This window comes from Crocuta crocuta, unplaced genomic scaffold, assembly GCF_008692635.1.
Source record: "Crocuta crocuta isolate KB4526 unplaced genomic scaffold, BGI_CrCroc_1.0 scaffold70, whole genome shotgun sequence".
In the NCBI taxonomy this organism is placed as follows: domain Eukaryota; kingdom Metazoa; phylum Chordata; class Mammalia; order Carnivora; family Hyaenidae; genus Crocuta; species Crocuta crocuta.
In genome coordinates, this window is record NW_027528417.1 from 17,868,462 (window position 1) to 17,929,924 (window position 61,463).

Consider the following 61,463-nt stretch of genomic DNA (forward strand, 5'->3'; position numbering starts at 1 on the left):
CTGTTCTGAACCTGGGCCATTTTTTTCTTGAATATTTTATTTTCAAGTACCTTTAAGACATTTCACCTTGCATGGCCCTGAAGCAGTTAAGTTTAGCCTATCCACAATTAAATTAATTTTCTTACCAACCACTCAGTTATCTAAGACAGATACTTTGGAATCTTCTACTCTGCATTCACCCTCACAGGTCTCATCCATTGGTCTCCAGGTGTTACTGAGTCTACCTTCTTAATTCTTAGGCCAGCTCTCTTTTTATCCCTCAGCCATCGTCCTGGGCCAGGTCTCATTTTCTCTACCCTGGATTCCCACACCTCCTCACTGGTTGCATTGCCGCCTTACTCTCCTCATTGAATGCATCTCAGCTGTCAAGCCGACTTTCTACAACACAAATCTAACCACCTCATTTTCCCATTTAAGGGGCCTCCCAGTGCCCCACCCCCATTACCTTGGGCTAGCGGGTTCTTCAGATTTTAGCATCAGCATCACCTGAAGGACTTGTTCAAACACAGATTGGTGGGTCCTTCTCCTGTGTATCTTATTCAGTAGGTCTGGGGTGGACCCTAAATGTGCATTTTTTTTTTCATTTTAAGTAGGCTCTACATCCAACATGGGGCTTGAACTCATGACCCTGAGATCAAAAGTCACATGCTCTACCCACTGAGCCAGCCAGGCACCCATTCCCTAAAATGTGCATTTCTAACAAATTTGAGGATGATATTGATCAAGGACCATACTTTGAGAACCACTGGCCTAAGTTAAAATTAAAACTCATTAATATCAGGTTTAAGATCATTTACAATCTACCTTGCAAGTTTCTGGCTGCTGCTCACCATATTCCTGAAATTCTTTTCAAAGTCACCTTCTACTTCTATGGAAAGTTACGATCTTAACTCATTCTCTCCCCCCCTCCTGGAATGCAAGCTGTCCTTCTCCTTCCTGGCAAATTTCCTTACCAATTCTTCAAGGAAAGTCCAGCATGGATCTTCTGTTTTCTTTTTCTTTTTAAAAAATTTTTAAAATGTTTATTCACTTTTGAAAGAGAGGGGCGAGGAGGGGGAGGGGCAGAGAATGAGGGAGACACAGAATCCAAAGCAGCTCTAGGCTCTGAGATGTCATCATGGAGCCTGACACAGGGCTTGAATCCAGACTGTGAGATCAGCCCAAGTTGGCCACTTAACCAACTGAGCCACTCAGGTGCCCCAAGGCCTTTTTCTTGAAGAAGTAATTAATTTACTCCTTCCTCCTCTATATTCCTTGGCACTCTATACATAGGGTACTTTACAGTCTTGCTACTTAAACTGGTCCTCAACAACCAGGGACATCACTGAGAGTTTGTTAGAAATGCAGACTCTTAGGCTTCTCCCCAGACCTACTGAATCAGAATAATCTGCAATTTAACGGGATTCCCAGATGATTCCTGTGCATGAAGAAGTGTGAGAGGCACTGCTGGGCAGGGCCTCATGCTAGGCATGGTGATAGATGGTTTGATGACAATATTTCCTTTGATTTCTTCAGCAGTGCCATGGCTCATTATTATTACCCACAATTTGTAAAGGAAGTGGAGGTCGGTAGTAGGCAGAGCTGGGATTCAAACTTCGGACCATCTGGTTAAAAAAAAACCCTGTGCTTGCTGTGCTATACCAATTGTCTCCCTGTTACAGGTCTTCACACATAGCATTGTAATTATCTATCCATAGGTCTGTCTTCCTGTCCATGTAAGGAAATGCTGAGGAAGGCAAAGTCTCTACACTTTAAGGATAAAAACAAAGAGGAACTGGAACGCCTGGGTGGCTCAGTCCATTGAGCTTCCAACTTTGGCTCAGGTCATGATCTCATGGTTTGTGGATTTGAGCCCTGCGTCTGGCTCTGGGCCAACAGTCTTTTTCACATTCTGTGTCTCCCTGTCTTTCTCCTCCTCCCTCTCCCTCTTTCTTAAAAATAAATAAACATTAAAAAAAATGTTTTAAAAAAACAGGGAAGAAACTTTCTCACTGTCAACTCCAATTCTGATAGCAATTTTGGGTAGGATGGGCTTCTTGAAGGAGAGTTTATAAGAATTTTTAAAATATGACAGCTTTATTGAGATATTCATATACCACATGATTACCCCATTTAAAGTGCACAATTCTTGTTAATATAGTCACAGAAGTGTGCAGCCATCACCACCATCAATTTTAAAATGAATCATCACCCCCTCAACAAGCTGCATGCCTATCAACAGTCACTCTCTATTCCATACCCCCAGCACCCCAACTCCAAGCAACCACCAATCTATCTCCCTCTATATATCTATTCTGGATGTTTCACAGGAATGGAATTGTATAATAGGTGGCCTTTGTGACTGGCTTCTTTCGCTTAGCATACTGTTTTTATTTTTATATATTTTTTAAGATTTTATTTTTTTAAGTAATCTCTACACCCAATGTGGGGCTCGAACTCATGACCCTGACATCAAGTCACATGTTCTATTGACTGAGCCAGTCAGCCAGGTGCCCTAGATTAGGGTAATGTTTTATTATTTATTTATTTAAAGGTCATTATTTTAAATTTTTTTTTAACTTTTTATTTTATTTTATTTTTTGAGAGACAGAGAGACAGAGTGCGAACAGGGGATGGGCAGAGAGAGAGGGAGACATGGAATCCAAAGCAGGCTCTAGGTTCTGAGCTGTCAGCACAGAGCCCAGCACAGGGCTCGAACTCACACACTGCAAGATCATGACCTGAGCTGAAGTCAGTTTAACTGACTGAGCAACCCTGCATCCCCTTAGAGTAATGTTTAAAAATTCAGCCATGCTGTAGCACATATAAATGCTTCCCTTCTCTTTATTCTTGATACATCATTGTATGGATGTACCACTTTTTATTTCTCCATTCATCAGTTTATAGACACTTGAGTCGCTTCCACCTTTTGGCTCTTATAAATAACGCTGTTATGAACATTGATGTACAAGTTCTTGTGTGGACATATGTTTTCATTTCTTTGGTTATATACTTAGGAGTGGAATTGCTAGGTCATATGGTAACTCTGTGTTTAAAAATTTGAGGAACTGCCAGGCTATTCTCTAAAGGAGCTGGACATTTTAAATACTCAGCAGCAGTCATATGAGGATTCCATTTTTTCCACATACTTGCCAACATCTGTCATTATTTGACTTTTTAAAAAAATTCAACTTATTTAAACTAAAAAGAATCTTTTTGATTATAGTCATTCTAGTGAATATGAAGTACTATCTCACTGTGGTTTTAATTTGCATTTCCCTAATAATGAATAATATAATATTGAGCATCTTTTCATGTACTTGGCCATTTGTTTATCTTCCTTGGAGAAGTATCTATTCAAATTTTTTTGCCCATTTTGAACCAGCTTACTGCATTTTATTATTTTTTTTAAATTTAATTTTTAAGTTTATTTATTTTGAGAGAGAGAGCACGCACGCATGCAACAGAGAGAGGGAGAGAGTGGATCCCAAGCAGGCTCTGCGCTATCAGCGTGAAGCCTGACACAGGGCTTGAACCCATGAACTGTGAGACCCCTTGGGCTTGAACTTCCCCACACTTTGTTTTACAGAGTGCTGGGCTGAAGTGGTAGACTCCGATCTGCTTGGTCTGCCTTTTTTGGCACGGAAACTCTAACATGCAATTGAGCCTGGTTGAAGGGTGCCTTGACCTCTCAGTAATACTTACCTGGAAATTAAGCTAGGCAACAGGGATGTGGAGGATGAGGAATGCTGGTGACCTGCCCTTCCCACGAAGATATCCTTGATCAGCAGCTGGGGTGAGCTCCCCCTCTTGACCATAACCACTGGAAGTGTAGCTTTGTCTCATTGAGTTGGGGGTGAGGAGGGTATGAGGTTGAGAATGGGTGGCTTAAGTGCTACAGAATCTATCTATTCTTACTAAATTTTAGTAGATTTTCTTGAATAAATGTTTCGTCACTTGCTATATACCCTTAGGACAATTTCCAGAGACTTTAAACGTTGTTGCTGTTTTTCTTAATCATTTTCACCAATTACCATTGTTTTGCTGGGGTTTGGGTCTGCAAAACTGTTTACTATTCTGGGAGTAGTTTATAAGATTTTGATGAAAATGGGATCATTGCTGCTGTGGGGATAGGATATAGGTTGGGGGTAGGGATAGCAGTGGCAGAGTAAGTCAGGAATAGAAGATTGAGTGGCAATCAATTAGGACTTCCAGTTAGCATTAACAAGTGAGAGGCAGTAGCTGTGAACTAAACCTGGGACCAGTAAATAATTTTGGAGGCTTTATAACTTCTCTATTCCTTTGTTTTTCAACTTACCCTTTATGCTTCCCATAGTGATTGTCAGTCATGTAAACATTCATTACCTACTCTGTGCCAGGTACTTTGCCAGGTCCTAGGAATAGAGTTAGGTTAATAAAGACAGACTTGGTCCTTACCCTCAAAGAGAGAAGGATAAATCCACTTGGAAAATCCAGAAAGGCTTTATAGAAGAGGCAGCATTTGACCTGGAACTCAGAAGCAAGGGAAGGGTTGCTCCAAACCTAAATTTAGACAGAAACCCAAAGCCCAATGATAAGGTCAGGGAAAGAAAGTCACTGTTATGTAAGATGCTAGGAAACCATTAGGAATATGACTTAACATATATTGATGAGATTTTTCAGTTCTAGGCAAATTCAGACTAGGTCATTTTTCACTAGGACTTGAACTTCTTTTCTCTCTTTTCACTTTTCAGTGACCTGGGGCTTTCTAACATGACCTACTAAGGCACCTTACCCAAGCTGATCCTTTTCCTTGAACTGGATTCTTGACTAGATCCTTGCATCTCATCAAATAAGAAATGGTTACTGATTTTAAAGAGTCCATAACCTGGTAAAGGGAGGTAAAGAGTCAAATAGAAAAATACCATGACAGAGGTATATGAAGGTGGTAATGGGGATACCAAGAGCTCATCTAACTCAGATTGGGGTGGGAAGAGGGTGGTCATGGGAGCTCTCCTGAGGAAATTAAATCTAAGGTCTTTCGGAGAATGGGAGACATAGCTGGAGGCCAGGCATTCAGGAGAAGAAAAGCAGTTCACAGAGAATGGTAAGCTCATGAAACATTCCTCTCCCCTGTTCTCCCCCCCTCCCCAAGATTTGGGGAATTCCATATTGTATTTATTTTGGCAAGAAGTAATGCCTTCCTCTCCCTAAAGAATTCAGATGTCTCTCTCTGGCCCGTAGCAGCCAGCTAGACGTGTGAACTAGTGTCAGTCAATTGTCAATCAGTTGATTATTCCACCAAGGATTTCAATCAAGGAGTAAATGAGGTAAACATAAACCTATTAGCAGTTATGTTGGATGGCAGGGATGTTCTATGCAGATTCTTTCTGCTTAAAGATCATTGTAGTGTGTCCTGCTTCATAATTCTTTGGAGTTGTCCCAGTTTCTACCTATTTTCCAGGTCTGATACTTTGTTCTCTCATCAATTCTGTGAGCCGCTGCTGCCTTCTGATAAATTCCTTATTCAGATAAGGTTGGTTTCAGTCATATGCCAACTTTGATTTTAGGAAAACCATTTGAGAGGCTCTTCCACACAAGAGATGATGAAGGCCTGAACTAAGGCCTGAACCAACTAAGTTGGTAGGGAGGATAAAAAAGTGGCTAGATAGACAGATTGAGATATCAAAGAGGTAGAGTTCCTGGCATAAGATAGGTACTCAATAGGTATTTGAATGCATGATTAAATAACAGAAAAAATCAGTCCTAGATTTCTGGCTTTGAAACGCAGTCAAAATTTTTTCAACAAAATTTTAGCAACAAAAATTTTGTTGCTATTTGTTGCAGAAGAGAGAATACAAGATAAGTGAGTACTTTTGGAGAAAGAGATTCTAGAGTTTCAGTGCTAGTAGTCTCATCTTAAGGATTCAGGTAGAAATTTTTTTTTTTAAAGTTTATTTATTTAGAGAGGGAGGGAGAATGGGAGAGGGGCAGAGAGAGAGGAAATCCTAGGCACTAACAGTGCAGAGTCTGATGTGGGGCTCAGTGTCACCAACTGTAAGATCATGACCTGAGTCGAAATCAAGAGTTGGAGGCTAAATCAACTGAGCCACCCAGGTGCCTCTCAGGTAGAAATTTCTAAAAGACATTTGGATACAAGTAGGGGCACCTGGTTGGGGCAGCTGGTAGCGCACACAACTCTTGATCTTGGAGTGGTAAGTTCAAGCCCCGTGTCAGGTGAAGAGGTTACCTAAAAATATATATTAAATTAAAAAAAAAGCATTTGCATACAAGTACATTGATTGGATATTTAGATTTAGAAGTCATTAAATAGAGTCATTACTAGAGCTATAGAAGTAGATAAAATTACCCAGGATAATTATCAGCAAGGTAAGAAGAAAGCCTGCTGATTGGGGATTTAGGGCAAAGGTAGAGGAAGAGAACATGATAGAGTAGTAAAAGGAAAAGTATGACTACAGCCAAGATAGAAAACATGTAATTAAGAGCATCAAATTTATAGGGAGTTAAATAAATTAAGGGGTTGTGAGTTTAGCAACAAGATGTAACTGGAACTCCTAGCAAGGGTGATTTCTGTAGTGGGGTGAGCCAGATTGCAGTAAGAAATGAGGCAAAGGAGAGATTTAAATTATTATTTATTTATTTATTTTTAGTGATCTCCTTGCCCAGCATAGGGCATCTTGAACTCGCACAAGATCAAAAGTTGCATGCTCTATCAACTGAACCAGCCAGGCTNATTGAGAACTGCAGAAAGGATTTTAAATGTTTATTTATTTTTGAGACAGAGAGAGAGTGTAAACGTGGTAGAGGCAGAAATAGAGGAAGGCAGAATCCATAGCAGGTTCTACTCTGTCAGCATATAACCTGATGTGGGGCGTGAACTCAGGAGTCATGAATTCATGACCTGAGCCAAAACACGAGTCAGATGCTCAACTGACTGAACCACCCAGGAGCCCTGCAGAAAGGATTTTAAAAATGAGAGAGGCTAGAGTGTGTTTAAATGCTCTGGGAAAGTACACAGAGGAAGAAGTTGAAAATCAGAGAGGGAGGTAGAAGGAAGTCCCTAAAATGCTGGACACGTGTGATTCAGAGTTTGGATGGAGGGCAGATACCTAAATCATGAAAGAGAGAGGATGGGAAATAAGTCTGGGAGGGCAAGATGTGGAGAGAGATTCTACTTCGTGTCTTTAAGTCTTTGAAGGAAAAGGCAAGATCAATTGCTGAGAACACAAGAGAAGACATTACAGTACTCCAGGAGAGTGGGAAATGAGCTGTCATAAAAGAGCAAGTAAGAGAACTGAAGGTTGGCCAATAGTGCCTTTGTCCAGTTGAGGCTGGCAATGACAACATTTTAGAGGTATCAGTTTGTAGTGAATTGATTTTCTCTATCAGTACTCAGCATCTTGGGAGTAGGAGCAGAAAAGGCAGATAATTGGGTTGATTTAAAGTGGGATAGGAGAATAAAGGGTGAGCAGATTCTGAGTGCTGGTGAGTGTGGTTGGAACGTCATTAAAACTATGGAATAGGCCAGGTAGGGAAATTGGGCAACCCAGGGGTCTGCATGAAGAAATGTTGGAAGATTGGAGATCTGACAAGGTCACAAGGAAAGTCATGGAATGAGAAAGGAAAGAAGGGAAGGCATGGCTAAAAACAGAAAGGATTTAGAAGGAAAGGTTTCATAGGAAGAATAATTCTGGTGACAGAACAATCTAAGGCAAAGGCCTTGTGAGTTAATGGGCTGAGTGGGGGTGAAGATCTATTGACTAGAAGTCAAAGTATTGTGAGGTGAGAGCAAAGGGATAGGCTTTATATGCTAAAATGACCCGGGATAACAGCAGAAATCAAAATGAAAGAGCCAGACCATGAGTTAGATGTTAAATTTGCTATAAACAACATTTTGAATGGTAGGTATATGGAAGCTACAGGTTAAGTGGAAAATGCAACAAATTAGGGCATTAGGGGGCACCTGGTTGGGTCAGTTGGTAGAGCATGAGACTCTTGATCTCAGGATTGTGAGTTTAAGCCAATGTTGGGTGTGGAGACCACTTTAAAAATAAAACAAAACAAAAACTAGGGCATTAGTGTAGTGCTATTCCCCTGTCTCAGCAAGCAGCCCTTCCTTGATGCTATGCGTTTCCTCACTTGACAGAACACTTTTGGAGGACAGGGACTGTCTTGTTTGATGTATTAATCCCTCAGTACCTTTCCCAGTGCTTGGCACAATTGGAAAGAAGAGACCATAATCTCTTTACTCTGGAAAATGATGAGTTTTAATTCCATTTACACAGTTCTCAGTAAGTGGAATGCCTGTAACTACCTCTATCACGCTGTACAGAATGGATCTGTTCACACGTCTGTCTCCCTGTCAGCCTGGTTAGGGCACCTGAGTGGCTCAGTTGGTTAAGCATCTGACTTTGGCTCAGGTCATGGTTCATGAGTTCGAGTCTGCATTGGCCTCCATACTCACAGTGTGGAGCCTGTTTGGGATTCTGTCTCTCTCTCTCTGCCCCTCCCCCACTTGCTCTCTCTCTTTCTCAAAAATAAATAAACTTAAAAAAATAAACAAACAGGGACTGTCACATTCACTAATGCAATCCCAGCAGGGAACATTCTGCCTGATCCACATCAAGGACTCCAATGTTTGCCAAATAAATAAATGAATAAGTGAATGAATGAAATCTCTAAGCTATTAATTACTATCATTCCTGATTAAGCACCATTGCCAAGTATTGTGCTGAATGCTTTTACATTCTAATTTAATCCTCAAACCAAGCCTAAGTGCAAAGGGGTAAACCAAAGTTTAGAAAAGTTAAATATCTTACCCAAAGACATACATGTATATCTGAGAAACACTGAACACAGTTGGTTTTAAAATTTATTTTCACATTATATTGCCACTAAGCCTAGTCTAAGTGTAACCACTAGGACTTTTCAGAAAACCAGGCTTACTGAATGGCTCCATGGTGCTAACTTTATCATTAGAGCAATGATTCCCAAGGGACTTTTTTCTATCTATGCTAGTCCCGTGTCCTCTGAGAAGATGAGATCAAATATGTAAAGATTTTAATAACAACATGCAAGGAAGGAAATACCCTGGGAGAGAAAACATGGAGAGTCATTACATCCTAAATGCAAGTGATGGAAAGGGGGAAAGAAGGTTGGATATAAATATCCTGCATTATGATGATTAGAACATCATACAATGTTCTAATGAAGGTTGGACAAAGTAGAAAGGGAGTCATGGAACCAAAATCCACCATCAAAAGGGACCTGTCTTTCAGGAACCCATGTGTCTTAGTAGCCCTGCCATAAGGCATTGGCTGGGAGCAGCTGGTGGGACATGCGGCCTCAGCACAAATGCAAGATGGATTTCAAAGCCAGCAGCTATGGCATTATTTGGTCAGTTATGCTCCCTGTGGTTGGAGGTAGGTCAGGCCCATTTCCATGGCTGCCACACCATGCTAGCAAGCTTCTTGAAGGGTGGCTTTCTGGTTTGTTTTACCTCCTCTGTACACATGTGGACACTGAATTCCTATAAAGCTCTACCATCTTTGGCATCATCTACCAAATTTGAGTAGAATGGAGTACGTGTGCAAACAAAGAAATAGGTTCTTTTAAAACCCTCTTTTCTTCCATTTTACTCACTAAAACATTAAGCCCCTCTGTGCTGAGCATATAATAATGATTTGTGAGTCTTAATTTATAAAGATGACTGAGTGACAGTACAGAGAGGTTAATGCCATTGAAATAAAAGTTTAATGTTACTCAAAGTTCCCCTAGAAACAAGACAAACAGTATGTCATTCAGGGCCACAGGGGAAGCACCAGTGTCAGGAGGCAGAAAAAAATGAGGGGAGACCAAAGGCTAGAGCCTGTGGCTTTTCCATGAGAAAGTCAAGTCAAGTCAAGACAGGGCAGGGTATACAGTTTAAGACTGGCTAGTTTGAGTAATTCCAGCAGGTTTTGGGACAGAGGAGCTGTTCTCAGGGTCTGGTACCTGGCCCTGGGGTGATTTAGGGCAGGGGAAATATTGGCTTGGTGTGTGAGTTAAAGGAGGTAGTCAGGGGCATGGACGATATGTGAAAGGTAGGCTCACTGACAAGTTGGTTACTGTTTCCAGGAATTAGCTAGTTCTAGGAAAGGCAGTCTCCCCCTAAACAGCAAGGTCCCCCAAAGATGTAAAAAGATTAGAAAATATATCAAAATAAAAAAGACTCCAACAAAATTAAGAGGAAAACCATGCCTTTTGATTTTCTAAATCTCGTGTTAATAGCAGAGAAGCAGAAGGCAGGTTTAAATCATTTTTCCTCATTCCATTATGAGTGCAGGCGTTTAAAGTTAGCTCTACATTCAAAGTGGGGCTTAAATTCATGACCCTGGCATCAAGAGTCATATACTCTACCAACTGAGTCAGTCAGATGCCCCAAGAGTGCAGGTGAGTACAAGGGGCTTCTATCTTTACCCATTGTCCATGATTTTCCAATTATAAGCTAACAAATACTTGTAATTTTTTCACCTCCTTCTCTGCTTTTGCATATTGCATTTTTGTCCCCAACTAGCTGCATGGAAAAGGAACCAACATTTATGCTCTCCTCTTCTGTGCCAGAACTGTTCACCCTTTAACACACATCCCGGTAGTAGCTCATCTCCTTACAATAAGTCTGTGAGGTATCATGACCTTGCCTAGAGTAAGGGAAAGTATGGTTCAGAGATCAAATGGCTTTACAGTGGAGCACTAGTTGGAATCAGGTCTGATGAAGCCCATGCACTTTCCAGGTGCGGATACAAAGGAACTGAGTCAAAGAGAAAGGCTTTAACATTTATTATTTAAGAAGCACTCTAACTTGCCATTTTATTTTGATGGCACAATTTAAAAACTAAGCAGAATAAACTAAGCCTTGCATATAGTTCTGTAACGTATCTTTTCAGAATTTTACTTTTGTTAATGTAAACTGAGACATTGCCTCTCCAGTAAATAATATGCCCTCTTTGACACCTGAAAGAAAATTTCTTAAGTCCTTTACTCTTAATATTACTACAGGGGTACTCCTGAGAGCCTAATCAAGAAACACTAGAGTGTACATGTTACAGACAACCTTCTGGTAATTAAATTATTTTTTGGATAGGTAACACTTCCATGTAGTTTAGAATAAAACCTCGATTATATGCCTATTTATACATAGTTACATATAATTATGAGTATGCAGTGGCATTTCCTTTTTACTTGTTCCTCAGCCACCATTTCCTTTCCTCATATACACCAATGTTTTTGGTTTTTTTTTTATCTTTTATCTTTCTAGTTTCTTTCCTATCTTACTTTATGACAATACCAGTAAATACTCACATATATTAATACGAATTTTCCTCCATCCCTTTTTTTGCACAAGCATTTGGATATATTTAAAATAAAACAATGGGGTACCTGGATGTCTCAGTTGATTAAATGTCCAACTCATGATTTTTGGCTCAGGTCATGATCTCACATCACAGTTCCTTAGATCAAGCCCTGAGATGGGCTCTGCCTTGACAGGGTGGAGAATGCTTGGGATTCTCTCTCTTCCTCTCTCTCTGCCCCTCCCCTGCTTGTGTTTTCATGTATGCATGTGCACAGGTTGTCTCTCTCAAAACCAATCAATCAATATTTAAAAATAAAACAAAACAACAGTTTTTGGTAAACAAAATTTAATACAACTGTATAGTCAAATAATAATGGTTAAAAGACATTTTATTAGACACAACTTTTAAAAAATTAAAGAAACTATGCACAAACTATATTTAAACAAGACATATACGTATTATTGTGCTACAACTGAATTGAGAACAAAGAAGTACAAAGCATTTTTTTTTCACTGTGGAGATTCTGGAGCCTCTCACTGAAAGCCAATGACATTTGGCTGCTAGAGGTCTGTACAAGTTGGAAAGCATGTTATGCTTTTTCTCAACTCTAAAATCGTGTTGTCTTAGCTCCAGAAATTCTCAAAAATTTAAATAAAGAAACTATGAGGAGAGATGATGGGGAAATGGAAGAATAAGAACTTTTTTTAAAGAAAGATAAATGAAAAAGTCTGTAGGAGGAAAAAAATAGTACATAAGAATGGAACAGAAATAAGTATGTTTACATTTTTGAAATTAGACGTATATATTATAAATGATATTTTACAAAGTTTTAATCAATGTTAGATGTTTGTCTGAATATCTTAAAAAGCACCTTGGTAACAAACAATACCCCCAAATATAATAAGAACTCCAAACGCTCAAGATATCTTAACATTCTCATTCTGCCAAGAAACCGCATGGTGCTCATTAAAAAATTTAAGAAGGGAAGTTTATTTACTGTAGGAAACAGATATGAAACTCGTTGAAGGTAAGCTTTATTTAGAATGAAAAAAAAGTTGAAATCACTAGAGAACTTAAGGCACATAAACAAATTCAGATGCAGTTATTTTGAAAACATTAAAACAAATTCTTTTCTTTGGAACAATAACAATATATAAAATAAGTTATGACTACTGCTGTTTTTAAAAAAAATTATTTATGATGATCATCTTTAGCACTAAGTAAATTTAATATCTAAGGCAATCACACAAATGTAAAACATTCATAAAAACATTAAAAAATCTCTGAAGTATGTTGAAAATGTCTCTGGAATCATCAATTCACACTCTGGCTCAAGTGGTTTCTGGCGTCTAGCATTGGATGTGACAATAAGTATAGCTACCTAGTTTAACCTTTTAAAAGGCCACCAAATTGCCCTCATTCTGATTACTTGATACGGCGAATTTATGTATTTAACTACAAAGAATAATGGGGTGAGGTGATGTAAACCTGGGTTTCAAAATAATGCATAAGAAATTCGAATAAGGCCAAAATCATGTTGAGGTTAACTGGTGTCTTGAGTTTAGTAAAATAAAGGCTTCCACAGGAAGCCTTTAAGAGACATTATCACTTGGCACCACATAAATAGTTATCTCTTCTCTTTGAAAATACAGGCTGGAGATGTCTTTTCCACATATAAATCTCAAGACACAAAAGGCACACACAACTATTCAACCCCTCTCTTTTCATGTATGCGTTCTCACATCAATTTAAAAAAAAACTATCTGCCATATCCAGACAACAGGGAAAAGAAACACACACACCTGGTTTGCATATTGACAAAAGTAGTGTAATTGAACCTTTGTCTTTCCTGAGTTTCAAAAGGGTGTATGACAGTAGAGATACATAAACAATTCATATTCACTAAGAGAAAATGTATCAGTCCACAAAACATTTTCATCTTTCTAAATATAAAAGAATGAATGTTCAACCACTGCCTGTGTGAAGCTCCTTAACCAAATTAAATTTACTCTAAAATCATGAACTGAAGGTTATTTATGGCATTTTAAACACCCCAAGTAGGCAAAAATGACAAGTTAATACCCTCCCTGAGTATTTACATCATTTTTTTTCTTAACACCTGGTTTAAATGGACTAAATATCTATACTTCAGTCATCTAGGGGGAAAAAGGTTACTGAAGATTGAATAAACTACTATTTCATACCTGTGTACTCAGTGGGAAGATTAAAGTAGAAAAAGTTCTTCTGTTGTAAAACTTAGACCACTTTATAGCTCACACATATATAGGAAAACACATGTTCATGAACAAAAAACAACTATACTTTCCTGTTGATCTACAAAACATACACTTGAATTCCTTTTCCCACTGAGGTATCACAGCTGGGTTTAGCAAACTCGTCTCTACTTCCAATTTGTTTTCTGATCTTATGACACTTTATGTATTACATAGATTCTGACTGTATGCAATTCATTACACTAACACTCATCATGTACTTTCAAACTTTTTAAAGTAATCTCTACACCCAATATGGGGCTTGACCTCATGACCCCAAGATCAAGAGTTGCATGCTCTACTGACTGAGCCAGCCAGGCGCTCCTCATCATGTACTTTCAAATGTAAAAAAGTATTATAGAAATGCCCAAATAAAATCTTCTGGAATTGAATTTAACAAGGTCAACCAATTTTTACTTTATGTGCTTTTTCTGATCATCAAAAACTGATCAATTTCTTGGGTGTTTGTATATATGTGTATACATAACCATACTATCTATCTATATACACATGTATATACATACATACTAACCCAAAGCTTATGTGAGCATCTCCTATCAAAAAAAAGCCTGTCAACTATGTGATGACACTATGAATATAATCTGGCACAATCTGGTTTATGAATCCCTTTTGATATTTTGATATACTAATTATACCCTAAAATTCTTTTTTTATTTTACCAATACTAACACCATTATTTATCAATAATCACTAAAGAAAGATAAAGAATACTGAATTATCAGTTGGGTAATTTCAAAAATTGTTAATTTCATAGGATTCAAGCTAAATTCTTGGTGGCCTACTTAGTTTAAAATTATGTAGAAAAATTAAACAATATTGGTACGAAGTCTATGTTTAAACAAATTGTTTTATAGGATTTAATTTAAAATTTAGCAGAATGAACACATGGATATTAAAAATAAATGTATGATGAAATACAAGTCAATAGTTAACACTTTTACAATAGACAAAAGTACTATGATACAAGTTATCTTAAGAAAGTCTTTTTTGTGTGAAGTGTCTGTATTATGGGCACAATCTTACAAATACACAAGAAAATAACAAGTATCATTTGTATAATCCTTAGCATTTGCAAAACACTTTTCTCATACATTGTCTCATCTACTGCAAAGAATTTCTGAACTAAATAATTTCCATTATCTACAAAAGGTATATTGCAGATGTAGATGTTTACATGTACATTTATAAAATTAAACAAGTATCCCAATTGTATGTACAATTGTCTTTCAACTAAAATGATAAAAATTGTTTCCTGAATTGCTCTGATAATTATCACAAAAAGGTACATATCATTTCAAATTATGACTTGAAAAATTAAAATTTCCTAAAAATTTCTAAGATCTTTAGAGCTTTGCTCAGAATTCAGATTCCAGCTAAGCATTGACATTGACACTGTATAGTTTATTAGAAATCTCTGCATCACTCTAAGATGAGAAAACAAGTGGTTTATCAATGTTAGGTTTCTGATCACTAACTTGATTTTAATAGAAATCTGGTGACACTATAATCACATATTTGCAACATCCTGTGACAAGAAGTACATAATTATGATGTAAGATGACAATAGTGCCTGGGAAGTTGAAATCCAGCAGGCTACCTGAAACATCCCTGGAACATCCCTAAAATGCTGTAAATTATATCTGTTTACTCAGGAATAACAGTAATCACTTATGCTACAGTTCTTGCCATTCAATTTGCCTTAGAAAAAAATTTTACATTCCTCTCTGAAGACTAGTAAGCTTATAAACTGGAGCTGAAAAACCTAGACAAAAGCAACTTGTTTGTTGTATAGAAGCTTGAGAACACTGACCAGTATTTTCCACAATGGGTACCAAATGAAAGATGTATCTTAAAAAACTGCAAATACCGCTGTTAGTTTTTTGGATAGCTAATTTTAGAAGAAAAATGGACCCACTGATAGGTGGTCCCTGCTTTATCCTTCAAAGGCAACTTACCAGTGGAGACGCCAGGATTTTTACCTGTTCACAGGAAAGGAGGATAACCAGGGAAGAGGACCTCACCCAAAGCACCATACAAATGAAGTCAAACCCTACTGGGAAAGGGAGAAAAATCTGTCCCTGTTTTCCACAAAATAATATTGCAATATGGACTCCAACTCTTTTGCCAGGTTCAAGAAAAGGTGCTTCCTTAGAGGATTTAGAGATGATATATAAATACTTTGAGAGCCACTGTGGTCATTTTCCCCTTCAATGGTTTTATATAATATTTTCTTAGGAATAAACCTATAATTTTAATCCCCATCTTAGGGGCATTTGCTTTTCTATCTTCTATCCAATGTTCTTCCAAAAATATGTTTAATACAAGACAACAATTCTATGACGTCATGATAATTCAGTATTTTATGACACTCAAATTGTTATTACGTTTTTATCAATTAGTGAAAAAACCTTCAATAAAATTAATCAGGTTGGATATATTTTAGTGAAAAAGAATTTTGAAACTGATTCCCCCCTTAGAATGCATTCTAAGCACTCTAAGCATTATGTGATCCAACCTTAATGAAGCCTAAGTCATGCAGTTTTCTATACATAATATGACAAGATAAAGAATATATAAGCTTGCAGATAAACATACATAAATGAAGAAACCATTCACAAATTCCTAAAAGTTATGCAGGCAGACGTGATTTCCTACTCCACATAAGCTTCTTACAAATACTTACAAAGGTACACTCTCAAAACCCAAGCAATAACCACTATTACTTTCAACAACAATAAAATTTTTTTCCCAATTACAGGAAAGGCTTTATTACAGTTTGAAAGATTATTTTGGGGGAAAAGGCACCACCATTATTATCTTTACTTTTTGAGTACATGGCACAAAGGAGATATGTCAAGTTCCCACTATGGAGTTTTTCAAACCTCTCATCTTGGATTGGTGTGGCTTCTTGGGTGAGGTATCCTGGCTTTAGAGCTTAAAGCATTTTTCATTGTATCTATGAATAGTCACACAACCATGATAGGACACTGGCCTGGGCATTGCAGCTACCCCTGTGATGATACTTGTTGCAGGATCATAACAGAGAATAGTGTCTGTGGCTTCTCCATTTTCTCGTCTTCCACCCAGGATATATATTTTACCATTACAAACAGACATACCACAGTTTTCCTGTTTAACCAAATACAAAAAAAAAAAAAAATTAATTCTTGAAGGTAAGGGATTTGGTAGCAAACTGAAAAATAAGACTTGTTTAATGGACAAAAAAAAAGGAGACATGAAATAAGCTCCCTTTTGCCCAATTCCAGCTCTATGTAGGAGTGTCAGATAATTCTGCATGAATGAAATGTTAAGATAAAATATATGTTATTTGTTGGGGCCAAGATGTGGGAGGTGGAGTGGGGCCTGAGTGAGAGAAGGGTTTTAACTTAACAGTAGTTGAACAATAATAGTTTTGAAGAGCATGGCTTGCTTCTCCTGTTACAGGAAGCTCCATTATTACAGAAAGTGGCTATTACATGACCAAGGAGGGGTGCCTGGGTGGCTCAGTTGGTTAAACATAACCAAGGAGTAGGAACATTATTCATCATATGGGATTACTCTCAAGTTGAATACATGAATGAGAGAAAGAGCTATAAACAAATTAGCAAAGCACTGTTATTAGGGACTTGGCTGGCACATAGAAATTCCCTAAATAATATTTTAACTTTGCACATAATGGGACTCTTAGCTAAATTTTATTCTTCTCTGTCAAAAACATAATTACTATAAAAAACAAATATGATTGACCTAGAAAAGACTCCAAAATTTTTCAAAGGATGTTTTTGACTAGAGTTAAAAAGCAAAATATATTTAAAATAGCAAGTTGTGGCTTTTAGGAATTATGTAGATTCAGGAGGCACAAAAATGGTAAGGAACAGAAAAAGAAAAAGGCTGCATTAGGTCCATTAGGTCTGCAAAACAAAGAGCTCATTTTTTAAGCTTTTATTTTGCCACTTAATATTCTAAGCATTTAAAAAAATACAGTCTGAGTCAAATAACTGTCTAACATGAAATCACAACTAATTTTTCCTTTTTCACTGATCAGCATGAAAAGGGTAGGCAGACACAGATAGTTCAAAAACTAGCTAATAATAAATTACTGTTAGTAAGAATAGACTGAGGAGGAAAGATAATCCTAGGAATCTCATTATTTTTTACTTTGAGAGATTTGATATAGAATACTTGATACGGACTTCAATGACTTGTCTTTGTCATAATAGATTTAATACATTTCTGATCTAAATGTTTTTTCTTTGAAATTTCCAAAGTCAGTTTATTCATTAATTAGAAAAAATGTGCCATGTTTATCCCGTTGTTTTTCTTAGTTTTATCTCAATCATGTAATTAAAAACATATTCATTGTATGCCCTGCATTATACTAGATGCTAGTAGTTATCTTCCTAAGTTGTTACCATCTTATACGGTATATAGCTAAGTTCTGAATGAACAGTAGTTCTTGATGAAAATGGATTATACTTTAAAATATTCCTGTAATAAGCCAATAAATTAGCTTTGATTAAAACATTTACAAATTAGGACACCTAGATGGCTCAGTTGGTAGAGCATGTGACTCTTGACCTCAGGATCATGAGTTCAAGCCCTATGTCGGGGGCAGAGTTTACTTTAAAAAACAAATTTGGAGCACCTGACTGGCTCAGTCAGTTAGGTGTCTGATTTTGGCTTAGGTCACAATCTCGTGGTTCATGGGTTTGAGCCCCATGTCAGGCTCTATGCTGACTGTTCAGAGCCTGGAGCTGCTTCAGTTCTATGTTTCCCTTTCTCTCTACCCCTTCTCCCCTCAACAAATGAGTAACATTAAAAATAATTTTAAAAAATTTTAGAAATAAGTGTAAACACTTGTCACACAGGTGAATACGACTATAATATGGGTTCTTATATGGTAGGGCACACTCTCACCTCTACAGAGCTGGAGACTGTCCTTTCCAGGAGAGGACACTGAGCCAGAGAAATGTCATTCATTTTATTTAAATAAAAGTGATAGAAGATTACATTATCTCTGCACCATGAAGCTGAAGATACCTTTCATCAGCTGAGGCAATGTTATTTTGAATACATTACTAATTAGAGACTATATCTCAATGTCAACAACTTTAGAAAAATGGGGTTACACTCAATCCCTATTCATTATCTTTACAGTCTATATCTGTTAGGGATATTGCATTTAAGACTCTTAATATTAGTTTGTTACTTCACTGTCTCATTTGTTTACTTATTTAATAAATACTGAGCACCAATTAATGCAAGATACATAGGAAAAGAAAAAACAGTATTGTCAAGTAGATGCAATTCTGGTACGGAAATAAATATTGATACTCATAACAGGATATATGACTGTCATAATAGAGGTGTAAATGCAGTGACAGATCAGATCAGATTAATTCTGAAGAGGGAAACTTCAGTTTGTTGTAACCATGAAATGGTCCTTGAAAGAGGAGTAGTGTTACAAGTAGAGAAGGTAGAAAAGACACAGAACCTAAGAGGACATCATGAACCAAATCAAGAACATGTATGATCTGTATGGCAAATGCAAGTTAACAGATTCTTAATGTAATTGGGATAAAGTTGTAGAAAGTGAAGCTAAAAAGGCAAGCAGAGGTCAGACAACAGAAGGCCTAGAATAGAATGAAGTGGGAACCTTTTAGGATTTTATTCAGTATATTTCCAATCAGAGGAGAAACACAATAGGATTTGTTGGGAAATAACTTAAGAGAAGCAAGACATTAAACACTAATTAGAATATTACTGTTCTTGTTTAGGGAAGACCTCATAAGAACTTGAACAGAAGCAGGAACCACAGGAATGGAGAAGAATGGGAAAAACTCTGGAGACACAGAACTGATATGTTGGATTGATTCCATTTAGGAGAAAGTGGTAAAAATCTAAGAATAGTAGAAAAACATAAATTGGTCTCTGCCTCCAGTTCCTGTCACAGAGCTCCTAAATCCCTTGGAATTTCCTGAGTGATAGGAATGTCTTTTGATTTAATGAGGTGACTATTGGCCGGTTCCTGGATGGGGGCTGGTCACCAAAAAGATCATGCCATAATTAGAATCTTAAAATTTTCATCCCCATTCCCTGTTCTCTGGAGAGGGGACAGGGGCTGGAAATTAAATTAATGATTACATAATGAAGCCTCCATAAAAATTCCTGAAGTATAGGATTCAAACAGCTTCTGGACTGAGGAGCAGTGGTGCACCTCAACTCAAGGACAGAAGCTCCTGTGTGCTTCGGACCCTTCTGGACCTCACCCTATGTGCTTCTTCATCTGGCTGTTCATCTGTACCCTTTAGAATATTCTTTAATATAAAAAAAAAAACCCAAAACAGTGAACGCAAGTGTTTCCCTGAGTTCTGTGAGCTGTTCTCATAAATTATTGAAGGAGGGGTTGTAGGAGTGTTAATTTATAGCCAGTCCACCTAAAGTACTGGGGACAATCTAGAACTAGTGGTTGGTGTCTGAGGCAGTGGCAGTCTTGGGGACTGAGCCCTTAACTTGAAGAATCTGACTCTAACTCCAGATAGATAGTGTTAGAACTGAATTGAACTGTAAGACACCCAGCTGGAGATGGAGAATTGGTTGGTGTGGGAATAAACCCACATATCTGGTGCCAGGTGTGCAGTGACTGTGAGTAAGGAAGAAGCATTTTTTTTATTCACTAGGTTGTCTGGAAAAAGAAAAAGTAGGGTTAGGGAAGATGAATTCTGTTTTAAGTCTGAAGTCTTAGAACATCATAAAAAAAATCAAATAGGCAGTTGGAAATTTGAATCTGGAGCACAAGAGAGAGGCTTTAATGATGATAAAGACTTGAAGTCATCAGTACTGGGCAATAAATGTGATCACTCAGGAACGGAGTATAAACTGGCTCAAGGAAAGAGGCTCAAGGAAAACCCATATTTAAGGGTTGGATAGAAAAAATAAGAGCATACGAATGAAACTAAGATTATTAGAGTGGTATAGGTAGAGCCAGACTTCCAGCATCAGAACCATCAAGCATTTTGGTGGTAGAAACAGAGAGGTTGGAACCATGAATCAAAGGCTGAGATAAGGCTTTTGGGGAGGCAGAGGGTGGCGATGGAGTAGGAGTACAGACAGGATGAAGGAGACCTGAGCACAGCCATTTCTTTTATGATAAAAACCACAGAAGGAAAGAAACCAGTTTGGGAACATTTCTTCTCTTTCAAAATATATAAGAAATAGGGATGAGGACTAGAGTAGCTTCTGAAGAAGGTCAAGGGAAAACACTCGCCAACTCAAGTACAACAGCTGCTTCACCATGGGATGGTAAAAATTAAGTTACTTCAATGAAACAATTCCCCGGAAGGAGTTCAAAACGGTCATACCATATGCTTTACGTGGAGTTTTAAAAGTTATGAAATAATTCAAGCACACAAGAAATACATTAACAGTGAAATTACAGTAAATTTATAATGGCCATGTACTTGGCCCCTTGTAGATTGATTTTTCTTTTGGACTGTTTTAGGTTATTACCTGTCGGCTGAATGTATTCTGTACATGCATCCAGTAATCTTCAACTGGATCATAACAGTATATTGCCTTGGTTAGCCCACCAGCAACATATATCAGGTTGTTTAAGGATACGGCTGTTATACACCGCTTGGCAATTGGGATAGCTGCACGAAGTAGCCAAGAATTTGTTTCTGGATCATAAGATTGAACCTAGTAATATATAGAAATATTTAATTAAAACTTCTAAACAAAAATGCAAATTTACTTAATAAAAAAGTCGTACGATGCATAGAAAAAAGATTAAAAATTAAATCCCATTAATTTATTTTAATTAATTCACAGAATTAGGAAAGGTTAGCTTAATAGGGAAATGTCTGAACTGCAGAATTCTCAAATGCAAATTTATTACTATCAAGCAGAACAGAGTAACACACACAGATTATTTCCAGGATGAATGGCTAGGCTACCATCGTCAGTTTCTTTACTTATTTCCATTAAAATTAACAGTTGGGGTGCCTGGGTGGCTCAGTCACCCAGAGTTAAGCATCCGACTCTTGGTTTCAGCTCATGGTCTGTGAGCTCGAGCCCCACATTGGGCTCTGCACTGAGTGTGGAGCCTGCTTGGGATTCCCTTTCTCTCTCTCTCTGCTCTTAACCAGCTCTTTCTCAAAATAAATAAATAAACATTACAAAAAATAAAATTAACACTCTAGATTTTTAAAAAATTGTGTCCTATAGGGTAACTATGCATCAATTCAAATACAATTTCTTTATGCTTTTAGGAAGTCATTTCTCCAAAAGAACACAAGTAAATTTCAATTCAGTGTACTCTGAATTATCACAAATTCTGTATTACCGAATTCTACATATGTAACATTTGACATTATAATTTAAAAAAAGGATTGATTGACAAAAGTCAGTAAACAACTGCTAAAAGGATTAAGTATTAGACATTTCCAGAATAAACACGGTATTTTCTGAGGTGTCAGGATGGCACATATTCTTTTATCCCAGGAATTCAATGAACTGCAGCAACTTTGAGCTGTCCTCTATGTTACAGAGGTTTCCTTTCCTCATTTTGTTCTAAAAATTACCTAGCTATTTGATAAGCTTTATGTATTTTTCTTCTTGTATACATATTTGGTAATTTCTATAAGAGAACATGACTTACCTTATCAGAACAAGTATTATCATCAGGTCCTCCACCAATCACAAACAATTTGCCTACACAGCTAGTCACTGCGGGAGAACTCACTGCTTCCTTAAGGGGAGCAACTTCAGTCCAGCGATTTGAAAAGGAATCATAACATTCTACGCTGCTAAGTCTGTTTTGCCCATCATAGCCTCCAACAACATATACCTATATGCAAAATACATGAAAAAAATCTTAATTGTCAAAAATCTGAATTTTTAACTAATTGACTAAGAAATGAAGGGATCTGTCCTCTTTAAAAAGCCCTTGATAACTAAATTGCAATATATTTAGCTCAGTTTCTGAAACTTTTTATTAGCACCCTCTTACCACCAACAATACTTTTCATTTTTTCATAATAGCCCCCTTCAATGAAGTTTTAATACCACAGATGTATTGTATATCCATTTATGTACTGTATATATATCTGTGCTTTATATATGAAAGAGTATAATTCTTCCCCCACTCCAAGAACTTATCTTCACCCCCTTAAGGGTGATACTGTCGCGTTGAGAATTACATGATTGGTTAAATACTCACATTCATGGATAATGAAAATATTTGATTATTACGAAGTAATAAAGCTATAAAACTAAAATATTAGGTAAGGAATACTAGACTGTGAGATCACTGAAGGCAGGGCTTATCTTTTTCTTCATTTTAGTACTTACTGTGCATAGCAAAGTACCTGACACCTAACGAACTCTATACTATATATTTCAATGGGCTTTCACAAATATGAGGAAAGTAGGCAGATTAATATCTTTATGAGACAGGTGAACTAATCAACAAGCTATTTATTAAATGACCTATATGCCGAATAACCCATGAAGAATCATGAGATACACAAGAAACTTTTGGTCCTTTCCCTTTGTTTCCCATTGCCACTATCCTAAGCCAGGGTCCACACCATTTTATACTTTTCAATTAATCTCCTGGTCTCCACTCTTGTGCTCCCTCAACCACAGATTAATCTTCCTAAAATACCTCAACTCCTTTTAGCAGTTCAACAATAGATGACTAAGGGTCAAGGCCAAACTTAATACACTGACATTCTAGTCTGTCCACAATTTATCTTTCTGTGCTCCTCCAAATTTCCAGAGCAGCCAATGCTATTTCGTATTTCAATCTTGCACTTCTCACATTATGTTAACATGATCTCTTGGAAGGTTTATTCTCCCAACACCATAAAGTCCAGAGAAGTTAAGTAATTTACTCAAGATCACCCAACTGGAAAAGGTATGGCAACTGTGGCAAAATGCAGCAATTAAGAACATGGCTTTACTTCTCTCTCCCCCTTGTTCCTTCTCTGCCTGACTTATTTCGCTCAGCATAACACCCTCAAGGTCCATCCATGTTGCTACACATGGCCAGATTNAAGTCAAGAGAGGCAGGGTTCACATCTAACATTGCCATGAAATGCACACCTTGGGCAGTTTACCTGTTCTCTGACATTCAGTTTTAATTTCCTCAATTTAAAAATGTAGACAGTAATAATACCTATCACATATGTAATTCTGAGGATTAAACTTTAATACCATTCCCCTACATGCATAAATTAAACACATGTTACGAGCATTAAGCTGAAAGGCCTCTAGATTAAGAAAATCTGAGCTTTGCTTTGCTCTGCTTTATCACTTTCTGTGTAACCTTGGGCAAGTGACTTCATCTCTTTGAATTTGGCTTCTTTATAAATTGAAAAAGTTACATTAAATAATCTCTAAAGTTCTTTCCTTAGATTCTATATTCTAAATCATCCTTACCATCCTACCTTAATAGTGACAATTTATAAATTTAAATAATTTAATAGGTTTGAATTCAGTTTATATTGTAATTTTTTAGGACATTTTCCATGAGTACATGCTATGTAAGAAAGATTCCTTTCATTTCTTGAGTTACTGCTTCTAAGTTTTAGGTAACTTCAAGTCAAGTATACTAACATTGGTCAAATAAATTATTGCTTACCAATCCATTATGATATTTGAGACATCAATCATTTTCATTGGCCTTTGTACTTCCAGGCTAAATAAGTACAATTTTTTAGTTGTATCTTTTCTTTCCACCCCCTTGAATATTTTGGCTGCCCCTTTTCAGTAATATTTTATTATTCTAGATGCATGGCTACCGAAACCATATATAATACAAGAAGTACTGGAGTGCCTGGGTGGCTCTGATGATCTGAACAGGAGTTTGAACCCTGCATCAGGCTCTCTGCTATCAGCACAGAGCCTGCTTCAGATCCTCTGTCACCCTCTCTCTCTGCCCCTCTCCCACACTCTTTCTCTCAAAAATAAACATTAAAAATAATACACTAGGTACTAACAAACTAGTGATTTTGGAAAATATCCAAGCTGAATTAATATTTTATTTCCATTACATCTATCTCAAGGTCCTCAATGTTTCATTGACTGTGTCAATAGTAGCAGCACAACAGATCAATATCCTTAGGAATAAATGTAGCTTTCAAACTGTTTTGAGAAACTCTAGTATTCTACAGTATAGAAATTTCAAGAAGCCTTTATGGGGAAATAGGAAGAGGGCACGAAGGCTGATGGGAGGTTGAATGGGAAGGGTTCCTCCACCACCTGTTTCAATTAAAGCAGTTCTGTTCTCTCATTGGTGGCTCTAAAATGTCTCTATAGGAGGACCTAAGAGGCAGCAATCTTTTTAGAAGGGAGTATCAGGGAACCAGTCAAAAGTACATAAGCAAGGGGGTGCCTGGGTAGCTCAGTTGGTTAAGTATATGACTCTTTGTTTTGGCTCAGGTCATGGTTGTAGGATCAAGCCCTGTGTTGGGCTCTGTGCTGGGTGCTTGGGATTCTCTATCTTTCTCCCTCTGCCCCCTCCCCTGTCCATGCTTGCTGTCCTCTCTCTCTCTCTCTCTCTAAAAGTTAAAACAAAACAAACAAACAAAAAACCCCACCAAAACATGCCCCATAAAAACCTGTGCAAGCAAGTATGCTGCTTTTGCTCAGACTTCTCATTAATTTGATGTAGCTTTGGAGGAGCCGACAGAGATGGAGGCAGTGAAAAGCTAATGAGCCCTTGATATATTGCTGTATTTTTATCTAAGTAATGGCTTTTTATGTTATATTTAACTTTAAAAAAGAGAGGGTGTAGGCTCAGTCAGCTGAGTGTCCAAGTTTGGCTCAGGTCATGATCTCACAGTTTGTGAGTTCAAACCCCATATTGGGCTTTCTGCTGTCAGCGTGGAGCCTGCTTTGGATCCTCTGTCCCCCTCTCTCTGTACTTCTCCTGCTTGCACTCTCTCTCAAAAATAAATAAAACTGTAAAAAAAAAAAAAAGAGAGAGAATGTAGCTGGTTTTAAAAAGTTTGGAAACCACTAGACCACAAATGTTTCTCAAGTTTCTAAGGACAAAGAATGGTTCAGAACCTAAATTACATATTTTTAATTTTTTCTATGTTTATTTATTTTTGAAAGAAAAAGAGAGTGTGTGTGTGTGTGTGTGTGAGCAGGGGAAGAGCAGAGAGAGAGACACAGAATCTGAAGCAGGCTCCAGGATGTCAGCACAGAGCCCAAAGCGGAGCTCAAATTCTTAAACTGCAAGATCATGACCTGAGGTAAAGTCAGATGCTAAACCGACTGAGCCACCCAGGCTCCCTCAAATGATATATTTTTAAAAATGTATTAGCTGTAGTCAGTAATCAGTTTTCTTTAAAATATGTTGCTGAATTTATCTTAACACTTACTTTAATTTTTTGTACCTAACTATATAAAGAAAAAAGATAAAATAACATCACTCTAGATAATGTAGCTTCTCCTGACTGCCAAAGTCAGGAAAGGGAAAATGATTGCTTGGATTAGACATTGGCCTGTTTTTGTACTTGATGTAACTCCTTTATTTTCCAATGCTTCTCAGGCATTCAGACTCCAATGGGGCATGAAAAGAGAAATGTGCTTCACTGCCACAAATTCCAAATTGGGAAAACAAAATATCCATTCAAAAAGTACAGTGTCAAATTGTTTATATCTGCAGTTTATCTACTGAGGTTAGAAATGGAAGGAAATACAATTTGAATCCAAAGTACCCAGAGAGTGAGTAAAATGAAGGATTCAACTGTGGTATTTATTTTGGAAATGTACCAGCAATAGTAATAAAAAGTGGCTTTCTTACTTTACCAAGGAGGACAGCCATTTTGTGACGCCATCTGCCTTTATTTAGAGAAGCAACTCTGATCCAAATATTTAACTGTGAGTTATAAATCCACACATCACGGCCATTGATTCTTCCACCTTTAAATGCAAAACAATGTACACTCAATAATATATATATCACCAAGGGACTTATGCTTAAGGCATAGATAATTAAAACATAGGATTTACTCATCCAGTCTAAGAATTTGTGAATTCAGTTCAATAAATGAAAGACCCTCTTAAAAGTTTAATGAAAATAGTTCCACAGAGCAGATTTAAACTTTGCCGATTATTGAAAAATAATAATTATAGGCCCTAAATAATAAAATGCAGAATATGAATTTTACAAATGTATAAGACTAAACAGAATTATTTTTAAAAGATTTTTAAAAATCACCCATTTTTTTCAAAACTATACTACTGTACAAAATAAAGTATGTGTTGTTACATTGTTCACCATGTAGTAATATAGTAATCTGCAAAGCTGGTAAAATTACTAACCAATGAACAGACTTAGGACCATTGATACAGTAGTTATACTTTGTATAAGTCTGTCATTTTATTGTCTCTGATTTTAGATGTTAACATCACATAAAGGAAGTTAAGAATTTTGGGGCACCAGGGTGGCTCTGTCAGTTGAGCTTCTGACTTCAGCTCAGGTCACAATCTCACGGTTTGTGAGTTTGAGCCAGTATCTGGCCCTGCGATGACAGCTCACAGCCTGGAGCCTGCTTTGGATTCTGTGTCTCCCTCTCTCTGCTCCTCCTCTACTTGCACTCTGTCTCTCATTGTCTCTCAAAAATAAATGTTAAAAAGAAATTTTAAAAAAAGTTAAGAACTTTAAGGAAAATCATGTTTCATAAACTTTGGGAAGAATTTCAGAAAATCTGGGTGGACTGGAGATGCTTAATTAATTACATGGGTAATTTTCCACCTTGCATACTTTACTGTGTTCCTTTTTAAAATTTTTTGTAACATTTATTCATTTTTGAGAGACTGAGAGAGCAGGAGTGGGAAAGGAGCAGAGAGAGAGACACACACATAATCTGAAGCAGGCTCTAGGCTCCAAGCTGTCAGCACAGAGCCTGACGCAGGGCTTGAACCCATGAACCGCGAGATCATGACCTGGGCTGAAGTCAGATGCTTAACGGAGCCACCCAGATGCCCCTACTATGTTCCTTAAAACAAAGTTAACAGGTAAAAGTTTAAAAAATTATACTATATTCTATATGCATTTGATAGCATTTAAGATATGATGATTACAGGCATTTTTCTAGTGGATCTCTTATAAATCATTCTAGATCATCTTGAGCTTGTTTTTAAGAGCAAAAAGCCATTCTAGGTTTTACTTGTTGTATAAACTGATCTGCCTAAAGTGGGCATATTCACTTTCATTGTTTTCTTTTGAGGCACTATTATTTAAAACGGCCAAGGTATGTTCAAATTAAAGGTTGCTACAGTAATAATTCTTTACCTGAAACAAGAATGTCATTCCTTAGAGCACAGACCGCATACTCTGATTTGGTAAATTCTGGAAGCTTAGCCAAAGACTTCCATTCTCCTGTCACAGGATCATAGCACTCAGTGTATGGAAGATTAAATCCTCCAACCCGCTCACAGCCTCCAACAACAACAATCACCTCAGAATACCCAGTTGACCTAAAATAATTATTATAGGAATGTATAAGTAATAAAATACACTCAAGATTGTTGAAAACACTAAAGACATACCATTATCATTAAGAAAGCAGAACACGATTATAAAATAAACAGTTTATTCTCTGAGCATGTGCCAAATAATACAGGCCGCCAATGACTTACTTTGAGAACATCTGAAAGGGATTTAGTAACATCATTTTCCAAAGAAAATTTCTATGGGTACTTTTTTCTATGAGTTTTGCCTTAAAAATTGTAAAGCAGTCTAAAGATCCTACCTAACTCAACTGGAATCCTGGTATTAATAAGGATGACTTTCAAATGCAGTTTTGCAGCAGTTCAGTTATATATCACCCGAAGGTAAGATAATGTAGAAAAATGGTGTTTTTCATCAGATTGTTAGTTCTGAAAAAACGAATTCATACTATAATGTAAGTATCCTTTAAAGGAGTATGTGTACTTATTCAGAGACTATTTTTTATGATAATTTTTTTTAATGTTTTTATTTATTTCTAGGAGAGAGAGAGAGAGACAGAGTGAGCAGGGGAGGGTCAGAGAGAGAGGGAGTCACAGACTGAAACAGGCTCCAGGCTCCGAGCTGGCAGTCAGCACAGAGCCCGATGCGGGGCTCGAACCCACGAACCGTGAGATCATGACCTAAGCGAAAGTCGGACGCTTAACCAACTAAGCCACCCACTTGCCCCTATAATAATTTTTTAAAGTTAAGTAAATTAAAGTAATCCAAATCAAAACACTAAGCAGTCACTAAAGGTACTGAGTTTATAACAAAGAATGTTAACAGAAAAAAGCAAGACAAAAATTATACAGAAGGTCTCATCAATACTATGTAAGAAATATACCAAAGAAAGAATATACCAAAGTGTTAATGATGGTTATCTCTGGATAGTGTGGCTTCCTTCTATCAATTTTCAAGATGATAATGAGCACAGACTATTTTTAGAGCAGAAAAAACAATCTTCAGAGCACTAAGAGAATTCTAAGGCCTATGTTAAACATTTCATAGTTTAAATTTAAGACACATACAGGAAAAACTAAAAGCTTATCCAAGTTTTGTTGTTGTTGTTCATAAAGCTCAGTAGATAGTTTGTAATTTTAACTTTATTTGGCTTTTATATTTTTTTCACAAATAGAAATGAAATGAAAAATGTACCTAAATTTTATGGTTGTTACAGTTTTAAGTCTCATGAAGCAAAATGCTAACAATCCTTCTTCTCTTAACTTAAATGTGGAAGGAAAATAGACCACATCAGAACACTGATTTGTAGTTTTGGTCAGTATGATATTTCACAATTATACTAGAAAAAAACAAAATTAAGCAATACTGGTATGTTCCTCTAACAGAAATACTATATTCTAGCTGCATTCACTCATAGCTTTTCCAGCTAATAATCATTCACCTGTTCCATGCCAGCCATACTTTTCTATTATAAAATCAGAAAATATATTGTAGAAAAGAATATATATATTTCATCTATATTGTTCATAGATGAAATAAAAATTACTAATTTTAGGAACCCAGCAAATCATATACCCCTAATTTAGTATATGGTAAAACACTATTGGAAGGACTGAAATATTATCAATACTATTTTCCAAATAATTCCAAAATGAGACTTACCTTTCTTTCCATAAAAGTATCATTTCCCAAAATTACACTTAAAATACCTCTAAAACAAATCTATGTGATATTCCTTAAAGCCTTATTTATTGATCAAAACAAAAATTGCTAAATACTGTCATTGGGGTTTAATCATTCCCAATTATTTTAATGTAAAATCAATATAACTATTATATATTATAGAATTGTGTTTTATACTTTCCTTATAGCATTTTATTTGTTTTATAGTTTCCCTTTGCTTAACCTTGCTTGCCTTTTTCAAGACTTCTTACCCTAATAAACATATATTGTCTGTTTTTGTACCTTGGGACAAGAAGAGAAAATAGCACATAAAGCTAATGGCTAAAACAATTAGTCCCACTAAAAAAATAATACACACAAAGACAATTAGTCCCACTAAATAAAGGATAATTTCAGGTCTACTGGAATGTGTTTTTATTGGAAAGGATCAATAAACTAGTAATTTTGTTTGTACGGAAGGTCTTATTTGCAACCAATGGCTTTTAACTTAATTAGAGACAAGTCTGGTGTTCTCAATATAGAGACTGTTAACCTAGTAAAAGTTATTTTTATTTCTTGAGCTTGGAAAAGTTTTTATCTCTGGAAAGGAAATGACAGCCTTAAAGGAAATAAGTTAGTCCAGCTGATGATGGCAACTAGAACAAAAAGGCATTCAAGATGATACTATAGTAGGATGAATAGAAGTTTGGATATCCAGGGATGCCTGGGTGGCTTAGTCGGTTAAGTGTCCGACTTTCACTTAGGTCATGATCTCGCGGTTCATGGGTTCGAGCCCCACGTCGGGCTCCGTGCTGACTGCCAGCTCAGAGCCTGGAGCCTGTTTCAGAGTCTGTGACTCCCTCTCTCTCTGACCCTCCCCTGCTCACGCTGTCTCTCTCTCTCCTAGAAATAAATAAAACATTAAAAAAAAAAAAGAAGTTTGGATATCCAATTCAATCTATTTATGTATGTGTGCATTTATTTTTGAGAGAGTGTGTGTGTGAGCAGTGGAGGGAAGAGGGAGACGGAGGGGGGGGAGGGAGGGAGGTAGGGAGAGAGAGTCAGAGCGAGAGAGCGAGAGAGTGAGAGAGAGAGAGAGAGAGAGAATATCCCAATAAGTCTCCATGCCCAGCACAGAGCCAAACTCTGGGCTTGATCTCATAACCCTGAGATCATGATCTGAGCTGAGACCAAGAGTCAGACGCTCAACTGACTGAGTCACCCAGGTGCTCCTCAATCTAATTTTTAGAGTGAATGTTACTTTATTTTATTAATGTTTAAAGTGAAAATTCTGATTTTGCTGTGATAAAATAACAAATATTTGCTGTTCCTGGGGATGTATGACAACCAAATTATTCTTTTCTCAAATTTACTATGGTAATTATTGTTAAAAAATCATCATCTTCTTTTACCATGAATTTAAGATCAAATTAAAAGATTACATTCTTTGATTTATGTGAAAGAAAAAATAATTATAATTCCATAGGATATTAAACCTGATGAACAAAATGTGTATTATCAGGTTCAGTTAAGAACCTTAAAAAGCAAAATATAGGACTTGTCAGCTAAAATAACAGACCTATTTATTATTAATGCCAAATATGTCAGAGATAGGTGAACTGCCAAACTAACTCTCATCAACAAAAAGAGGTCAATGGAAATGGTTAATGGGAAGAATAACTGAACATATTTAAAAAGTACACTAGGAAAAGCAGTATTTTCATATAGCAGGAAATGGGAAGAGAATAGAGAAAGATATTAGTAATATAATCTATTCACCGTTCCAAGGCTCAAAAATATCTGAAAACTGATCTAACAAACAAAATAACTAAAATAGAAATTTCTCTTTAGAAATTAACACTCTAAAGAGACAACACGGGGGGCGCCTGGGTGGCTTAGTCGGTTAAGCGTCCGACTTTCGCTTAGGTCATGATCTCGCAGTTCGTGGGTTCGAGCCCCGCGTCGGGCTCTGTGCTGACTGCCAGCTCAGAGCCTGGAGCCTGTTTCAGTCTGTGACTCCCTCTCTCTCTGGCCCTCCACTGCTCGCGTTGTCTCTCTCTCTCTCTCTCTCCCTCTCTCTCTCTCCTAGAAATAAATAAAACATTAAAAAAAAAAAAGAGAGAGACAACATGGTTCTCTACTCTATAAGGTATGACAGTTATTAAACCCAATGCATTAATATATCTAAAAAAAAAGAACTAATATATCAAAAGAGTAGGATTGGTCAGTTATAGAAGCAACAAGTAAATGAATGAAAATGTAAATAATAATCATAGAGGCAAACATTTCCTGTGCCCATTCAAATTATTTCTAAGGGAAAAAGAATCTTAGGTTAGCTAACTTGAACATTACTGGTTCTCTGGTTAAGAATATTTTTATGGTTGTGGAGACTTGCTCAAGCTGTACTAGCTGAGAGGACTCCGATTCTAAAGATCTACTAACTCTCTTTGTTTGGATTCTATCCTTGCCAAACAACCTTTGAAAATCTTCCCACTTGGTGACCTGTCCATTGTAAGAGAATATTCTAAACAGACTGACTTGAAGATCTATATGTGCCGATACAGAATAATCTCCAAGATACTTACAAGTGATTAAAAACAAGGTGCAGAGTGGAGTGTATAAAAAGAAGTATATAGGCAGTAGTATAGGCAAGTATGTGTGCATATATACACATGCTCACCTCTGTATGCAAAGAATATTTCTAAAGAGTTCAAAAAACTGGCAATAGATATCCTTTGGGGAGAACTGATATATCAAGGGTCAGGTAGAGGGAGACTTCTATGTATACGTTTATGTAAAAATGTTTGACTTAAAAATAAAAACAAACTAACATGGAGAAAATGGTAAACTACGCAACCTACAGTATAATAGATTATTATTCTTTTTTTTAAATTATATTTTTATTTATTTCTAGGAGAGAGAGAGAGATAGAGAGACAGCGTGAGCAGGGGAGGGTCAGAGAGAGAGGGAGATACAGACTCTGAAATAGGCTTCAGGCTCTGAGCTGGCAGTCAGCACAGAGCCCAACGCGGGGCTTAAACCCACGAACTGCGAGATCATGACCTAAGCAAGTCGGACACTTAACCGACTAAGCCACCCAGGCGCCCCAATAGATTATTATTCTTAATAGGGACCGGAAAAAATTGAGAACACTGAATTTTAAACTACTTTTTTTTTAGAGAGAGAGACAGAGAGAGCACAAGTGGGGAAGAGAGGCAGGGGGTTAGAGAGAGAAGCTCCATGCTCAGCATAGAGCCTGATACAGGGCTCGATCCCACTACCCTGGGATCATGACCTGAGCCAAAATCAAGAGTTGAATGCTCAACTGACTGAGCCACCCAGATGCCCTTAAAATACTATTTCTTAAAGAAAATTAGAAGATTTATTTATTTTGAGAGAGACAGAGACAGTGCGAGTGGGGGAGAGGCAAAGAAAGAGGGAGAGGGAGAATTTCAAGCAGGCTCCACGTTCAGCACAGAACTGGACATGAGGCCAAATCTCATGACTGTGAGGCCATGACCTGTGCCAAAATTAAGAGTCGGCTGCTTAACTGAGTGAGCCACCCAGCAACCCCCGCCAGCCCAAAATCTTAATCATAAATTTTGTCTTCTCATTGGTTTCCAACAGGAACTTGAACCTGGTCTTCCTTTTTCATTATATAGTAACTAATTATTAGACGAGATAGACAATTATTAGAAAAGTACTTAACTGATTCCAACCTCAAAATGATAAGCTTATTAAATCTTCGCTATCTCTATTCTTCAAAATGGAATGTGGCAAAGAGCATCAAATTTTTCCATAGACATGAACCAATTATGCTTAAAGTAAGCTATATCAGGCATTTCTCTCTCTCAAACCACATTTCCTATTCTGTAAAAGTATAGCACCAATTTGTAATGTATTTTGAGTATTCATGAAACAAGTAAAAATTTTTATTGTGCATTTTGTAAAAAATACTAGCATATGCACTTTTCATATGGTATTTCCAATCCTCACAATACTACAAAATAGTATTAGGCTTATGTTACAGATGAGGAAACTGATAGAGAAGTGAAAATGTTTGCCTGAGGTCATGGAATTAACTATTTAAGTAGAGTCAGATCCTAGTCCAAGCCTTATTCTGAAGCCAGTATTCTGAACACATCATGATACTTGTACTTGTTTATTAAGACACAGTATTATGTACTAGCAGAGATTTAAAGTTGCATAATATATATTAATAAAAAGACAACTATTCCTAAGCTTTACTCTTGTGATTGGTCTCTACTGTTTTTTCGACCAGGGCTTTACAGCTTGCAGTGTAGATTATAAAAACTTTCATGCTCTTAGATTGGGCCATATCCTCTTTCTAAGTAACCCTATCATACTGTTTCTAATATAATGTTTGTTGGAGTCTTTTCTCTCATTTGAGAGACATGTGGATATATATAGGTAGAATATTCAGTATGGATTGAGCTCCAGAGAATACTTGGCACAGGATAAGCATTGAAGAAATACTGGCTGATGTAAGGACTATAACCTAACTATACAGTGATAGGAATAGACTGTCATCACCCTAATCCAGAGTTAACTTTTGCATCACTAAAGGTGGGATGATCAGATATGCTCTGTCTCTTAATGTAATGCCATACAATATATACACATTACCTAGGATGAATTCTAGCCAAAAATATTTAACTTGTCTCCATCAAACTGAGGCTTGTAGAGCTAACTTCCAGTCTCTAGGAAACATGGCTAAATTCAGCTTAAGTAACACCATAAGGAAGCAACCTAAAACAGAAGGTAGAATATTTTCCTGGGCAACTTGCCCATCAACAAGTTAAAATCATGAAAAAGAAACTGTTCTAGAATAAAAGATTTCACGGCAATAACCAGATGCAATGAGTGGTCCTTGACTGGATCAAGGTTCATTAAATAACAGTTTGGGGATTGGGGAAATATGGATATGGACTGGGTATTAGTTAATATGAAAGAATTATTATTGGGGCTCCTGGGTGGCTCAGTCAGTTGAGCATCCAACTTCAGCTCAGGTCATGATCTCACAATTTGTGAGTTGGAGCCCCATGTCGGATCTGGGCTGACAGCTCAGAGCCTGGAGCTTACTCTGGATTCTGTGTCTTCCTCTCTCTCTGCCCCTCCCTCATCGTGCTGCCCCCGCTCAAATATAAATAAGCATTTAAGAAATTAACAAAAAACTTCAGCTCATGACCTGAGGTGAAGTTAGACACTCAACTGACTGAGCCACCCAGGTACCCCTATGTTACTGTTTTAAAGATGCATCCTGAAGTAAAAACAAACAGTTTTTTTTTTTTAATTGGCTAAATGAATGGATGAATAAAAGAAAGAAAAGTCTCAGCGGGAGATACAGGTTTGATAATCAATAGCATACATGGTAATTAAAACCAAGAGAACAGATGAGATAACCTAGGAAGATGTAATATAAGGCAAGACAGAGAGATGTGAACCAAGGGGATTATCAACATTTCAAAGACCAGATATAGAACATCAAATTGGAAAAGAGCAGCTGGAGCAGAAGACCATAAGGAAAACAGTGTTTTAGAAGCTTGTGGAGGAGAAAGCTTCAGGAAAAAGTAAAATTGATAATGTCAAATCCTAATGAGAGATCAAGGTGCATAAAGACTGCAAAGAAGCTAACAACAAATAGAAGGTCAGTGATGACCTGATTGAGAGAAGTTTCAGTAGAGTGACCGGAGCAGAAGTCAGAGGAGTGAACTGTACTTGAAGTGGAGACATCACTCCTCTTTGAAAGAAGTTTGGAGTTTCTCAGAAAGATGAGAACCTGTACAAACAATACACATTGTTCAGATAATGAAATTCCTAGTGATTAGTAGTAATATGCAGTAACAGATAAGTGAAAGAATATAAAGAACAGGAGGTAATGGTAGAGCTCAAGTAATACCTACATAAAATAAGTATCTTCTATTACATTTACAATAGTCTGCAAATTCAATATAACTATAGTTTGGTTTTTCCTACTTGCCCCTAAAGATGACATTGCAGTCTTACAGACATGTATTTCACTGTGTGAAATGGATTGATCCCCTTAAAAATTGGATATAAAATACACTTCTACAAATCAAATAATTAAGTGAATGGGAAAATTATCTATTTAAATTCTAAGCTTAATTATCTTTAGGCTGTAGTCTGATTTCATTTATGTCATATTTTATAAATAATGTTAATAAAATAACTTAGTTTGATTTAACAACATATATCCCTTGGTCCCTAATTCTAATCTTATGTGGATATAGGAGATATGCAGGAAAGGTATTAATAACTCCATCTGACCCCAAACCATTCTGTCTGCTATCAGGGGATTCTATTTAGAAAATTACACAATTTTGGGGTACATGGGTGGCTCAGTTAGTTGAGGATCTAACTCTTGATTTTAGGTCAGATCATGATCCCAGGGTCATGGGATCAAGCACAATGTCAGGCTCTGTGCTAAGTGTACAGCCTCCTTGAGATTCTCTCTCCCTCTGCCCCTCACCCCCGTGCACTCTCTCTCTCTCTCTAAAAGAAAAGAAAGATGGGGCACCTGGGTGGCTCAGTCGGTTAAGTGTCCAACTTCGGCTCAGGTCATGACCTCACGATTCATGGATTCGAGTCCTGCATTGGGCTCTGTGCTGAAAACCAGCTCAGAGCCTGGAGTCTGTTTCGGATTCTGTGTCTCCCTCTCTCTCTGACCCTCCCTTGCTCACGCTCTCTCTCTCTCTCTCTCTCTCTCTCTCCCTCCCTCTCAGAAATAAATCAACCATTAAAAAAAAAAAAAGAAAAGAAAGATACACAATTTTTCCCTTAGAGGAATACTGTGTATCCAGAAAAGTTCTAAAACAGCCCCAAAGCTATTCAGTGTTTTGTTTTTATTTATTTTGAGAGAGAGAGGGAGCACAAGCAAGAGAGGGGCAGAGAGAGAGGGAAAGAATCCCAAGCAGGTTCTGCACTGTTAGCTCAGAGCCTGATGTGGGGCTTGATCCCATGAGCCATAATATCATGACCTGAGCCAAAATCAAAAGTTGGTGCTTACCTGGCTGAGCCACCCAGGCATCCCCAGTAAAGAACCTTGGCCTTTCACATTTTTAAGCTCAGCCAAAATTTCATAAAAGTCCTTAAATAAAAGAACAGCTTAAAAAAATCAGTATTTTTTATAATAAAATTGTATGTTTTTGTCCTTTGTTAAAAAACTGAGAGTATTTTACATTTCTTTCTTATAAAGCAATTATTACTTTTCATGAAATGAGTTGACTTTGAAGAAAAAGGTGCACTCTAATCCTAAGAGATATTACATTAATTTTTATGTAGTTATAATTACCCAATACTGTATCCAAAAAAGTTCAGTCTGGGAGTTTTCTTAAAGTGGGTCAGACATACACTATACTACATAAATAATAATTGCTAATAATTTTTAAGTACTTCTATGCATCACTTCTGATGATGAGCACCTTAAGAGTTATTGCATTTAAAAAAAAGTTATTGCATTTAATAGTTATGTAAGTACTATTTATATCATCACTCTCACCTTATGTATGAGGAAAGATATTAAATCTTACTATATCCAAACTAGTGTAGATTTTAAAGCCATGCTATCTCCTAATATGCTGAATTTTAATCACATATAAAACAAAAATAAACAAAATCAAATCTAAAAATTTGGTTTGAGAACTATGTCCTAGTAAATGTACAGGGAAAGTGGAGATGCTATGCACAAATAAAAGTAAACACCAATTTCACAACAATGTGAATATATTTAACACTACTGTGTGGTATACTTAAAAATGGTTAAGAAGGAAAACTTATATGTTTTTTTTACCACAATTTAAAAAAATTAGCTTTGTTAGAAAAACATTAGAAAGATTCTTTACTGTAGTATTTCTCACAATAGCCATTTCTTGTTTATTCACAGTTTGGCACAGTTAGTATTATTCCTTCAATTATTAAGGCCTGGATATTATTTTTCTATGGCTTATGAATTAAAATCTACATGTGTTTTACAGAAATAACATGTTGTAAGATGATACAAATATAATAATGAATTGAATTCCCACCTCTAAACATAAATTTCTAAATTCTAATGATATAATTTTCATAACCAGAAAAAAATGTAAACATTAAGATTGACATTAAATATAGTAACAGTGGTAATGAGAAGAGATCTGAAACGGGTTTTACATCCAAGAATCCACTCAATATATACCAGCTTATTTACTTCACATTTATATTTCAAGTTGTCTGTTTGGAAAAAAGGGAGTCTATAAATTTGCCTATTGTTTTTTACATGTAGAGGCAATCCAAGAGAGTCTACCAAAGTCTTTAGTCTACTTTATACCCAAAGGCCCTCTGGAAAGAAAAGTGAGATGATTTGGGACCCTATAAAGGTTAAGAAAAATACGCAGAAATATGCTGAGATGTGCAAAGTTGTAAAGACCCTGTGCCATATCCTTTCATAGCTCAGAACAATAACAAAAAATGTTACTGTTGAATCTAGTCTTCACTTGCAGAGACATTTATGTATTTTGGGCAGGGGATGGATTTTAATGATTTGTATAATCCGTAACAAATCTTAAATCATGTAAAGTTACATGTAGACAATACATAAAATGACTGAGATTTCACTCAGGAGGTTTAAAAATATTAAACAAATAAAAACTTGTGTTAATTATGTTGTAGTTCATTTACAGTTTTCTCACCTGCGTGGCCTAGTCCTTGGGGACATCATTTCATTCCCAAGTATGTGGTACCGTCTTGCTTCATGCAACAACTGATAACACTCAGGAGAATTCTGGATCAATTGGTCCACCTCAACTGTTTGGACAAAGTAGTTGGGATGCAACAGAGGGAGTCTCACATGTGTCAGGAGCTCATGTAACAGTGGTCTTCTCAGATCAACAGCACGATAGACCCAACGCATGACGGCTTCAAAAACCATCTCCTCTTTACCAATAACAAGTTCATCACTACAAATATAATCAATAAGTTCGTCTTTGTCAAGCTCAAGAAATTCTTCATGTTGGGACACATCCTCAAAAGTCTGTAATGCAAAATTCTTGCATTTTGTGAAGAGTGTTTTGAGGGAATGGGTATCAGCAAAGCGCTGGATTCCTAAGCAGTTACAAGGATCAAGCTGCTCCTCTAAGAACTTGGCACATGCATCACGGAGAACACTAATCTGAAAGAGGCTTGATGTTTCAAAGAGATACTGTACATTCTCTGTAGTGATCTTTACTTTTCCAGTATAAACATACTGCAAAAAACATTCCATAGCTTCAGCTAAAATACCATTGATCTCAACCAACATTTCTCTGCTTTCTCTGTGGTCATTACAAAACATAGCTCTGAAGTAGCTACTGCAGGCTGAGAGAACAGCTCTATGGCAAGGAAATTCTTTGCCTTCCACACAAATGATAACATCTGTGAATAAGCGGCTGTCTCGGAATTCATTGAATATCTGGAGTATGTTTTCAGCATGGGATGATCCTGAAGAGAAGTCAAAAAACTCACGGCCTGTCAGAGATTTAGGGTCCATTTCAAAAACTTTACGTTTAGTTGCTGGGGAATCACGCACCCCGAGATCCTCTCTGTTTAGTCTTCGTCCCAATATTAGTACCATTGTTACATCAGTTGACTATATAATTGTTGAGAAATGACTGTTAAGTATCTTCTTTATGTGGCTACAAGTAAAAAAAATGAAAACATTTCAACATATAACAAATTCAGCACTCTACATAGTTTCATTTTGATGTAAATGCTACAACAAAATCACATATCTTATATGGAGCATAGGATACTATTCATTTTAATGAAAACTGCTAAATAAAATTTTGCATTATGGGTATAATTTGCAATAGTACTCCTTAAGCCAACCCTCTAAAGGTATTCTGTAGTTTATTAATACTAATAACCTCTGTCTCCCCTATTACACAGCTGGGTTCCATCTACTTACTGTAGAGTTAAGTCAGAATGCTGTAAGGCAAAGAATTTGACTACCTTCAGAATCCTAATATAAATATTTATTATCTTAATATAGTATTGCTAGAGGGGAATTCAGTTTTATCTACCAATAGCCTTTAAATATATGTATATTGGGGCATCTGGCCGGCTAAATTGGTAAAGCAAACAACTCTTGATCTCAGGGTTCTAAGTCCAAGTACCCACACTGGGTGTAGAGATTACTTGGAAAAAAAAAAGTATACTCTTTGACCAGCAACTCCCTTTCTAGCAATCTATTCTAAAGAAATAATCAGGAATATGTGGTAAGATTTATTTACAGAGATGTTCAATGATGTATTAATAGAAAATACTTTAAAAACATCTAAATGCCCTCCAATAGGAGATTAGTTAAATCACAATACATCTTAAGAGTGGAAGATAGTCTATGCAGCCATTTAAAATTATGTAGACTAGGGACACCTGGGTGGCTCAGTCAGTTGTGTGTCCGGCTCTTGGTTTCAGCACCGGTTTGTGGGTCTGAGCCCTGCGTGGGGCTGCTTGGGATTCTCTCTCTGCTCCTCCCCCACTAATGTGTGCACTCTCTCTCTCAAAATAAATAAATAAACTTAAAAAATTAAAAAAAATTATGTAGACTATTTAATGATATGGACAAGTATTTATCAGAGTATAAGTGAAAAGCAGAGCATAAAATATATGCTAAAAAAACAGAAAAAATTATGTATCAGTGGTTTTAGGGAAACCTAAACCTTTTTTTAAGAAAAAAGTAAACACATATGCCAAAATGGTGATTTATTTACCTTGTTTTTTTCTATTTCCCCAATTTCCACTATAATATGTATACTTTGTTTTCAGAGTTTTATTTATTTTTAAGTTTATTTTTGAGAGAGAGAGAGAGACAGAGCATGAGTGGGGGAGGAGCAGAAAGAGAGGGAGACACAGAATCCGAAGGAGGCTCTGAGCTGCCAGCACAAAGCCTGATGTAGGGCTCAAACTCATGAACTGTGAGTCAGATGCTCAACCAACTGAGCCACCCAGGCGCCCTTGTTTTCAGATTTTTAAAACACATGTATCTATGCCCTTTTCTCTTTTGCTAATAAGAAACATCCCCAATACTGCTACTCTTTTCACATCTCCATAAGTTAATATGTGATCTAAAATGTATTTGTAATTGGCTTAATTAAAAGCACTCAGAATAACTCTCAACTATTCCCATGCCCTCATAATCTCACAAAGAATTCTTTTTTTTTTTTTTTGAGAGAGAGAGTACATTCAAGCGGTGGGAGCAGAGGGAGGGAGAAGGAGAGAGACAGAGACAGACACAGAGACAGAAAGAGAGACACAATCCTAAGCAGGCTCCATGCTGACACAGGACCCTGGGATCATGACCTGAGCCTAAATCAAGAAGCGGATGCTCAACCTAATGACCCACCCACGCACCCCATCACACAGAATTCCTTCTGAAGGTCCCAGGTTCTTTCTGAAAAATTTTAACAGTGAGACATCCAGACCTAACTATGGCATCATAAAGAAGGCTTAAGAACATCAGAGATAACCCCCAAAATGAAATGCCATCCTACATTTGCAAGCCACAAATAAAGTTGAGACAAGGTTTAACAATCTTCATTTAGAACTGTATTTTGTATACTCCATCACATATTAAAGTGTGCTCCATTTTTAAAATCATGTGACATAAGCAAGACAATATGAAATATCAAAATCAAGAAGCAACTTATTCTATTATTTTTTTTCATATTCTTATTTATTCTATTTGCTTTCTTTTCTCCATCACTCTAATGACCTGGATATTCCAGTTACAATATTCAATAGATGCTTCCAATTTTCATCAACTTGCTCACTGAGTTGATTTAATTCTGTCACTTCCATGTCTATTATCATCAACAAATACTTATTGTGCACCTACCATTGTCAGGATACTGTGCTACACCTACGGCTTTCAGAGATCTAAGTATTACTATACTAGACATGGCTGTTGAGGTTTTTATTTTAAATATAGTTGAGACACATATTCACACAAAGATAAATAATAAGGTAGTATAGGTGATATGAGGCCACACTGGTATGGACAGCACAGTTCCCACTTAGGTTTCTAAATGTTTCTTACCTCTTCATATAAATTAGCATTTAATCTTCCTGAAGTCCAGATGATAGAGTTTTCCCTGGGCAGATGTAGGCCAGGCTATTCTAATTGTTAGGAAAAAGCACCTGATTGTAACAATATTTGAAGGACACTTAGATGTTTCCATGTACAGAATCTTTGCTTTTCCATTCCTCTCTTCATCTCCCAATTTTGCAGGTAAAGTCAGAAAAAATTCAAGCAATTTTATCACTCAAATGGAATAAAGATACGAGTAACTATTTTCATTTGGGATCAGCAGGTAGGGATTCAGAGGCAGTAAGCTGATAGGGAAATTCCTGCTGTGTTCATGTGGATTGTGTGGTTTTAAAAATCATAAAATGGCTGGAGAAGGACCATTTTGGTCCCCTCTGAGAATTCTGGAAAAAACTGAGGAAGTTCTTGGAAATTTATCAGGAAGAATGAAGAGCCAACCCCGTGTACTAATTAATGGTCTATTAACGGTTTGAGAATACCATGGGAGCTATATTTCCTTATATGCATTAAAAAACAAAACAGAACAACACTAATCTCTTTCTCTCTCTTTTTTTAACTGCTTGCCATGTGCCTGGCACTTTCTAAATTCTTCATGCAGATTTAATTTAATCCTCCTAACAACCTTATAAGGTTGTTACTTACAATTAACAAAAAAATTGGTTTTCAGCCTTAGGGCTTTATATACAGGATTAAAACAGATTTTTCTAAATAGGCAAGAACTATTTACAAAGTAAGTGAAAGTCTGATAGGGATAAACTTTACCCTCACTTTTAAGTTAAAAAAAAAAAGAACAGAAAAATATAAGTATTCAAATATACATGCAATTTATTTTCTAACTGTATAACAAAGTTTATAAAGTAATGAAACAGTTATAGCCATGGGAACTGATGTAGAAGGCCTATTTACATAAACAAGTAAAAATAAACCGGAGAGAATGTTTATGAGTAACTGTTTTTGGAGCAATGTCAAGTACCATATATTTAGTCAGTAAAATTAGCTTTTCTTAAATTTGAGAGAATATTTGTCTACACATATGTTATAGTCCATGAAAGCTAGATTTTAAGCTGAAATTTCATTATGCTTTGGAGGTTTCAGGTAACAGATTTGCCTAAGAATAAAATCTTCATTTTGTTATTTCTAATACCTAAATGAATAAAATTACACAGGTTTAAAATAATTTAGGGGTACCTGGGTGACTTAGTCGGTTAGGCATCCGACTTTGGCTCAGGTCATGATCTCAGGGTTCGTGGGTTCGAGCCCCGCGTCGGGCTCTGTGCTGACAGCTCAGAGCCTGGAGCCTGTTTCAGATTCTATGTCTCCCTCTCTCTCTGACCCTCCCCTGCTAACGCTGTCTCTCTCTCTCTCTCTCTCTCAGAAATAAAAACAGTTCAAAGAAATTTAAAATATTTTATTATCAGTTTTAAAATGTATTATCAAGAACCAAAAAAAAAAAGGTGGGGGGAGAGGTTTCTTCTATTTTCTTTTGAGATTTTCCTGACTAGAGAGTTCATGTTTGCCTCCCGGAAGGTCATTCAACTTCTTGGGTTATGGTTGCCCATGCACGTGTGCACCATCCACGAACACATGTCCATATACATGGGTTAAAATGGAAAAATTCCCTTATAATACATAATCACTTACAAATGGACAGTAGCACATATCTTGAATATGCTTTTAATTTGAAGTTATTTCAGTAATGGTTCAATACATAGAAACCTATCTCCCGTAGATGGTAAATCACTACTGTGCCTGAATGCCAGTTTTTTGTTGTTGAAACCGAAAAAAGTTCAAAGCATGTAATATCACAAATGATAACCATTCAATTATGATAAACATAAACAAATACGATATGGAATATGACTTGTTTTGATCTTAATGCTTTACAAAGTTTTAAAGCTTCCCAAATCAAGAATTTATCTTCAATCTGCTTACTTAATTTAAATTCTTATTGCATTTCAGAGTAAAAAAATTCACAAACTATTTTTTTTTTACTTGTGATCTAATGACTGGCATCAATGACAACAAAAATCTTGAACTTTATGCCTTTTCTCTTCTTTTACATTTTTGTTCTCTCAATCTTTAAATGAACACAAAAAGAATGCAACAGAATGCAAACAAAATGCAAAACAAAATAACACATTGCAAGAACTAAGAATTTCCTTTTGGCTAAAAGGGACAAGTAAGAAAAATGAAAAGATACTCTGCTTTCTGTATCCAATAATCATACAAATCATACAGGTATTTGTTATCTGATATCTGTATCTGATAAATTTAGGAACAGTAGATTCAATGAGTTAAGTAAATTCAGTGAATTAAGAAGGGTTTGTCTTCTTATGCTATTTTCTGCCTCTTATTCTCAGAGCTGGTTCCTTGACTTTTGACTGACAGAACGTCCTCCACCAAGGTAAAACTGAAAATCCTGGATTAGAATAGCTATAAAATCACCTGGTATTACAAAGTATTCAACAGCAAAAAGATACTTGTTTACTGCTTTGTATGTAAGAGAGACTATCTCATAGATCTGGGCTATTTCGTTCCAAGCAGCTTTGGCCTGGCTTTTCGCACATCCTCACTTTCTCTAGACTTTTTGAGAACTTTCCCAGTAACCAGTCTGCACAACACAAAATGTAAACTGTTCCTATTGATGACAGGGTAAATAATTCACACAGGAGAGTCTTAGAAACATGAAATGCATTTCTAAGTGTATCTTTTGGGCTTCCAGGTATAATTTAATAGCTTTTGTTTTCCCATTTTATAAAGTATTTTATTTTAACTCGTAATGTTTAAAAATGTAAAGTTACATTTAACCACATCAGAAAGTAGAGTATCTAACATAGGTTCAAGATTTATAATAAATGAACTCATATACAATCAAGCAAACAAAATATAAAGTACAGATTGAATTCTTCTAAAAACTGAGCAAATATCAAAGTATCATCATTCCTTTCAGGAAAAAGTAAGCAACTAAGAAAGCAATGCAGGGCACCCGGGCGGTTCAGTCAGTTGAGTGTCTGACTTCTGCTCAGATCATGATCTAAAGGTTCATGAGTTCAAGCCCCATATCTGGCTCCCTGCTGTTGGTGTGGAGCCTGCTTTGGATCCTGTGTCCCACCCCCCATACCTCCATTCCTCCCCAGCTCAAGTTCTCTCAAAAATAAATAAACATTAAAAAAAATAAGCATCTCTAGATAAAACAAGAGGGGAAAATGTTGGTTCCAAAGAAATATAATGACAGGATGTTTTATCTAGGTAAAGGTAGTGAATACAAGGGTGATCAGACTGCCATGTCAGCAACTGACTGCCAGAGTCACATGATTTGTCTAGAAAAGCTAGTATCCCTTTCTTTTTCTCCTCATTTCTTCAGGATCTTTATTCCTGAAGCTATACTCTCACTTGAAAGACTTTTCTTAAGAGAAAGAGTCTTCTGGTAAAGGTACTCTAAGCTTGGGGCGCCTGGGTGGCTCAGTTGGTTAAGAGCCCGACTCTTGGTTTCAGCTCAGGTCATGATCTCGTGGGTTCATGAGTTTGAGCCCCTTGTTGGGCTCCATGCCGGTAATGCAGAGCCTGCTTGGGATTCTTTCTCACTCCTTTTCTCTCTGCCCCTTCCCTGCTCACTTTCTCACTCTCTCTCAAAGTAAATAAATAAACTTAAGAAAATAATAAATAAATAAATAAATAAATAAATAAATAAATAAATAAAGGTACTCTAGGGTTTATTTCCAACTGTAGAACTCATGCATGTTGTAGACCTAGATCCTGATTGCTAGGTAGATTTAAAATATTTTTGGCCTATGTCACAGAAACATGAGGAGAGATAACTTATTTTTGTAAGACTAGAGAAAAATGTAGACAAGGGGCTAGGGATATCAGGGAGGAACTGAAAGGAGTAGATAAATACTTTATTTGTTAACAGAAATGACAGTGACACTGCCTTCCTTTATGATCTTGAGAATAGAATTTGTTCCCCATTACTCTGATTGACCTAAGTAGTCCCTAGTTAAAGAAAGGAAAATGGTTTAGATTCTCTAACAGCAATGTTTAGGTAGTTTATAAACACTATAAATACCTTTTTAGCATTTGCTTGATCAAAGCCCGGGCCAAAATATTTGTGTTGTTTTAATTTCCACACCTAAAATAAACAGAATAGCAATATATAAATCAGATAATAGTCACTTCATGCATAGTTGGCATTATTTACAAGTATACTGAAAGAGGTTTTAGATTTCAGTTTCTGACTTTCACATAGTTTAAAAGTTTGCACAGAAAGTCATTACTGAATAACAATGCCCTAAAACAAATTAATAATTTATGCTGTTTTACATATGAATTAGTTTCCTTATTTATCAACTTCTTTACTTGACAATATTGGAGTAAAGTTTCTTGAAAGATGAGTAAACAAATATTTGTGTCAACAGCAAGCTAATTGATGGCACTGAAATGACAAAATATATATCCTGTGATAATTCTGCAATGGATATTTGAAGAGTGTCTTGTAATGGATGTTTCATCTGAGTTTGGAGCCAGTAAATAATAGAATTGGTCTATCAATATTAACAAAAATTAACAAAAATTAAGTTTAGGGGTGCCTGGGTGGCTCAGTTGGTTGAGTGTCTGACTTTGGCTCAGGTCATGATCTCACTGTTCTTGGATTCGAGCCTGGTGTCAGACTCTGCTGACAGCTCGGATCCTGGAGCCTGATTTGGATTCTATGTCTCCCTCTTTCTCTGCCCCTCGCTCACTTGTGCTCTAAGATAAATTTACATTAAGAGAAAATTAAAAAAACAAACATTGACAGTTTAGTCATTAAGTTTTATAAAACTATGGAATCAGTTTGAGAAAATCAGAAAATTTCTGGGTAATTCAGGAAAAAAATTTTAGTTTTTAATCCTTAGTTATCTAGATTATCCATATAGAAACTCAAATAATTATTTTAAAACCTTTTAGTTCATAAATGCATATTTTTTCTGCTTTGTTAAATCTTAAAAACTTAGTACCTTAGAAACCAACTAATTCAACACAATTCTTTTTTTTTTTTCTTTTGGTGGAAGTGAGGGAGGAGAGGGATTTTCTCTTAAGAGAACATACTAGAACCTTGAACTGTGCACAGAATAGCAATAGCACTTAAACACAAGTGGTTCTGGTCTCTTGCCTAGATATCTACAAACAGAACTTGTAAAGTCTTAATAAATTTAGGCAAAGAACAAAAGTTGATAATGAAAATGAAGAAATGGACTGTTGATTTTTTTCTACATATGTATATAAACACATATCTCTATGCCCTGATTATGCTGTGATTGTGAAGTGAATGTTATTTTGAAGTTTCCTTACTCCCAGAAGTTAGTTTAAATTGTGTGTACCCTTGGTAAAAAATATTTCAACCTGGTCAAATTAGGGGGTCTTTAATCCTAGCTAACTTAAGTGTTTTTTCCCAATGGACAATAAGATCCCAAGCCAATGTTGGGGTCCAGGTCAAACGGAGAAACATTTCTGAACACCTACTCTCTGTCTGGCACTTGGGTCGCAAATACTGGATTCAGATCCAATTTAATACTCTGCAGGGTTGCGGTCCCTGGCTGGCTCAGTCAGTAGAGCATGTGACTCTTGATCTCAGGGTTGTGAATTTGAGCCCCACATTGGGTGTAAAGATTACTTTAATTAATTAACTAATTAATTAAAACAACAACAAAAAAGAACTCTAAAACTGACACTAAAATAGATTCAAATTTTCAGTGTTTCACCAGCAAAAAACACAGGTACAAATTGGAATAGATTTTCTCATGACTGATTTGGTCTAGAATCATTACCTTAAGAAGTAGAATGGCAAGGCAATTCACTACGGCATTTTGAGCAGGGTTTTAAAGTAATACTTACCACTTTAACAGATAAGGGCAAAGGATAGAGGAAGCCGATGTACAAAGTTGAAAGGAGCTATAATATCACAGTTGATCTAGACTGTAGCTATGCTGCAATCAAGCTTAATTTTCCTTTAGAGTGCAGGAATCCTATACAATGAAAGAAATTCCTAGTCAGTCTTAAAGATAGTGTGGATTAATGGGGAGCTTTAAAGACTAATAAATACCAAATAGTAAAGGAAACCAACATTTCCACTAATGTCTCTACAACTAGCAGTAGTGACTTGCCACATACTATGCTCTACACTACTCCATTTTGTCAAATTTAACTTTAAGTGAAGAAAAACATAGTGGAGACAACCAGAAGACTAAATAAGAAGAGGTTTATCTTTAAAGATACATAAAGTTGCAAAGTAAATCAAAAGAAGGAAAACCAGGCACAAAAGGAGACACTCAGATCAATGGAACAGAATACACAACCCAGAAATGGACCCACAAACATATAGCCAACTAATCTTTCACAGAGACCACTCAATGGAATAAAGACAGTCTCTTCAGCAAGTGGTGCTGGGAAAACAGGACAGCGACATACAGAAAAATGAACCTGGATCACTTTCTTTATACTATACACAAACATAAACTCAAAATGGATGAAAGACCTAAATATAAGGCAGGAAGCCTTCAAAATCTAGAGGAGAAAGCAGGCAAAAACCTCTTTGACCTCGGCCGCAGCAACTTCTTCCTCAACACATCTCCGGAGACAAGGGAAACAAAGCAAAAATGAACGATTGGGACCTCATCAAAATAAAAAGCTTCTGCACAGCGAAGGAAACAATCAGCAAAACTAAAAGGCAACTGATGGAATGGGACAAGATATTTGCAAATGACAGATCAGATAAATGGTTAGTATGCAACATCTATAAAGAACTTACCAAACTCAACACCCAAAAAACAAATGATCCAGTGAAGAAATGGGCAAAAGACATGAATAGACACTTCTTCAAAGAAGACATCCAGATGGCCAACCAACACATGAAAAAATGCTCAACATCACTCATCATCAGGGAAACACAAATCCACAATGAGATACCACCTCATACCTGTCAGAATGGCTAACATTAACAACTCAGGCAACAATAGATGTTGGCGAGGACGCGGAGAAAGAGGATCTCTTTTGCACTGCTGGTGGGAATGCAAGCTGGTCAAGCCACTCTGGAAAACAGTATGGAGGCTTCTCAAAAAATTAAAAGTAGAACTAACCTATAACCCAGCCATTGTACTACTAGGTATTTATCCAAGGGATACAGGAGTGCTGTTTCGAAGGGGCACATGCACCCCAATGTTTATAGCGGCACTATCAACAATAGCCAAAGTATGGAAAGAGCCCAAATCTCCATCAACAGAGGAATGGATAAACAAGACGTGGTATATACACACACGGAGTATTACTCGGCAATCAAAAAGAATGAAATCTTGCCATTTGCAACTGCATGGATAGAACTGGAGGGTATTATGCTAAGCGAAATTAGTCAGAGAAAGACAAATATAGGACTTCACTCACTTGAGGACTTTGAGATACAAAACAGATGAACATAAGGGAAGGGAAGCAAAAATAATATAAAAACAGGAAGGAGGACAAAACAGAAGAGACTCTTAAATATGGAGAACAAACAGATGGTTACTGGGAGGGGGGATGGGCTAAATGGGTAAAGGGCATTAAGGAATCTACTCTTGAAACCATTGTTGCACTATATGCTAACTAACTTGGGTGTAAATTAAAAAATAAAAAAATTATTAAGGAAAAAAAAAAAAGGAAAGCCAGAAAAGTGCAACATTGTAAACCCATTATTTAAAAATGACTAGAAGAACGCCTGGGTGGTTCAGTCAGCTAAGGGTCAGACTCTTGATTTCCGCTCAAGTCATGATCTCACTATTTGTGGAGTTGGGTCTGTGTGGGACTCTCTCTTTTTCTTTGCCCATCCCCCACTCACATGGGCTCTCCCCCCCCAAAAAACTTAAAAAAAAAAAAACCCTCCATGTACNTGTACTTTTTATAAGTGTCAAATATTTCCTCCCTATATTCTTAAAAACTAATTTATTTATTTGAACCATTATATTTAATGACTTTTTAAAAACTATAAATTTACAGTCTTGAAATTTCAATTTAAAGCTTTACTCTTGGAACAGTGAGTGGTTCCTGACCTGAAGCAAGTTTTACAAGTGTAGTATTTAAAGTTCAGTCTTAAAGTCTTTCTTTCTTTCTCTCTTTCTCTCTCTCTCCCTCCCTCCCTTCCTTCCTTCCTTTCTTCCTTCCTGGAGAGAGGATGGAGTTTATTTTACATAGCTGAATGAAAAACAATTCAAGAGCTAGTAAGGGGCACCTGGGTAGCTCAGTCAGTTAAGCGGTTAAGCGGCTGACTTCAGCTCAGGTCATGATTTCGCGGTTTGTGAGTTCGAGCCCTGTGTAGGGCTCTGTGGTGACAGCTCGAAGCCTGGATCCTGCTTCAGATTCTGCATCTCTCCCTCTCTCTACCCCTCCCCTCCTCATGCTCTGTCTCTCTCAATAATAAGCATTAAAAAAAAAAATTAAAAAAAGAAATAGTAAATAAACAAGATATTATCTTCAACATTTCTAATTTCTTTTCTATTCTTTTAAAGTTTATTTATTTGTTTGTTAAAGTTTATTTATTTTGAGAGAGACAGGAAGAGAAAAAATCCCAAACAGGCTCCATATCCAGTACAGAGCCCCACACAGCGTTCAAACTCCCAAACTGTGAGATCATGACTTGAGCCAAAATCATGAGTCAGATGCTCAATTGACCTGAGCCATCCATGCGCCTATTAAACTGTATTTATTTTGAGAGAGAGAGAGCATGTGAGTGGGTGAGGGGCAGAGAGAGACAGAGAGAGAGAGAATCCTAAGCAGGCTCCGTGCCATCAGTGCAGAGCCCAGTGTAGGGCTTGAACTCATAAACCATGAAATCATGACCTGAGACAAAATCAAAAGTTGAAGGCCTAATGAACCGAGCCACCCAGGCGCCCCTAACGTTTCTAATTTCTTAATGGAACCACCAAGAACATATTTACCCACCATAAGACACCAGAAACCAACTAACATTTAAATTTCTTTGTCTAGGTTTATAGCAATTGGGATTATCCCTAATGAGAGAAAAAAAGTAAGAGGTAACTAAGGATGAAAACTTTAGCAGCGCTTAATGTGTCGGACTTAATAATATGGTTCTATAATTAAAAAGAATACTATCTTCTCTCAAATCAGAACAAAAAAACCATAATTCTGGTTTCTTTTCCTTGCTTTAAACCTTTTGGTTACTAATATTTCCCAACCCACAAAGGAAAAAAAAAGTTAATTATCAAACATCCAGCTAAGGCGCTTGGGTGGTTCAGTAGTTTAAGCGTCCGACTTTGGCTCAGGTCATGATATCACAGTTTGTGAGTTTTATATGCATATAAAATCACACCTGCTATCAAGCTGCCCTATTGAGCCTACTCATGCTTCTCACTAGACTTAATATGTAAACTTAATGTCATCTGGTTTTATTCTAACATGTTTCTTTTAGGTATTTAATGCATGATTTTATTTTAAAAGCAAATTAAATCTGCAAGGACCCTACCTGGTGGTCTGCCACTCAAACAGGTTTGAGATCCAGTATTTTGTGCAATTTGTCAATGTATAAAAGTACTTGTAAGTCAGTGATTTTTATTTACCTGAGTAGTGACACAAATTATTTACAGAATAACTTTTAGAAACTACTCAGTACAGAGTAAAGCCTTGGGTGATGAATTTAGGCAGAGTGACAAATCCATAAATTAAAAGTTAGTTTAGCTATTGTGTTTTTTTGTTTGTTTTTAACTTTATTTATTTTGAGAGAGAGCGTGAGAGACAGTAGGGGAGGGGCAAAGAGAGATAGAATCCCAAGCACTCCTCATGCTATCAGCACAGAGCCCTATGCAGGGCTTGAACTCATGAATCATGAGATCATGGCCCCAGCTTGTGCTATCAGCACAGAGCCCTATGCGGGGCTCGAACTCATGAATCATGAGATCATGGCCCCAGCTGAAATCAAGAGTCAGAAGGTTAACTGACTGAGCCACCAATGAGGCTCAGGTATTGTTTTTAACAGGAGAAAGAATAAGATTTTAAAATGTCAATAGTTGTCAGGTGACCACATTTTGTTTTAGTCACAACACAATCAGAATCATACAAAATCTATTTTTCATATATTTATATGGATATACTTATGAGGCTGCTTTATTTACATTTTTCAGTATATAGTCCATACCTATTTATTGAAAAAGGATGTCCCAAATTTCTAGGTAAAAGCATATACAAAAATAACTGGTCATTTAATAGTATTTATTTGTCATAGGCTTGACCTTTGGGTTTTAATGAAATAGCAGAAAAACAAGGAAGTTAAAAGGAAGTGTTTTGAAAAAGGATTAAGGTTTTAGCAACTTGAACAAAAGCCAAGAAAGATTATATTAAAGCTTATAGCCCTAACTCAGAATATTTCTTTTTCTGTTCAGATCTAAGTTACTGGCTTTGTCTAGATATGGAAGCTTTTGAATGCTGATTTTAAAAAAGGTTAGAGGTTTGCATTCTGTACTTATTTAGATATGTCAGAGGCCCTCAATGCACAAGTGATGAGGGGTGTGCGATTTCAGAAGCTGCCCTTCTGGTGTAGTCATGTCCACTTGAATTTTAAAAATATATTAAGAATGCATAACAAATGAGAACTGTTCATATTCAATTTCTGCTTCAGCCAGGGAACTCAATCTACCTCCTAGAGAAATGCATTACTCTTGGGTGAATTCCTATAAACTTCCAGGAAAAGAAAATGTGATAAAAGTCAAGTATCCTATTAATTCATGAAATTAGACAAACCATATCTATACTACACTATAGCTAAAATAATTGTTCTTGTAGATTTATTATTGTCTTCTTAATTTACACTTTTAAAATGTTTATTTGAGGGGTGGAAGGGCAGAGAAAGAGGGAATGAGAGTCCAAAGTAGGCTCCGTGGTGTCCCTCCTAAGCAGGGGTAGATCCCTCCAACCATGAGATCATGACCTGAGCCGAAATCAAAAGTCAGAGGCTTAACCCACTGAGCCACCCAAGCGCCCCTTAATTCACAATTTTAAAATAACATACTTGTAATTCAATCAAATTTTTAATTACAATGGGGATAAATATAGGAGTGTGCCACAGTCCTCCAAACAAGGAAAACAATGTAAACCGGGGTATAGAAGACGCTTAACTTTTAGGACGATATCCTTAAGCTATCGTTTTTTGGTTTTGTTTTTTAAGTAGAATTCAAATTTTAATCTTAGTCAACACCGGGGAGATTTCAAACTATTTTACATTCCTAATAGAAATCAAGCTCGGCTGATGGACCTAAAATGCTATAGCTGCAAATTTAAGAAGTAATTTTTAAAATGCTGCTTGAAAGCAAGTGATTAATCAATTGTGAACAGTCACTGACTCGGGCTGAGGGAGGCATCCTAAAATATGGCGTTATAGTCCTTATTTAGCTACTTATACGTTGTTTACAAAACCAGCAAGCACAAATTCGCATAAGGACTTCCTTCCCAACGCCTCGGTAATAAGGGGACACTAGCGAAAGAGGGCTCATTTCCCGGTTCCAAGGGCGGCCGCGCCGCGGTCTTCCGCAGTCCCAGAACTGCCTTAAGGCTCTGTCAGAAGCTGCGCCAGTCTCGGAGGGACAGTACCGAGGGCTCAGCCTCTCGCTCCAGTCCTTCCGCGCGGGAACGCGCGTCACTAGCTCCGGTAGGGCCGCCCGAGCACCCGAGGCGAGAGCGCGCGCTCCCGCGCGTCCTCCAGATCACCTTCAAGGGGGCGGGGAAGAGCTGCTGGGGCACAGCGGCGAGACAACCGCCAATAAACACTCGGAACTCGCCCAGCCGTCCCGCCTGCAGGCAGCCGCCGGCGCCCAATCCCCGCTGTGATAACAGTCTGGCCCAAGGGTCCAGAATTTGGGGGCGGGGACATTAGGAACTAAATTAAGAAACAGAGTCCTGGACTGGTAGGAAGGTGGGGAGGTTAGGCGGGGACTCCGCGGGCTGAACGCTGGCGCCCCCGCCCGCCCCGACTCCCCGGGGACAGTCGCTCCAGGGCTGGGTTCCCGGCGCTGGCTCAGCCGCCATCCGTGGTAAACAAAGGCTCGCGGGGGGTGGGGGCGGGGGTAACGGTCAGGTGACGGTGCCGAGCACATTTCGCAACCGCTTTAATGGGGCTTCTCTGGCCCGTTGCACTGGGACCCACCTTGACCCCGTCAGGCCTCCCCGACAGGACCAACGGTGGCCCCCACCAAACGAAAAGGCTTGGCTTGAGACCTTCGCATTCTCAGTGCTTCCTTCGATTAAAAAAGAGCAGCGCCCCGTACAAAGCCCATCAGCAACAGGGGCTCATCTGCCCAGCCCTGTCCGCCAGCTGCTCCTGCCCTCAAGGCGAAGGGGTGACCCGCACCTGCTACCCCCAGCCCAGGCGGCCATGCTTCTCCCAACCCGCCCCCGGCGGGGTGCGCCAGCAGCGCCGCGGTTCCGGGAGGGTAGTGCCAAGAGGCGGAGGTGCCCTCCCTTCAGAGCTGCCGTTACAGAGCCGGGACTGAAGAACCTCCCCCCCCACCCCCCCGGGTGCCCTGGAGANAACACCAGCCTCAATCTCCCCTCAGACCCCACGTCTGGCTGCGAGACGCCGGCCAACACTGGCTTCCCCCCGCAGACACCCCAGTGGTCGCGACCTCGGTCGCCCCTCTGCTCCCGGCTCTGGCCGGTTCCTCGCCTTCCGGCTAGTCCCGGAGCTGTCAACCCCGGGTACCTCTCGGCGACGGCTGGAAACAGCCAGCAGCGGCAGCCCCCGCGTTCCCTCAGCGGCCCGCGGCGCAGCTCTCTCCACAGCGCCGGCGTCTCCCTCCAACCACCAGTGTCTGCCGCAGCTCACAACAAAGGAAACATGTGACCGTCCGGGCCAAAACACTGAGCGTCACCGACCCCTGGCCAATCCGAGTGGGCGCCCCCCGCTCTGGAGCACCCTGGGATATGTAGTTCCCACTCCTGGGGCGCCTACCGGGCCACTTGGTTTTCCCGCTACAGGGTGGGTGTCGGTGCCAAGTGTGAGGAGACCCAATCTAAGGGTTGCAAATTCGGAAACACTTTGTTTTTGGTAGAAACGGGTTACGGAAATACATCCGTGTTCGGGGCCTCGTGAGAAACCCGAGTCATTTGTTTATTGCCACGTCCGCAGGCAAAAGCGCGTTACTGAGATAAAAAGAGCGTGGGCCGAGGCATAGAAATCTTTTTATATGACCCCTTTAAACACAATCTGGAAATTTGAGGGCGGGAGAGGTGAAAGGGACTAGAGCTCTGGTTTCTAGACAACTCAGGGAAACGGTCTTTCTCTGCCAATCTGTTCATATCACTCATAACAAATGCTAGCGGTTACCTTTTTTTTTTTAATGTTTATTTTATTTTATTTTTNTTAGCTGTTACCTTTTTTTTTTTAATGTTTATTTTATTTTATTTTTGAGAGAGAGAAAGAACATGAACGGGGGGCGGGGCAGACACAGAGGAAGACACAGAATCCCAAGCAGGCTCCAGGCTCCGAGCTGTCAGCAGAACCCCAGGCAGCTCAAACTCGTCTTGAGATCACGACCTGCGGCGAAGTGCGGGGCTTAAACAACTGAGCCACCCAGGCACCTTTACCTTTTATTAAAAAAAAATTTTTTTTAATGTTTTATTTATTTCTGAGAGAAAAGGGGGGGGCGACGTGAGCAGGGGAGGGGCAGAGAGAGAGAGGGAGACACAGAATCAGAAACAGGCTTCAGGCTCTGAGCTGGCTGTCAGCACAGATGCCTGATGCGGCGCTCCAACCCACGAAATGAGATCATGACCTGAGCGGAGTCGGTCGCTTAACCGACTGAGCCACCAGGCGCCCCCCTTTTATTTTAAACCTATGTGCAAGTGAACAACGTTGTCACAAATCTCTGTTTTCTCAGGCAGATAGATACCTCAAAAGACGTCATTTTGTCCTTTTGTTTCTGCAAATATTTTTTTCAACCACCTGATAATTTGAAACATTTAACTAGGTTTTGGCTTCTGATATTGGAATAACTTCTCTCCCTTCTATACTTTATGAATACAGTCATGCCTTTTTGTTAAATAATAGAATATGTTCCAATGACCAGAGGTGGAAATAATAAAGAAGGCATGTGTCCAAACCTTCTAAACATGCTTTTTAGGTGTCTTTTCCATCTTTTATTAAAAACAAAAATACTCGGGGCGCCTGGGTGGCTTAGTCGGTTAAGCGTCCGACTTTCGCTTAGGTCATGATCTCGCAGTTCGTGGGTTCGGGCCCCGCGTCGGGCTCTGTGCTGACTGCCAGCTCAGAGCCTGGAGCCTGTTTCAGTCTGTGACTCCCTCTCTCTCTGACCCTCCCCTGCTCATGCTGTCTCTCTCTCTCTCTCTCTCTCTCTCCTAGAAATAAATAAAACATTTAAAAAAAAACAAAAAAACCAAAAATACTCAGGGGCACCTGGTTGACTCAATCAGAATAGCACATGACTCTTAATCTCAGGATGGTGAGTTTGAATACCACTTTAGGTGTAAGATTATTTAAATTTAAAAAACTTGAAAGAAAATGCCTGTCATTTATTAAGTTTATATATTAAGTATTTAATAAATATTGAGTAATATTATCAAGCTTCAGACTCAGTGCTATGCACTTCACATATATCCTTTAATCCTCATAATAACCCTGCAAAATAGGTGTTATTATACTAACTTACAGATGAAGAAACTAAGCTACAGATAGGATGAAGAGTTGTTCCCTGGTCACTCAGTTATTGAGTGGTGAAGCTACGATTTGCAGATACATACTTAAATATAGACAGATACTTTAAAAAGTTTTTATATTAATGTAGGTACATAATTATCTTTCTAGAAAGCTCATTTACCAAGTACATATCACAAGGCTAGTGGTAAAACAGGAGTCCCAGCTCCCATCCTTCCCTACTTCTCAGTCTCTAGAAGCAAACCACAATTATATGAGCTATTCTGGTTATTTGTATCTATATTTTCACATAACATGGCTATTTGTTAATAAGCTGTCATGCCTGTTCCCCCATCTTTCTAATATTATAATTTCTGGTTAAATTCTTATTTAATGTTTATGTTATGAAGACTGTGTATTATTCAGTGCAGAGTCAAATAATATACAATTTCCTCTCTCTTATGGCTTTTTGTTTTTCCTGGAGTGCGAACCCATGGCTCTCACTGCCTTTATAAAGTCCCAATTCCCTGGCAAAGCATACAAGATCCTTCTTGATGCACCCTGGGGTCTACCTATGCAGCTTGAACACCAGCCTCAATGAACTACCCACAGCTGCCCAAAGGACTTCCTCTGTCTCCAGGGCATTTGCATCCATAGCTTGCTCCCTATGCCTCTTATGCCACCTCCATTACTTCACTGGGCTAACTCCTGCTTTTCCTCCCAGGAGTCCTAGGGAACTAAGTATCTCTACTCTGTCTTTCCACCGCACCCTTTCCTTACCTCCTTCTCAGCAGTTAACACGTTAATTGTCCATGTTTATTTACACGTCTTTCTCAAACTGAGATCCGTGAGGTCAGGGACCAAGTCTTTTATTATTTTTTTAAAATATTTTCTATACCTGGGGCGCCTGGGTGGCTTAGTCGGTTAAGCGTCCGACTTTCACTTAGGTCATGATCTCGCGGTTCGTGGGTTCGAGCCCCGCATCGGGCTCTGTGCTGACTGCCAGCTCAGAGCCTGGAGCCTGTTTCAGTCTGTGACTCCCTCTCTCTCTGACCCTCCCCTGCTCACGCTGTCTCTCTTTCTCTCTCCTAGACATAAATAAAACGTTAAAAAAATTAAAAAAAATAAATAAAATAAAATATCTTCTATACCCAATGTGGGGCTCAAACTCACAACCCTAGGATCAAGAGTCACATGTTCCCCTGACTGAGCCAGCCAAGTGCCCCAGGGATCATGTCTTACTCATTTTGTATCATAGCCTCCCTAGTAGATGTTCAATATGTTAACTGATGGAATGATGTCTACTTCTTGAGGTTAAAGGGATCTGAGTGAAAAAAAAATTGCAGGGGCACCTGGGTGGCTCAGTTGTTTGAGTTCTGACTCTTGATTTTGGTTCAGGTCATGATCTCAGGGTTGTGGGATGGAGCTTCATATAGGGCTCTCAGCTGAGCATAGAACCTGCTTCGGATTCTCTCTCTCTCTCTCTCTCTCTCTCTCTCTCTCTTTCTCCCTCTGCCCCCTTGCCCTGCTCACTGTCCCTCTCTCTCTCTCTCCGCCCTCCCCTGCTCATGCTCTCTCTCTCAAAAAGAAATAAACATTAAAAAAAAAAGACAGAGAATAGCATAAATAAAAAATGCTCTCGGCCCACCCCACCTCCACCCCATTTTCCTCCAAAGACTATTTAACATCTTAGCAAGTCTATTACACAATACCACCTTGGAGTGTTGAGTGAAGGGGAGAGTAAACACAACATACTATTTGCTCTTGGCACCTGAGTCTCCTCCAGTCTTGAGGCCCACACCTTCCCTCTCTGGTGAGGTTAGATGTGACTCATCTCTGAAGCCCTTTGAATGCAGAGATCTGACTCTCCCTGCCGATATAGTTACCGGGAAAGGTTTGAATTGTCTTCTTGAGGTCTTACTCCCATCCCACCCCAGACAGTCTAGTCCCACTAGACCAGTTAAAGCTTAAGGTCAAACATAGTAGCATTAGGATTCTACAAGGAAAGATATAGCTGGAAAATTTTCCATTTTGAGATCTGGGAAAAGAGGTAAGTCTGCCACCTGGTAGGTGAGCTCCCTCTCCCCTTCCCTGAGTTTTCCCCTCATGAGCACAGTCTGCCACAAGGTGTCTTTCCTTACAGGTGAAACGAACCTGGCTCCTGCTGGTGGGTGGGGTGGCATTCCTTGCTTTGTTCTTGAAACTATCCCAGGTTGACGTCAATGAGATGCCAAGAGTTGGTGATCCTGTTATCAAACTTGCTACACTAGTGCAGATAAAGGAGACTGGTCCTCATCGTTGAGTCCTGGGCTCTGACTTCGGGGGGCTGAGGCCTAACTTGCACCCTCCCTGCTCTGTGATGCCAGTCTCTGCTCTACTCTTCATTCTTCTGCCCTGAGGACATCTGATTTCACCTCCCTTTCCGCTTCCTTAATTAATTCCCCAGTAGTGAGAATTCAGATGTTTCCTTTGGTCCCAGAAGAAACCTGACATTTTGGAAAAGTTTCATCATCAGTTACTCCTGCCCTGATTGCCCTAGGTAAACCTGATTCTCCAAGGACCCTTCCCCACCACCCCCCCCCCACCCCAGGACCTTTTCCCATGACTTGCTGCGAAACCCTTTAAGGTATGAACATATATGAAAAGTGTTTTCTTTTGTTCGTGGCATCTGGTCCCATGCTTAGGCCAGTTTAAAAAATGACTCTTTCCACTCTAAGCTCTGCTCATCAATCTGTCCCACAGATGGCTGTGAGTCCATATAGAATTCCTGCTGTGGCCCCAGTGGACTTTGATGCCATCTCCAGTTTCTTGCTGCCCTGTGACATTTAAGAGGCATATATAATTCCAACTTGATCTTTCTCTGCTGTCCCTAGCACTGCTCTCCTTCCAAATGACTGCAGTTTCTGAGAGTGTCTTGTCCCTCTGTGGTTCCCTTTTGCCTGATTGGAAGCCTTCCCAGGAATTCTTCAACAGGTATGAAAGGGCTGGACTTGTCCAAGAATATCTGCAGCAGACCATTCCTGTTCTTGAAAGACCCCATCCAGTTTCTTAAGAAACTGTGTCTGTTGAGGCTGGCACACTAATCTCCAGCCTGAGAATTCTTACTTTAGTAGGTTCACTTGAGGCTTGCTCATCAGATCCTCTGTCTGTGTCATTCATTTTGAACAGTGCAACCTCCCCAAAACTTTAATGCAGACCTCAGAGCAGTTCCCACACACTGATAGGCCAGGGACCACCCTAATTTGTGCTATGCCATTTTTCACTCCTTACATATGCTCAGCACTCTGCCAGTCATGTCCTTTTTCTGCCTGTGAAGACTGAAAATGTAAATATCTCCGGTGGGGTTTCAGAGTTGAAGAGTCTAGGTCAAAATTTATCTTTGTTTCTTAGTAGCTACATATCCTTGAGTAAATTACTTTATCTTTCCCAGTTTCCTCATCTGTGAAAATGAGGATAAAAATACCTACCCCATAGAACTGTTATGAAGATGAAATGAGAAAAACAATATATATATATAGTGCCTGGAATATAGCAAGGGTTCAATAACAACCAAAGCTGTTGCTGTTGTTATTATTGTCCCCTCCCCCACCAATTCTAGCTAAGTCCTATATGCTGTGTCCTTTGTTTTAAGAATAGGAAGGGTGGGGCACCTGGATGGCTCAGTCGCTTAAGTGGCCCACTTTGGCTCAGGTCATGATCTCGGGATCCGTGGGTTCGAGCCCCACATCGGGCTCTGTGCTGAAGCTCAGAGCCTGGAGCCTGCTTCAGATTCCGTGTCTCCCTCTCTCTCTGCCCCTCCCCTGCTCAAGTTCTGTCTCTCTGTCTCAAAAATAAATAAACGTTAAAAAAAAAAAAAAGAAAAGAAAAGAATAGGAGGAGTGAAGGTACCTGGGTGGCTCGTTGTTGACTCTCTTGATCTTAGCTCAGGTCATGATTGCAGGCTCCTTGGAATCAAGCCCTGCAGTTGAGATTCTCTCTCCTCTGCCCTCTGCCCCTCCCTGTGCAGGTGTGCGCTCTCTCTTTCTCTCTCACTAAAAATAAAAAATTAAGAAAAAATAAATAAGGAGGGGTAAAGACTGAAAGAAAGGAAGTATAAAAGAACTTATAACCTCTAAATTATCCATATATGAAAAACAAGCCAAAGCAGCCTTTCTGAACATTCACCAGGGTCCTGTCCTCTAACTTCTTTTGTCTTTTCCAGTGGGCATTCGGAAGATTTAAAAAAAGAAAGAGATTGACTGCCAGATGTAGGAAAGCAGATTGCCTCTGCTCTAAAATATCCACCTTCAAAGGCCACGTAACTGTGATTTCCTCTGAGTTGCAGATCAAGAGGCTAGTGGTCAGGGGTTGAGGGAGACCTATGTTTTTTTTCAGTAAGTTTTTGACATTAAGAAAAAACAGCAACTATGTACATATATACACTTTTCAAATCAAACAAAAATATTTTTAAAAACTCTTGCCTGACAAATGTGATCAAATAAGCTCCTGTGCTCACTACTGTGCAGTCTCCTTTCCTTCCAGCCCCGATCTCTTTGTGACTGGCCTAGAAACAGCAAGCCTCCTAGGTCACCAGTGCACAGGGACAGAATACTCTTGACCCTGCTTGTAACAGCATCGCAAACACATGCCTGACATAACTTGTGTAGCCAGCCTGGTTCTATTACTGGTACATGAAAGTTTTGCTCCTGCAGCAAATCTCTAAATTTAGATGCTTTTCAGGATGAACTCTGAATGATCTTTGTCCTGAAGATGAGTAAGGAATTGGAGGGCACCTTGCTTTTTATTTATTAATTCAAGTACCAGAGTAGATGTTCCATAATATAAAACTTGTGAAGATTACCATATTAATGGAAAATAAAATAAAACACAGAGAGTATCTAAGATTTCTCCTTTATAGAAATTTTACCCTGGAATTTACCCTGGCTTCCTTTTTTTTTTTCCACTTGAGTGTGCAGAGCATTATCAT

General features: G+C 38.1%; 1 protein-coding gene and 1 non-coding gene across 6 annotated transcripts; both read right to left on the reverse strand.

The window, feature by feature from the left end:
- Window positions 1–599: 599 nt before the first annotated feature.
- Window positions 600–672, reverse strand: TRNAK-UUU (transfer RNA lysine (anticodon UUU)). The gene has a single exon. It is a non-coding gene; the product is annotated as a tRNA-Lys (tRNA).
- An 11,010-nt stretch (window positions 673–11,682) lies between these two features.
- On the reverse strand, window positions 11,683–54,637 carry KLHL24 (kelch like family member 24). Of its 5 annotated transcripts, none has more exons than XM_077754485.1 (10): window positions 54,548–54,637; window positions 47,710–47,840; window positions 45,905–45,967; window positions 41,830–41,930; window positions 38,447–39,427; window positions 27,918–28,102; window positions 26,424–26,542; window positions 22,266–22,454; window positions 21,116–21,304; window positions 11,683–16,735 (listed from the first exon to the last, which is right to left on the reverse strand). In XM_077754485.1, exons 5-10 carry the CDS (start codon window positions 39,364–39,366, stop codon window positions 16,535–16,537), a joined length of 1,803 nt encoding a protein of 600 aa, XP_077610611.1. In that variant the 5' UTR covers window positions 39,367–39,427; window positions 41,830–41,930; window positions 45,905–45,967; window positions 47,710–47,840; window positions 54,548–54,637; the 3' UTR covers window positions 11,683–16,534. The 5 variants fall into 5 exon arrangements, with proteins under 5 accessions (XP_077610611.1, XP_077610609.1, XP_077610608.1 ...); XM_077754483.1 differs by lacking the exon at window positions 41,830–41,930 and adding an exon at window positions 48,791–48,902 and having other exon boundaries at window positions 54,548–54,606; XM_077754482.1 differs by lacking the exon at window positions 41,830–41,930.
- Between the last annotated feature and the right edge of the window lie 6,826 nt (window positions 54,638–61,463).

Bases quoted from the DNA above. Each gene is read 5' to 3' on its own strand.
- KLHL24 (XM_077754482.1), bottom strand. From the start codon at position 39,366: ATGGTACTAATATTGGGACGAAGACTAAACAGAGAGGATCTCGGGGTG. The intron at 28,103-38,446 runs GTGAGAAAACTG...TAATTATTTTAG, and splicing joins CCAAGGACTAGGCCACGCAG to GTCAACTGGGTATTCTGAGG. The intron at 21,305-22,265 runs GTAAGTCATGTT...ATATATTACTAG, and splicing joins ATAATACTTGTTCTGATAAG to GTTCAATCTTATGATCCAGA.